Genomic DNA, 72089 nt, shown 5'->3' on the forward strand with positions numbered 1-72089 from the left:
CTACTGTTACAACTCTCAGAATACTATATGATCTGATTCAAAGTTAGCAAACATTTATCTTGCATAAAGAGACTTTTAATGTAAATCAGTTCCCCAATTTCTGACTATTCAATGTAGACAGGCAGTCCCTGGATTACGAATACAACAGATTCTGCTAGTTTGTTCTTAAATTGAATTCGCATGTAAGCTAGAACAGGTACATTTACCTGTTAGGCATCATAGCCTCCATTCATAAGTATGAGTTGGATGAGTCAGGTGGATGTTTGTAATTCAGGGACTTACTGCATATATTTTCCTCTAGTCAGTAAAAGTCAAAATTTCTATATACGTACTGATTTCTCACTGAAAAATTTCTATGCCTCAGACTCCTGTCTTTCAAGAACACCCAAAACATGGAATCAGATGGCCACAGGAGGAAGGACCTGGGCCAAGTATTTGAAGGGCAAATTCAAAGAAGCCAAGAGTCAGCATCTGGAATGTGTGAGTCTCCTCTCCAGGAGGAGGCAAGATGCCTACCAAGGGATGTCGATATGCCAGGAAAATCTACATTGGAAGCAAGAGGACTGGTTTTGGATGCACTGTAACAACTTTATATGACAAGAAGCTAGTAGCAAAAAGACAGAAACAACAATTTTCATCACCTGTGGACTGGTCACTATGATCTAAATAACATTTGGCAAACCTAGCCAACTTATACCAAATTCTCTTTCTTTGGCAATAGTAGGCATAACAGACCATTGAAGCATAACCCTCCCAATTCCAATATAGATGATCTATGGAGGATTCGAAGTGGTAGACCAGTTAAGTCTGTTTAAAGTTATTTATAATAAGCTATACAGTGGGAGAACACTAGTTTTTTGTTTGTTTGTTTATTTTTGTTTTTGTTTCATTTTTGAGAGGGTCTCACTTCATCACCCCCAGTAGAATGCTGTGGTGTTATAACTCACGGAAACCGCAAACTCTTGGGCTCAAGTGATCCTCTTGCCTCAGCCTCCTGAGTAGCTGGAACTATAAGCGCCTACCACAATGCCTGGCTATGTTTAGAGATAGGAGTCTCAGTTTTGCTCAGGATGGGTTCAAACTCATGAACTCAAGTTATCTGTCCTCCTCGACCTCCCAAAATGCTAGAATTATAGGCATGAGCCACCACACCTGGCCAAGGGAACATTAGTTTACAACAGGACTCTAGGAAATCATTACCAATGAGCAAAACAAGTGTGTGAAATGAAACTTATTAACCAGAATCTAGACTCTAAACTGATAAAGCAAAAATATAGGAAATATCCTCAGCTACGGATGGGCTACCACTATAAAAATCAAATAAAAGATAACCTGAGGTCAATTGGAAAGGTGAATTTATAAAAGATAGTTATTGTTTACAAGTCTTCTTTACTTTCAAGATTTTAAAACTATCTCTCATATATTTTCTCATTTGATGTCCTAGTCTAAAAGAAAGTCTTAGGAGGTATTATTTTCCCATTTGCTAATGTATAAACCAAAGATTAGACAGATTTAATTACAGAGCAAACATTTTATTGGGCTTAATAAATGTCTGGGGAAAAGGTCACCATCAAAAGTGATAAGGTTTTATGCTCCTGAAAGGAAGCAATTGTAACTAATATTTACTTATTTTTCCCCAAATTTATTGAGGTCTTACCCAAATGTTATTTTAGTAGAAATAATCCAGCTAAAATGGGACCCAACTGTTATCCCTGTCTATGATCTATCTCTTCTTTTTCTTTATTGCCCTCATTATAACTAAAATGGAAACTCCACGAAAATGATGATGTCTGTATCATTTATTGCTGTGTCCTAGTATTTAGGGTGCATAATATGAAGTGAACAAATATCCATGAAAACTGAAACAATGACTAACGGAAATGGGAGTTTAAGGTCTCTTACATGTTGAAATGAGACCTTTGAAATATGAAGTGATACTTTAGAGAACTCAAATTAATCAACACAAAAGAGCAAGGATCTCATTTATTACTGGGCAATGGACATGAACAGAATCTTCTCTGAAGAAGACAGACAAATGACCAACAAATATGAAAAAATACTCATCATCAGAGAGTATTTGAAAAAATACCCTAATTATCAGAGAAGTATTTGAAAAAATACCCTAATCATCAGAGAAATATAAATCAAAATCACCCAGAAATACCACCTACCACCAGTGAGAATAGCCCACATCAGAAAGTCCCAATGCTGTAGATGCTGGTGTGGATGTGGAGAGAAGGGCACACTTTTACTGTTGGTGAGATTGCAAACTAATACAGACTCCTTAGAAAGAAGTATAGAGAATCCTCAAAGAACTCAAATCAGACCTCTCATTTGATCCTGCAATCCCATACTAGGCATCTACCCAGAAGAAACAAAATCATTTTAGCATAAGGAGATTTGCACTAATCTATTTATCGTAGCTCAATGTACAAGATGTGGAAACAACCCTAGTGCCCACTAACCCCTAAATGGATCAATAAACTGTAGTGTATGTATACCATGGAATAGTACTCATCCATTTTCTATATTAGCCTGGTGAGAGTTGGAGAATGTGCTTTTTAGTAAAGTATGGCAAGAATGGAAAAGCAAGTACCCAAAGTACTCAGTACTAATATGAAGCCAGCAGATGAACTAATACACATCTACATAAGTGAAAAACTCGATTTAATTCAAATTAAATTTGAGGGGAGGGGAGAGGAGGAAGGGAGTAGAGGGGAGTAGGGGGAGAGGGGAGAGGAGGGAGGGAGATTGGTGTGTTCCCATCTAATAGGCACAATGTAAGGGTCTATGCCACACTGCCCTGATGCCTCCTGGGTGCAGGACACATGTACAACAGGGACTTTACCTAACAAATGCAAACATTGTAACCTAATCATTTGTGCCCTCATATTAATCTGAAAATAAAATTTAAAAAATCAATAAATAAGTACATCCTAGTCAACAGTAGAAATCCTGACATCTAATTTTATTATTCAAATAAAATATCTCATTATAAAAAATATGAAGTGATGATGTCAACATAAGAGGTCTGTGTATATTTAAAGAATGTTGGCTGATATGGAAAGGTACAGTTGAGTATATTTTTGAATTATTCATGGTGGGCTACTTTGTGGGAAATTGTTCTGGAAATGATGCCAAAACTATCCCGTTCTTTTGGGAACTAACTGAATGTTCTCAAGAGGAAAGTAATGACTAAATATTATTTGGATCCACCTTGAAACTGTCTTTGGCTACAAAACTACAGACTAATTTACAGGAATTATCAATTGAACTTTTATACCCCTATGCCAATAAACTATCTGTTGAAAAGGCATCAGGGTACAATGGAGCAGGCATGTGTTGGGTCTCTTCGTGAATGCTACTTATCAGGGCCTGGGACTTGTTGGTCTCCCGCCCCGGCCTATCTAGCTGTGTTCTGGATGCAGGCCACTATGCTGGTATCTTGCTCAAGAACAATTGCTCTTACAGTACCTGAGGGCTATTTACTTTAGCTGAAGAGAGAGAGAGATGGTCTTTGAGAGAGTAAAGCAGTCTTCTTAGAAAGATAGATCTTAGTCTTTAGCAGAGCTTAGTAATCTTCAGCAGAGACACCATGCTGGTGTTCTGCAGGCAGGAGAAGCAACAGAGTCAGAGTGAGTCCGTGATAGAATGCATACGTTCCGGACTGCCCTCTCCTCCAACCTAATCTAAATAAGTCTGATCTCTCGCCTCTCAACACCACAGGTGTAGAGACTGCCGATTCACCAATGCTCTCATCTCCGGAGCTCTCTCATGTTTATTACCAGAGCTAAATCCCTCTCCATGCCCTTTTCACCAAGGGGTTCCATTACTGAGCTACCGGTGTTACTTGTAACTCTCACTCCTCCTACCCATAGGCTATACTGGCTGCCACCAGCATGAACATGGAAACAGAGACTGCACAGACCTGAGAATCCAACCTCATGTCCTCCACTTACTCCTAGCTGTGTGATCTTGGGTCAATCACTTTATGTTTCTAAACCACCATTTTTCCTATAGAAAATAGTGATGGGGAGAAAGGTCTACTCAGAGGGATGCTGTAGGGACTCATGAATCTCATTTGAGCAAGTGATATGATTACCAGTAATTGATCACACCCGTGTGCCACTGAAACGTGTTCTTATTCATCAAAGAATATTAAGGCAACTGATTTGACTTACGGTAGACAGTTACTTGAATTTTATCCAAAGGAAGAAGAAAAATAATTTGAAAGACTTTAAACCAAAAAAACTCCTCATTTTGGAAATTTAACATTATTTCCTTGTATTAAAAGAGCCAAACACCCACTCAAAACAAGATCACTCTCAGTCAGATAAAAAGCCTCTCTTGGTAAGTCCTGATTCACCTGTGCCTCTCCTTGAGCCCTCTGAATCCGGGATTCTCCTTAGAAGCCCGTTTCAAAACAGCAGAAAGTGTCTGTTCCTGGGCTTAAAAAAACGCCAGATGTTAAAGAAGTTTCTTTGAAAGCTATCAAGGCAGACATTAAATTAACACGGAAGAAGGAAGGATTAAGGGCGCCTTGTTTTCTACAAAAGTTAACAGCTCTGTTCACACGTTGCAGAGAAGGTCCCCTCTTCCCTTCCCCCTGTCCTGGGTACAGGAACAATCAAGGCCCCCTGAGCCACCAGGGAAGGCTGTAGAACAGAACCAGACAAAAGCACCTGCCCTTGGATGTGGGAACCAGCTGGAAGCTCAGAGGCAGGGCTTCAGGGACTTCATGGGGTGACCTGAGCACCCTTGGGAGAACAGACCTGGTTTAATGTTCTTCTGGAAGAATACTAAAATTCTTAACTTTCTTTTAGTAGGGGGCTTCACGTTTTTCTTTTTTTCTTCGGGTGAGGAAAATTATGCAGCCGAAAGCCCAGGGGAAACTCCATGAACCGCTAACCACCACCGCTAACTAAAACGGACGGCAACTAGGGACTCCCGCGTTTCCATCCCCTTCCCGAGGAGACAACCAGCATCTCTGGAGAGCTCAACCCCCCGCCCCCAAACAGCCACTGTCACGTAACTGCCACCCACACCTGCTCTCCCGGATCACCTTTCCACACCTCGAGTTTCTGCATTTGCCGAGGCTCAACCTCGGGAGAAGAAGATATTTTGTGAAAGGGATGAATCAGGATGAAGCTTTCAGGACCTTGGTTGGATTCTTTCCCCAGGCTTTCCCTCAGCCTGGTGGCCCTTAGCTGTGCCCGCAGGTGTCTAAAGGGGGGCTCAGGCCCCTCCCGTCTGCTACCCCAGCTCAGACCCCAGGCTCTGGGCCCAGAAGGCTACTTAGTCCACAGCCCAGATCAGCAGACGCGTTTCTCCAAGACAATCCAGGGCTTTGGGAATCTTTCCACATTATGTTTTTTTCTTTTTTCTTTAAGCCACAATTAGTCCTCTGGAACAGAATAAAGGAAACAAGAAGAAGAAAGAAACAGAACAGGAACTTATGTCGATTTTGGTGTAAGATGCCTAAAGAAAAACTTCAGCTTAAAATAACTGCACCCTCAGTGAGGACCCCACAGAAAGCCCCACCGAGGGAGAAATTTGTGCGGTCCCACATTGCCATCTAGCGACAACCATGTACAACGACAACCTCCTACTCCTCCGGACCTCTTATCTGCAAGTAAGCGCGCAGGGTCACAAGACACGATGCACACACTCTGTTCAAACCAGCTAGTCTCAGTATCTACGTTCCCGGGAAACGTAGAGGGATGAGAAGTCTTCGGGGGCTTTAGGATAGAAGAATGGTCTACTTGGGCATGCTAAAAACATCCGTCTGTGTACTATGTGGGAAATAGCCTTAGCGGTGGAAGGTGGAAGGCGGCGCACGCAGGAAACTGCAGTCCTGCATCTCTTAACGGCAGCGATAGACTTTTAAGAAATGAGTCCTCCTGGCGTTTTCATCCTGTGCTTGCACTTACCTAGATGGTACACCGAGGCGTAGCCTATCCTCCTAGGCTACAAACCTGTAGAGCATGTTACCATAATGAATACCGTTGGCAACTGTAACACAATGCTATTTGTGTATTTCAACCTAGAAAGGGCACAGTAGTATAATCGTACGATCTTTTATAAAATCCATTGTTGACTGAAACATCTTTATGCTGCACTTGATGGGACCGAAACAATTTAGACGGAAGATGACTTGGACTGAGAGAGGAGTTGGAAAGAAATGGCCAGATGCAGAATTATTTTGGAGGATTTGCTAGATAATTGGATGTTGGGTGTGGAAGAAAGATGTCAAGGGTGATTCCAAAGTATTGTCCCTATCCAGCTAAAGCAACTGGGTTGTTAAAAACGCAGGCAAGATTGGAGGAAACTGTTTAAAGGGATTCCATAGCTCCAAACAAATAAAACCCCATGGAGAGTAACATCAGGAAAGGGGAAAGAAGCTGACTGCTCCTGATTCCCTGGCTAAAGATGCCCCCCTCTCTGTCCAGGAGAAGGAGAAGCCTCAATGTTAAAACATGCTCAAAGTTTATATGAGGATGGACGTGTTAATTACAAATCAGCACTTTATCTTACCAAACATCTAGGAAAAACATGGGGCAGGTAAAGAAATATCCCAACTGAGTGGATTTTAAAGAAATAGGGAAAAATAATAAAGTTGTTTGAAAACAACTCCTGCCTCCCATGAGTCAAAATTTTCAAGCTTAGTTATATAAAAACTCAAGGATTATTAACTAATTTTTGTCATCTATGAATTCTTCTTTGTGTTTTTTATTTTTTAGTATAGTGGAAGTCCCCATGCATTTATTGGCTGATTCCAATATTCAATTGCTATGAGGCAGTTGATGTACCCCAAATTTTGAGGAGATGCAAATGAATAAAACCTCTATTCTCAAGGACATATAAACACAAGGCAGACGTTGCTGGCAGTCAGGAAAACTATAACATACATTTTGAGTACCATCAAAACTCAGGAAGGAATGACTGTCTGGGAAAGCTGGGAAGAACCGCAGTAAAAGGGATATTTGTTATGTGTTATCTTTAAAAGAGTGTGCCTTAAAATACTTAAATTTAGAAGGAGTAGCAATTTCTGTTTCTTCTGGCCAGAGAAATTCCCACAGACAAAGAAAAGTCACTGTCTTCTAATGTTTGGAGAGTATGGATGTCTCCCAGACATGAGTCAAACACTGAATAACTTTGGTTATTCCCATGTCTTGTGTTAAATTGACTTCAGTTTTGCTCAAAGTGGCCTGTACACCTGGGTGATAAAATTTGGTCCAAAGTGGCCTCGGTATATGGTGAACTACAACATAGCTTGATATGCAAGCACATTGTAACCTAGCCTTTTTTTTTTTTTTTTTTTTTTGAGACGGAGCCTCAAGCTATCCCCCTGGGCAGAGTGCCATGGCCGCACAGCTCACAGCAATCTCCAACTTCTGGGCTCAAGCGAGTCTCCTGCCTCAGCCTCCCAAGTAGCTGGGACTACAGGCGCCCGCCACAGCGCCGGCCATTTTTTGGTTGCAGCCATCATTGTTTGGCGGGCCGGGCTGGGGATTCTGGCGCCTTAGCCTATTGAGCCACAGGCACCGAGACATAACCTAGCCTTACGGTATGCCCTCACACCTAAGCAATGAGGCTCAGCTAATCATATTATGTAGCAGGTGAACTCTCAGACAATCCCTGCCCAAAGCTGCCATATTATGCCCAAATAAAACAAAGACAGAACTGTACTAATCAGATACTCTCTATCCATCGTTTCCTGATTTTCTTACTATAAATACAGTTCACAATGCTGAACTAGCTTCAGTCTGCCGCTTCCTAGTTCTAGAGACTTTTTCTGTTCAAATAAACTTGAGGCAAGTTAAATTTTTCAAGTTAGATTTTTCTTTAACATATGTCTTTCCAAGCTTTTCTATAAATGCCCGGCTTATTTCACAGGTGCTTGTAAGTTTATAACAATCCAATGTTTTAATCTTAAAGGTTTAGCCTCAGTTAAAGTACAAATACCTCTGAAAAAATAGTGCATTTTGTTAGGAAATATAATTAAAAACCAAATCCCTGCCCAACCTAGAGAACCTCTTCACAAAGGTAGAAGAGAAGGAAAGAATTGGTGTGCATCACGGGCAGTCTGCTAAGACATTGAGAAGACGGAAGGAAATCTCGCCCTTTTATATAGACAAGCTGATACACTCCCTACACATATGCTCTCAATGTAAAAAATAGCAGATCCTCAAGTAAGAGGACCTGATGACCTCATTGGTCACGTATAATTTATCCTAAAATCCCCTAGTAATTGTGGGAACCACCGGTGATTTGAGCAAAGGGAAAATAAACTTCTTTTTTTTTTTTTTTTTTAATTAAGATGGTTTTATTTTTGTGCTTCTTTTTCATCACTGCACTATTTTTGTTGTTGTTGTTGTTGCAGTTTGGCAGGGGCCAGGTTCAAACCTGCCACCCTCGGTATATGGGGCCAGCGCCCTAGTCACTGAGCCACAGGCGCCACCCCGAAAATAAACTTCTCATGTACTTATGAGAGGAAGTAGTTTTGTAACTTGGACTGAGGAGCCTCCTGAAGCTAGGCTCCCACTCTCCCACAGAAACCAAGAGATGGGGTGCTACCTTCCTTAATTTCTCACATATGAAAGACATGGTTCCCAGGTCCCTAAAAAAGGCATTCCTGCCACCAAGCTTATGTAGCTTCTTAAAAGATTTATATACATTTCATAAAGACAGAGGAAGACTTTAGAGATACAGTACAAGTTTTCTAAAGTAAGGGCTCTCAGAAAAGGAAGGAGAGAGAAGTCTCTTCTCTTATTTTCGGCAGGGAGAACTAAGCCTTTAATTTGTAACTTGTATTTGCCGTTACGATTACTACTCAGGTATACTTTAACATGACGGAACTTTGTAGGCAGTTGTCTAAGGGTGAGTTCTCACAGATGGGACTGTGTGAGGATCCAGGGGCTTCCTTAGTACAAAAAGGCTTCAGGAGAGCTGGATAGGAGTTAGAAGAAACTGGCACCAGCAACTGAAAACGACTTCTCCTTTATTCCACCCTCTCCCCTCGTTTTCTTCATTTATTCCTGACTCATTTCACCTCCTTCCAACTCCAACCAACTGTATTTTTCTTCTAGTTTTGAATACCCCAGTCTTCTCAAAAACAAGTAAGTTGTACTAACAGATCTAAGAAGCTGTTTCCAGTGACATCAGTTTTTAAATGGCCAGTGACAAAAGAACCCAGAGACAGTACAAATCAAAGTAAGCATAACGACCTTTAGCACCTTCCACTCAGAAGCACACGCTGAGGACTGTCCAGGGCCTGTAAGAAGAGGTTTCTGGCTCAAAGAAAATTCCATCGTAACTATGTGCATTACATCACCGGTATGCCTTGGAAGCATCCAGACCTTCAGGTCCCTGTAATTTTCTAAAAGGTTTCATGGGCCAGAATCGTTCGTTTTATATAAGATTCTCTAGCACCAGGGAATTTGCAGTTGCCTTCCTGGACCCATATCCAATAAATTGATAACCAAAGTCCCCTTCATGGGCAAATATCCACTGTGTCCATTTGTTCATTCAGCCAACACTTCCTCAGCTCCAAATGTGTGTGTGTGTGTGTGTGTGTGTGTACACATATGCCAGGAAATTTCCTCAACTCCATGAGAATGAAATGAAGACATAACCCCTAACTTCCAGGAACTCAAAATATAATAGAACCACAATAGTTGACCACCTCCCTACATTGATTACCTCCTTAAGTTGACCTAATTTTCATAGACCAGACATGTACTACATGCACTCAACAGAAGTTCCTTATGTTGACCATGTCTGTACATCGATCAGTTTGTTATAGTTTCTTGGGTGGTTGATTTATAGAGTTCTACTATATTCACATACCAAGGACCCAAGGGACACATCGACAGGACTAAATTCTGTCAGTCAAGGAAAGTACTATGTGCTTGGTAAAAGTAGAATTTTAGATGTTAGCAAGGCAGGATGAACTGGAGTAGAAGATATTTAAGTCCAGATTGCCCAAGTCAAGCCATTGAAAAGGGCTTGAAAAGGGAATAAAAAGGGAAATAAACATCAAGTGAGGAACCACAAATCATTAAAACATAAAAATCCAAGACAGGTAGACTTCTATCTTCTATCAAAAACTTTCTTGAATCTTAACAGCTCAGGGTTCAAAGTCCAGCTCTGCCACCTGTTAGCTCAGTGACTCTCAGAGAGTGACTTAACTTCTCTTGGCTGCAGTTTTTCCACGTGTCTATGATATAATATCCAGCTTGGAGGGTTGTAGCAGATGCTAAATCAGTTAGTTTATAACTGCTACATAGAAAAGGCAGCTATTATTCAAATTATGATTACTATTATTTTCACTCATCATAATACTAATATAATTTAATTTTCCCTCATGGGTTATTACCTTCCACTTGTATTCAAAATATATTTTGAAATTCTAATTGGGGAATTTAAGCCATTATATTTTATATACAGAACATTTCTGGAAAATACCTAAAAAATAGAATAATTAGTTACTTCTGGTGAGGCCTGCTGGAAGCCAAGAGGTAGAAATGGAAAAAAACTTAATCTCTCTCTCTTCCTCTCTCTCTCTGTCTCTCTCTCCTATTCATGGGGGGGGGCAGATTCTCGCTCTCTCTCCAGACTCTCTCGCCAGAGAGAGAGAGAAGGAGAGAGAGTGTTTCTTCTATTCATGGTGGGGGGGGGGCAGATTTTAAAACAGAAAGATTGACTAGTTGGCAACGTAGAGAAAAAAATAGGTGATACCCAGATCTTTACATGATAGTAACAATTATAATGATTAGAGTCAACATAGAGTCATATATAAAATATAATGATTAGCTGTCAACATTTATTTAGTGCTATATGCCCAGCACTTTTTCAAACTATTTTCCATGTATTAACTTGTTCAGCCCTCACAATGAGCGATTATCAGTTTCTACAAATTAAAGGTGAAATATAAGGAAGCTTAATAACATACCAAAGACTACTTACCCCCCCTCCCCACCGCCTCTCTCACAAACACACCCAAATTCTGCATGATAACAGTTGGCTGTGCCCACAGCAATGTCCAGGGCAGACACAAAGTCAGTGCTCTGTTCCTGTGTTTCCCTGGCCCAGCTCTAAGGTGCAAGGATTGGCCACATTTAGCAACATATTGACAGCCATGGCTTTCAAATGGATTTCACAGATTACAGTTGCTTTACAGCAGACAGGAGAATAAAAATTAAGGAATGAGAAGAAAGATCTTTGGTGCGTGAACATACTGGAACTAGTGAGTTACCTTCATTTCCAAATTAAATGTGAGAATCCAAAAGCAACTAAAAAATCTGTGAGTCTTTTTCCTCGCTTTTCCAAGAATCTGCACATTTTCTGAGAACTGTTTGCTCTGCACCTGCCAAGTGAATTATTAAATTTATGAAGGTGAAGCCAAGCCAGAGCTACTGATCAGGGAAATTGGTTGCTACTGGGTAGAAGAGCTGCACCGCTGAGAACCCCAGCAAATGGCAACATCATTCAAAGCCTGCAGGATTCTGCTGTGAAAATATTTCTAAATTGCATGCACTTGAATGCCTGGATGCCAGAGGCTCAGGAAAGAAGTTATTTTACCAGCACTGTGAAACTTCTACATGACGCTGGTCCAATGGCTCCCCTAACTAATAAGATAAGAGTTTCGAAGAAGTACGGCTCAATTCTGTAACTGGACTATGTTTATCAAAAAGTCGTTAAATCAAAACCTACTCCCAAGAAAACACCTTATTAACATACATTTAATTTGCCATTTGAGATCTAATCTTCTAAATTTAAGTTTTACTTATATTTCAATTTGTTACTCTTTCGTTGTTCACAGGTCATATGAATAAATATCATAATTTTCTATTTATTGTCAATGAGTTCCAAGTCTAACGAGATAGTGGAACCAAAATGTAATTATAACAGCTATGGCAATGCTTACTGAGAAATGGGTTGTCCAGAAGTCTGCTGAGCCGGAGGCAAGCACATTATTCACAGACACCTAGGCATTGACTCTTTTTTTCTCTCTCTGAGGAATGAGAATGTGACCGTATTGATGTCCTGTTCAAGCACAACAAATGTATAAATAGTCCTCTAAGCGGAATCACAGAGATTGCCAGAGCAGTTCTTTCGAAACAAAGGTGAAAATGCTAAGAATAAATTAGCAATGATGTGGCTTTAATTGAGTTTGTCAGTTTAGCCAGGCTCCACCTGCAGGGGGTCATCAGCAGTGTCAAATGTGCTAGTGGTGTACCAGTTCATTGGCCTGGTAGACACATGTACCCAATGAGGTTTCATGACAGATGGGAAATCTCCTTCTGCTTCTGCTTCAAGGCTACTCTGGCCTATATGCTCCCCTCTCCCAAGATACACACATGTACTCCCCAAAATTATAAAAACAACAAAAAAGTTTATTAACAAATGAATATGTCTATTGGGTCAATTTGCTACCATGATACTATAATAGGTGTGTAATTCCTAGATTTATAGGGGAGAGAAACATTTCTTAACTTTCAGTTAAGCTCATACCATGCCTTCTCCACTATGAATTTATTTTTAAGCTTTCTTAAAAAGGAAAGGTGGGGGCGGCACCTGTGGCTCAAAGGAGTAGGGCACCTGCCCCATATACCAGAGGTAGCAGGGTCGAACCTGACCCCAGCCAAAAGCTGAAAATAATAATAATAATAACAAAAAAAGGAAAGGTGGCCTACAAGTGGTCATTTTCACTTTCAGGAATTTCAGTGAGGACTATGTTCAATAACATTTTTCTGTTATGACTGAGAGTTTTCAAGTCATTCCTTTCTATATTCAGCTGTTTGATGTGAAACCTTCACACTGCACAAGTAGAGAGCAAGAGACATGTTTAGAAATGGAATATTCCTAGGGCCAATGTAACCGTTAAGATTAGAGGTCCTAACCTCGTCAGTACGTGGGCATGGATGGAATCTTGCAAAACAACAGTAACGGCTGATATAAATCATGCAATCCTACCAGACCAATGTGAGTCTGGCTTTTAGATCATAATATTTGAAAGTGTATTTAAGTCTTTAGAGTCCTACTTTCTTTGTTTGTTTGAGGGTTTGTTTCATTTTGTTGTGTTTGAAATAGTCTCTCTCTGTCACCTTGGTAGAGTGCCAGAGCTAGCCTCTTGCCTCAGCCTCTCCAGTAGCTGGGAGGACATGTGTCTACCACCACTCCTACCTAGTTTCTTTCTGTTTTTAGTAAAAAGGCTCTCACTCTTGTGCAGGCTGGTCTCAAACTCCTGAGTTCAAGCAATCCACTGGCCTGGGCCTTCCAGAGTGCTAGGATTACAGGCATGAGCCACCCCACCCAGCCTGTAGAGCCCAACGTTAATGTAAATATAATTTTTCCATGAAAATTTCACTTATTTCCTCCCAAGTGGACCAAAAATCCATGACATTTATAGAGCTACTCATGTTAGAGTCGCCATGACAGAAGAACACAGTGGAATTGCTAAAGTCTTAGCTAAGAAGCCCAATTCTGGAAAGAGCGCCACTGCCTTTAATTAATTTATATTAATTTGCAACTTTGAGTGATAGAAGAGGAGTTTATGAGTTCTTGCTGATAGAACCAAAGAAACTGGAGTGATTGGCGGCCTCTGTAACTCCTGTGAACTTGACCTTCACTGTATTTTGCTACATCAGCAGTCTGGCGCTCTTAAAAGCTGAAAATGTGTAGTTTAAGGGAATATGTTAACATTTTATGCCACAGTTAAGAAAATACTTTTTAATTATCATAAGTTGGAAGTAAATAGAACCAGCTTAATTCCTTACTACTCTGAGTTGGCTTCCAGATATCTTATTAGTTAAAAACTGCAAAGATTGATCGGGCTAAATCCACTTAAAGAATGAGAATTCTAGATATAAATTATAAAAATACAGTAATCTTCCTAAAGAATTGCTCTGTGACCTAACCCAGTTATTACATGTGCTTGCCATCAAAATAGTAATAATAATAATGTATTCTATGCAGCTGAAGGCAAGCCCAAGGTAATTGAATCCAGGCCTGGTCACTGGTGGTAAATAGAGCACAGGTGGCCTCTGGCTTAAGGTACCTTAAAATGTTTACAGGCCTGACCTGAGATGGCCCAACAATGAAAGGGAGAGAATTAGCAGTTAACATGACTATGTCAGGAATTTGAGAAGTATAGAGGAAACGGAAGTGCAGGGGAACTTGATAACTATAGCCCAACTCAATTAAAGCTCTGCAAAAAGATAAAGAGACTTTAAAGTGATTAATTAGAAATTAAAAGCTAAGTGAGGAAACCAGAGAGCTTCCTTGGTAGCATATAGAAAACTTATTTTTTCAGTGGGAAGGCAGAGAGAGTTGAGGATGGGGCTTGGGGAGTAGTTTTAAGTATAGTCAAACTCTAAGAAAACCTAACTAAACCAGGTCTACTATTCCAAGAAGAGAGACCTTGGCCAGCTGCCATGTCTCACGCCTGTAATCCTAGCACTTGGGAGGCCGAGGCGGGTGCATTACCTGAGATTATAGGTTCAAGACCAGCCTGAGCCAGAGTGAGAGCCCATCTCTAAAAATAGCCAGGTGTTGTGGCAGAAGCCTGTAGCTACTAGGGAGGCTGAGGCAAGAGAATCACTTGAGCTCAAGAGTTTGTAGTTGCCGTGAGCTGTGATGTCACAGCACTCAATCAAGGGTGACCAACCAAGTGAGACTCTGTTTTAAAAAAAAAGAACAGAGACCTAGCTGGGGAGGGAGGTGGTGGTGACAGTTCAGCCAAAGTATTTGTCAGGACTGCATTGTGAGTCAGCTTCTTTCTGCTCTATATCAGCCTCCTACAGGTGCCTATCCCAAGAATTTTTCCTAAAAAATTTCCTACATATTTATCTGTATCTCAGAAGAACCCAAGAACAACAGACACCATCTATAAACACTGTGCAAAGATACCAGGAAGTGCTAGATATTATTCTGGAATATACAGAAAGAAGGATACAAAATAGACCTGGGGCAGGAAAGACCTTTGAGATAACTACAAGAAAAATGAGTTGAGGACAGAGGTTACTTCTGGGGAGGAAAAGAGGGGATGGGATAGGAAAGAGGTACACAGAGACCTCCATTCTTATTTATAACGTGGGACTTATGTTTAAATGGGAGAAAGAGGAAGGAAGGAAGGGAGGGAAGGAGGGAGAGAGGGAGGAAGGAAGGAAGGGAGGAAGGAAGGAAGGAGGATGGGAGGGAGGAAGAGAATGAGGGAGGGGGGACAGAAGTATGAGGAAAAGGAAGCAAGAGTGAAGGAGGAATAGAGGATGAAGAGAAGGCAGGCAGAGGGAAGAAAGAAAAAAAGGAAAAAAGAGAAGTATAAAGCAGTAAGATGTTAAGATCTGGCCAATTTAACCTAACATGCTGTTTTCTTTATATGAATATTTGTGATAATGTTAAAAGGCTTTCATTTTGAAAAATTAAGAGTAGCCTAATATTTGGGATATATGAAAAGGAGTGCAGCTTGGTTGGGAGGGACTCAGGGAGTCCAGAAACCTCCTCAGTAACACCAGGCTCCCCCCTGGCCTGCAGTTCTCAGGAGATACCGTACAGAACACGTTATAAGGGGCTCAGCTAGAGGGTGAGTGGTCCCAGCATCATATTCCCAAGGCAATGCTGTAGAAGAAGCACAGAATGTACATCCAGGGGCTGAAGTTCTAATTCTGGCTCAGACCCAGACTACCTGTGGGCCCTAAAGCAATAAAGAAACTTCTTCAGGTTTAAATGTTCTCCAAGGTCCCTCTCACTTCTAATTAAAAGTCTGTGAATAGAGTGATCCTTCTGCCAGGAGGCTTTCTACTGCTGCTTGCGCCGGATAATAAAATTCTGATCTAGATTCAAGTAATTATTCAATAGCACAAACAATGTCTTTGGGAGCTGTGTACACTCACTCACTTCCCCGGGGCACTGTGCAGACGCTGAATAGAAAATCTGCTAAATGAAGAAGGGGAGAGAGCTGGTGACTACAGAAGCCACTTAAGGAGACGGGTTGTGACCTGGCCAAGCGATTAATCTCACCTCCCTCCTTAGTGTAGTGTAGGACGTGGGAGCTCTATGGATAACCCTCTTCCTACTTAATTCAGTCCTTTCTTGTTTCTTTTAGTATTCATCCCCCTTAGTGAGGTTATAAGGTCTCTAAGGCAAGGGGGGAAATGGCATCCCACAGCCTATTCTGGTTTGTATCCTCTGCTTTCTTACTTGTCGCTGTTTAATTAAAAGCTTGAGTTTGAACATCTTTAGGTAGAAATAAACTTATCACATTCCTCTCCATTTCCTACTGCTTATAATTATTCTAACAATCTACATTGCTTTTACCCACCTAGCCCTAAAATTTTGTGACTTTTTGTAAATGCATTAGGCCTTCATGCATTTAATACTTAATGAAATCACTAGCTTCCAGTCACTGGGCTGTTTGCTGGAGTGAAAAGATTTTTTGGCAAGTGTCTGTGCCCTCATTGGAGCTCACAGTCAATTACAAAGACAAAGACTATAATGAGAGCCATACTTATTAGAGTTACAATTAGAAGTATGTATAAGGGAGCTAAGAAGGAGAGGAAAAGCTAAAGACATCAGAGGGTGAAACAGAGATGGTCAGGGAAGTGTCCAGAAGATGAATTCCCAAGCTTCATGTAGAATATGAACGCCCAGGGCAGTGCCTGTGGCTCAAAGGAGTAGGGCACTAGCCCCATATACCAGAGGTGGTGGGTTTAAACCCAGCCCCGACCAAAAACTGCAAAAAAAAAAAAAAAAAAAGAAAAAAGAAAAAAAGAAAGAAAAGAAAAAAGAAAAGAAAGAAAACGAATGCCCAGACAATCAACGGAGGAGCGGGTGGTCCTGGGGAAACACCATTTCCCAAACCTTAGTGACCCAAAATGTAAAGAGAGTCAGCATGAGTGAGTAGGTCAAGTGTGAGAAAATGACAAGGGCTGAATCCCACAGGCTCTTCCTTTAACTAGAATGTGTAACCTTGAACACTTTGCTCAACCTCCTCGGTGAATTGCAGATGACACTTTCTTCACAGAATTAGAATCAATATGATCATGTTTGTTCAAGTTTCCAACATAGCACCTGACTCACGGGATGCTTTCAAAAGTTCATTGACCTTATTCACTTCAGTACCCTGGAAATTCTGGTCGCTTTCAGTGAGGTTTCCATGGGTCTGCGCTATAGCGTTCTGATGGTGACCAGGAGGCCATGCAGTGATTTCAGGGAACATACCACAGTTTTTCACTTGGGCAAAGTAATGTCTTCAAGCTTCTTTCTAGACTGTGCAGGCATGTCACTTTGGTTGATGTTTTTGGTCATTGGAGCACATAGTAGCTTCAGTGAGTTCCGTGTCCTGCTATTCACGCCTTTGTGAAGGCTCCTCTCACAACGAATGTGACCCTGCGACCCTTTAACCAATGATATGCAGCACCTGCCACTTCTGGGACCCATGTCTTAAGAAGACCAGGTAGCTTCTCCTTTGGGGAACCTTGAGCTAGCATGTAATAAGCCTGGCTGCCCTGTGGGAGAGACTACATGATAAAATACACAAAGGAGGGCTATGTGGAGAGAGAGAGGCCCTGAAATTTCATGGAGAGAGAAAGAAAAAGAGGCTTAGCCTCTCAACATTCCAGATGAGCCTAGACTTCCAGTCATCCCCACCAAGACACTCGAACTGTAAATGAAGCCATGGTGGACTGTCCAGTCACAGCCGCCTGGGCAAAGGCCACAGTGCCAGCCCCGCTGGCGGTTAGGTCAAGGCAGGAGAAAAGAATCTCAAGGGCAAAGATGTTGAGAATAACAAGAATAAAAAACAGAAAGAATTTCATGGGAAACTAAAGCCTAAGAAGCCAAAAGATGGGTTCCAAGTGTTTCCAAACTTAAAAGAATCTAAAGGCAGCCTAGTCCAGGTAACAGTGAGGATGGGGTGTCAGCAGCTCTCATCATGTACTGATATTTGAAGATGGCTTTTAGGTGCTTGAGTAGATAGTATATGGAATGGACAACCTTACAAATCTACGAATGGAATCATTATGTACAATCCTGGGCCATGCCTTGTTCTGTATGAATGAGGCTAAACTCTCAAGACACAAAACATCGATTTGCAAACACGTGTGTTAACCCTGTTGGCTTGAGGCATTAAGACATAGGAGAAAGTCAAGCCGTTGGGGAAATGATTACTATATCCCATTTGCTTACCCACTTTTATTTTTCAACAAAACTTTTCATTTTATTTAAAAACTGATTTTTCAGTATTGAATCCAATACTTGGCAATGGGGACAGAATTACCATGGTGTTTCTTTACTCTGATCTAGGCCACTGCTTGAAAAATCTGAGGCAGTAGGTCCGAGGCAGAACTCAGCCGTATGCTTCTGTTCGTGTCCTTATTTTCACGAGTACTTCAGAAATCACAGATGCTGCATCAAAGCTGAAAATTGAAACCTCAAAATATGATTCCTGACATGCTGCAAGATCTTCCTGACCCTCCCCAGCCTCCCAGCTCTCAATTCTCTGTCTCTCCCAAACACAGGATGAAGTTGTTTTCTGAGGTTCTGTTATCTTCCTAAAAGTCTGCACCTGCCAAAGAAGAAAACAGTTACCTCTGACCCCTTCCATGAGTTTTCATTCACTGAACTCTGCAGGAAGAGAGACTGAAATCCTACACGCCTGGACAGATTTTTGCCATGAACCACTGTCTATCTATGGACTGTGCAGACTTCACCCTTGGCCATTACATGTTCTTTAAGCCTATTGAATTTCCTAACTTATTTCACCTAAAGTCATCCATACTTCCTCGTCTTCTTTTCCCCTGAAAAAAAAAAAAAAAAGGCTAATACAACCATCTATACTCCACTGGCACATGGGGCAATGCCTCTGTGATTTCCCCTATGCATGCTAATAAGTTTGTATGCCATTTCTCCTATTAGTTTGCCTTTCATGAGTTGGTATTTTCAGCAGATCTTCAGAGGTAAAAAGGGAAGTTTTCCTTGTCCCCTAGAAAAGCAATGACCTTATCTACTATGAAAGGTTCTGGGCTGAGCCCTGTGGAAGAGTCAGAAGGAAGCAGTATGTGGCTTCTGCCACTGAAGGACGTACAAATCATACTTTGTTTTTTTTCAGGACACAAGGTTATGGTAGTGTTTATTTATCTTTTGCTTTTCTGTATTTTCAACACAAGAGGTGTATTATTTTGTGATAAAATGAAACAAAGACTGTCATTTTTAAAATATAGAAGCCTGTAATTGATCTGCCTTCCCCTATTTATTTCATATATAACTCAGAAAATGTATCTGCAATATAAGTGACTAGATACATGTAGGCTGGTCTCTAGGAACTCATGGAAAACTGGAAAAACAAAAGTTTAGTTTACAAAACCCTTGAAAAGTTTAATGGACTAGACAGGAGGCACTCCTCTTTGCAAGTACTAAAAAAACAAGCTTGTAATGAAAATTCCCCTTCTACTGGTCTGTCCACAATTATCGAGCAGCTTTTTAATGTAAAAATCAAAGTCCCAAGCCCCTTCTGCAACCCACTCCACTCCCACCTTGCTGGGCTGAGGAAGCCTCTCACCACGGTCTGTTTATAATCATGATTCCCTTTCTCTTTGCCAGGGGAGATGTCCACAAAGTGTTGTATCGCCTGGTAACTTCTCTAACCCCAGTTTTCAAGCCTCCAAAGCGAAACTTATTTCAGAACTAAAACCAGGAAAGCATTTGCAAGTGACCTTTGCTGCTGTAATCCACGGGGCTGCCTTCAGCAAAAGCAGAACATGACCATTTGCAGAATCTCTGTTGCTCAGTCAACATGTCACTCAGCCCTACCACCTCACGACTACCAGAGGACACATGGAAAACGAGACCTTCCAAGATCAGTGAAGCAGAGGTCTGGGCATTTTTCACGCGAGCACATTAGTACACATATCTGGAGATCTTGTGTTGTGGGCTGCAGGGCTGTTCACTGGCTGCCTGTGTGGACTTGGGGACTTGGTGCTTGCAGCTGCTTCCTCTGCCTGCTCACGGGGTTTTCCTCCAGCTGGTGCAGGCTTCCCGGGAGGGGGTTTCCTATACCCTTCCCTTGCAAACCCATTCCATTCATTGTGATGGTTTATTGGGCTGGCTCAAAGTTTTGGCTCGATTTGAAGGCAGCTGCCCCTGGGTGGAGATAAGGGACAGATTTCTCCCCAATATACTCACCACATACAGTACAACCACAGTAACTGCTCCTAATGAGGCCTCAGAATTTTCGGCTCTTACTACATTAAAGCCATGAGGGGTGGGCCGAAGAAAAAGTGAAGACTGAACAAAAGGAAAAGTTGCAGATCATTTTAATGTGCCCATGTGCAACTTGCCTTATTCTAAAAAAAACTTTGGGGAGCTATGTTTGTGAAGTGGAAAGGCAATGCCCTTACTTTCGGACTTAAGCCATAAAAGTGATGACGAATTCACTCCTGTGAATGGAATTGAACAGAGGGAGAGAGGCTTGATTGGGCTACGTCAGCAGGAAACCTGACACTCAGTTATTCCAGTTAACCTGGCAGTTGGCAGATGTAATCGAATATTCATGAGGGGTAGACTTTGGGACTGTCATGTAGCAGCGGTTGATCATTTTTTACTTTTCACTCATGGCCTGAGTCTTTAGATACATCTGCAATGATCTTCAAACTATCCACTCAGATTTGCTCACCTCATTTCACTTCTTGCCTTAAAAGCTTTGAATAATAATTATAAAGGCAATAACTAGCCCTGATTACAGGCTGACTATGTAGATCAAGAGCAATTCTTTTTATGGGATAATTCATTTCCTGCTACAACTCAGTGAGGCAGGTGAAATTGTTAGATTCTTATCACATGTCACAGAACCCAGACTCAGAAGTGACTCACTGACGATCACATTGAATTTGAACCCAAATGACTTTCACCATGTTTTTCCCTCATGTTATTATTGACTAAAAGTCTCCATTATTATGGAACAAAAAGGTCCGTAGCCTGTACCTAGGACCTTCTGTAAACTGACCTCATTTTTCCGCCAACCCCTGTTTACTCCCCACTTGCCTGCTTTCTGTTTCTTCCTTCATCATTCTCCCAAGTCCTCATCTCTACCGCTGGTTATTCCTATTTGTCTTTTACGAGTCAACCAGGATCACCTCTTAGGCAGATTTTTATTACTTGCATAAACAAAGTTTTCCCCGTGCTCGGATATTCATGTTCTGCATTCTTCTGTTAGCGCCCATGATAGTATCCTGTAAGTATCCCTATGCACACCCACCTGCTTTCTAGAGCGGGGTTTTTCCAACGAGGGCTCCTAGTCTACTAGGGGACAGTAAAATCAATTCAGTGAGTCAAAACCAAAATTTTGTGTGATTAGAGACAGTAGAAAAATAATAGTACAGTTAAAAAAATGTATTCATGAAACTATCATTTTGTTATGGAAGCATTTTGGGTGTTGTTATGTGTTGAATTGAGTTCCCCCCAAATATATAAAGAAGTTCTACCCACTTTGTATCTCCAAATGTGGCTTTGTCTGGAAACAGAGCCAGTGGAGAGGTGATGTGTTAAGTCAAACTGCAGACACACTGGAGTATAGTGGGCTCTTATACCAGAATGATCGGGGCCCTTGTAAAAAGAGAAGAGGCACAGGAGGAGAAGTCATAGGAAGGGATAATGCCATGTGGTGAAAGCAGTGTGGCTGCAAGTCCAGGAGGGCCAAGGTCTTCCAGCAACCACAGGAAGCTGGGGCCTAGCGAGGAGGGATTCTTCCCTTCAGGCTCAGGGAAGCATGGCCCTGTCTGCTGACACTTGTTTTCACACTTCTTGCCACCAAAACTGTGAAACCATTTTTTTTTGTTTTTGTTTTTTTATTAAATCATAGCTGTGTACATTAATGCAATCATGGGGTACAATATGCTGGTTTTATATACAATTTGAAATGCTTTGATCAAACTGGTCAACATGGCCTTCACAGCATTTTCTTAGTTATTGTGTTAAGACATTTATATTCTACACCTAGAAAATTTCACCTGTACCCTTGTAAGATGAACCGTAGGTGTGGTCCCACCAATTACTCTCCCTCCACCCATCCTCCTCCTTCCCCTCCCCTTCCACTCCCCTTTCTCCTTCTTCTTGGGCTATAATTGAGTTATAGCTTTCTTATGAATTGGTTTCTTAGTAAGACTGAGTACACTGGATACTTTTAAATTGGTTTTATAGTAAGACTGAGTACATTGGATACTTTTTAACATGTGTGTAGGTGTACACTGGGTTGCAGGGGGAAATGTGTTTCTTACTATAGGCCCAGCCAAAAATGTTTGAAACCATTTTTGTTACATTGTATACTATTCAAAGTCACTGAGAACATTTCTTTTATTTTTGTGTCTCTGTAACCTGTTGGGTGTTTGCTACCCAAGAGGTTCATAGATATTTGACATCAAAAAGTGGGTAGAGAGGTGGGAAAAAGGAAATGATTGGAGGGAAAAGAGACACGAAAAGAGAGAGGCAGGGAGGACCAAGAGTGGAGCTGGCTTGAGAGAGGGAAACCACCCAAGTTCCAGAGCACTTCAGGATGGAAATAAGAAGAATGAAAGCCTTATATAGAACAGATTCTAATAAGAAAAACATTTGAGTTACTTCCAACTTCATTTTTGTAGCGTTAATGACATTATAGTTGAGAGAAAGCATAGGTCTTTATGAAAATAATAGAAATAGTTACAGATTCTGCCCCAGGCAAAAATGGCTCACTTCCACGTTCCAACCAATTCCAGAAAGTGTTTATAGAATAGTAATATTACATGCAATATTGACTAAAAAGTAATATTTGAAGGTACTCTGATATAGTTTCCTCATACTGGGACAGGCCTTAAAGAGTATACAGACAAGATTGATATGCAGTGAATCAGGAACTGTGTTAGGTGTTTCAGCTACCTGAAGATGAAATTTCACATATTTTATGGGAAATATGCTATTTCTTCTGTCATGTTTGCCTTTACTTATAATTCCATTTAAAAACTTCTCCATAGATTCTGCCTTGTAGGCAGAAATAGTAAATATTCTAAGATATTAACAAGCTACCTGCAGACTTCTCAGGTTAAAATGGACCTGAGTACATTGGAGAGCTGCTTCCACACGCAGACACCGCTACAGAGTCATTTCCATTCTAACATCTTGATAGCTGCAGAATCACCGCATCTAAGCCATTTAATTCACTTACAGATAGTCCCAGAGTAGCAGTGCATAAAAATGGAGGAAGAAGAAAATGAATACTAATAAAATATTCCATCAGATTGTAGCAAGTAAAAGTAAGCCCAACTCCAAGCTTCACAGCATCTTAATCATCTTTTCCCTGGACTACTGAAATGAGAACTTTGCGTGGGCTTACACACTATCCACCATACACTCTGGCGTATATTTATAAATGAACATTAACTCCAATGCCAGTGTTTTTTAAATTAAAGTCAGTATGGGCAGACTGGTAAAGAATTATTCTTTCCCAATTTCTGAGGAAAGGTATGACGTAGGTAGAAAGAAATAATATAAATAATAATAATACTTTTTGCAGAGGAAAACTATTTATGTAGGTAGAAAGAATAATGTAAATCACATTTAATGATGTATGCTTCATGAATTTGTTATGGAAACAGTGGCGTCCAGGATAGGTGGTGTCTGCAGCCCCAGAGTGGCCTGTGCGGACTCCTCAATCTGTATCTACACAGTTAAGAATAATTATATCGCCACAGAAGCTCAGGAAATGTCAGAGCGATAGGCATGTGTTTCTCTATGCCTAGAATTCTAGGTCAAAATCAACTCAAAGAGGTTGACTTTCAAAGATTTTATAAACCCTACAATTATAATACTGAAAGTTTTGCAATACTTTAACCATGCACAATAAGGGGGATAGGTCATGTTTAAAGGTGGAAAAATAACCAGCTTACTGCTGGTTTACTGAAGGTTTCCTGCTTCATGTTAAAAAGTGGCCTCTTATGTTTCAATAGTCTAAATAAGCCAGTCTTCTGGGTGACCAAACCTCAAAAATCCTAACATCCCAGTAAACTAGGAAGACGATGTGATCCAGCATCTGGTGTTGGGAGCTTTCATCTGGGGCTGGACTAGGAGAGCAGTCAGTGTTTGGATATTGCTGCTAAGAGGTTCAGTGATGTTAATAAATCCCCCTGGGATGGAAAGACCAATGATGAACCTATCAAAAAGTCACCAAGAAATCTTTGAAGTGACTGCTTTTTTCTAGAGTTTTATATCAGCTTCAAAGGATGTTAAAATTGAATTTCAAACATCAGAATGTGAGGAATTCATAAGAATTGAACTGATATAATTAGCCAAAAAAGGATATCTTTCCAGTTTAAATGCCTTCTCAAGTAGGTTTTCCTTTCATGGAATTTTTGCCATAATAGTTTCATCTTCTTACTAATAAATGCTGATTTTATTTTTATTTATATGTGTCAGAACATAGATATGAAAAACATTCTTCTACTTTTTAGTCATAGCCAACAAAGTAATGGGAAACTACTGCTTCTATCATTAAGAACTTTTATTAGCCCTCCTTAGAAAAAAGCTGGAGAGTCACAGAAGTTACTTAAACGTATAAAGTCATGTGAATAATCTGACAAGGTTTGGAACCTTGAAAAAAGCCAGGTACTCACCACGTGATCTAGTGCTAATGTTTGGGTCTTAGAAACTGCAAAAACTAAAACAAAGCATTCTGCCAGAGACAGCAAGAAAGAGGAGAAGCCAGAGGAGCAGGAACTGAAGGTAAAGCCACAAAGACGGGGAACCATTACTGGGCCTAAGGGGTGTCTGTCGGAGACAAATATTACAGCCAAGTGTCAGGCAGGTGGGAGAAATAGCACAAGACTCAGAGAAAAACAAGGATCTTAAGCAACTGCTTTTAATGAAACTGAAAGGTCTTCAATAAAAATGAGTCAAAATGCCTTACAGGTATGATGAAGACAAGTAATAAAGATGAATGTATATATTGAAAAATATATTCATATATACAGATGAAATGAAAAATAAATTTAAGAGCTATCTCCAAGGTAGCCTTCTCAAAAACAAGTACTCTCTCTCCTTGGCCAGTCACAGTTCTTAATAAGCATCATGGTAGCATGTCTGCCCTACCCATGGGTCCTAAAAGTGTCAATTCAAAGTAACTTATGAGCTTATAGTCCTGGTTATGACTAGCTGGACCAATAGTGAACAGTTCTTGAAATACCAAAAAGTCCATTTTCTAGTCACCAGCTAATAAGACGCATTTGAACTGTACTTGTGGGTAGAAGGTTCTTAAGCTGAAAGGCCCTGTGAACGCCTAAGATCCATCATTTTAACACATAGAGATGAATAAACAGGGAAATTGTTCTCAGAGGAGGAAAATGGAGCAAAAATGAAGAAAGAGGCAGACACTTGAAAACTGGGGCTCCAGACACACGGAATACCTTCGATGGGACTAATTGTATACGTTGAAAATCATTGCTCAGAGCTATTTCCCATTCCATTGATGTTCACGTTCCTCTTCTTCTATCTTTCTTCTTGTCCAAAATAATTAAGAATATTCTGTGTAGCACTCAAGGGAAAAACAAAGATATCTATTTCTTTATGTCACAAATGAATTTTAGCTGAGTTATGACAAAAAGTTAAGCTGCAGAAAACAACAAAAGAATCCTATTATTTCCACAACAAAAGAAATAATTTTGCCCCTTAATTTTCAGGGGAATACAAAGTTGAAAGGAAAAACATCCTCTGCATAAAAAAAAAGATATTTTTAATGATCTTTGGCCTCAACGTTCAAAAAAACTTCCAGAGGAGAAGCTCTAGGTCAGCAGAGGGCCATCCCCAGGCATGGCGTAAAGTCCCAGGGATGGCTATTCAAATAAAGCCATATTTAAATGACATACTTGGCATCTGACAATCATTGGGGACTTTTCTTACTTTCCAACAAAACAAACAGCAAGAACTCATTCTTCTTACTCAGTGGGAGAAAAATCTTTAGAGAAAATGGCAAAGGAAGCCCAGTGGCCGCCTTCTATATAGTAGAACAGCAGGCTGTGTCGCAGCTGACGCGGCACTAACTGTGCCATCACAATGATTTGAATGAAACCAATTTTTAAGACAGGACAGAGTACAATGGACAATACATATCAGCTTGAAAGCACCAGTTTAAAAAAAAAAAAAAAAGGAACTGAAGATGTTCCATGTACTTTCACATCAGAATTCTTTTGCATAGTTTCAATAGGACAGATATCTTGGTGGTTGAGTTTATAAGCCTGCACTAGGAGGATTTTCTTCTGTGAGGGAGGAAGGACTTTATAATAATAAATACAATGCAACCAGATACCCAGAAAGAATTAACTCTTCTTCATAAGTTTCTGTAAAGAGATGGTTTATGCTAAATCTAGATACCAACATTTTAACCAAAGAAGGCAGCTGGAGTCCATTCAACATGGGTGTCTATTCATAACTACAAGGTTGGATACTTAATGTAAACTCATCCTAGAAGAAGGGCTATGTACCTCGCTGCTGAATGTCACAACAGTCACCTTTAAGTACTCCCCTTGGAAAACCATGCACTGAGGCCAGCACCTCATCCACCCTTCAAAACAATTTTGGAAATGGTTGGCACCTGTAGCTCAAAGGAGTAGGGTACCAGCTACAGCATATACCAGAGGTGGTGGGTTCAAGCACAGCCCAGGCCAAAAACTGCAAAAAAAAAAAAAAGAAAGAAAGAAAACAATTTTGGAACTCTTTTCCTACAATAGTCATCATAGCTGTTGTCATAAGAGGTCAGACAATTAAGTTCAGGAACTCATCCTAAGAAAGTGCTGTGCACCTCATTGCTGGCTATCACTATGGTCATCTTCAAAGTACTCCCATTGGGAAGACACCTACACTAGTGTCTAGTCCATACTTCAAAGTTCTTTTTCTAGATGAGTTTGTGAACTTAAGAGTCAGGCCTCCTAGGATGGTAGCTCTGATGGTATTCCAGAAAAATATAGCCTGAGGGCATAGTTTCCCAAATGGAACACTTCAAAGTTGACGGTAGTCATGTTCATCAATGAGGTATGTAGCACTTTTTCTGGAATAAATTTTCAAACTTAATTGTCCGAGCTGGTATAACTGGGTGAGTGGTTCTTAATTTTGAATTTTATGAATTTTATTTTCTCTGAAAAGACTTGGGTAGGTCTGAGCCTAATTTTGATATGAGAATTGTATGCAACTGAGCAGAACATAAATGTATATAGGGCTGGGCATGGTGGCTCATGCCTGTAATCCTAGCATTCTGTGAAGCAGAGGCAGGCGGATTGCTAGAGCTCAGTAGTTAGAGACCAGTTTGAGTAAAAGCAAGACTCCATCTCTACTAAAAATGGAAAACTAGCTGGGAGTTGTAGCGGGCACCTGTACTCCCAGCTGCTTGGGAAGCTGAGACAAGAGAATCCCTTGAGCCCAAAAGTTTGAAGTTACTGTAAGCTATAACACCATGGCACTGTATCCAGGGCAAGAGTGTGACTCTATTTCAAAAATAAATAAATAGATATAAAAAAATAAATGTATATAATTGAATGGAAATTTTATTGATTAGATGGTTCTTAGGCAGGGAAGGCAGTGTAGTGTAGAGGTCAAGATAGCTACATTTAGACGAGTAAAGCAATCTAATTAAAAGTAGATCTACCCTTCAGTCTAGCAATCCCACTACTGGCTATCAACCGAAAGACAAAGGAGTCATTTTATCAAAAACAAAACAAACAAACAAAAAAACCCCACCTGCACGCAGATGCTTATGACAGCACATGTCACAATTGGAAAGACATGAAATCTACCCATATGACCACCAGTTCATGAGTGGACAAATAAAATGTGGTATTTGTATACCATGGAATACTACTCAGCCATAAAAATATGAATTAATGCTTTTTGCAGCAGTTTGGATGGGACTGCAGACCATTATCCTAAGTAAAGTATCTGCAGAATGGAAAAACAAACACCACACGTACTTGCTACTAAACTGGAACTAACCAATGAGCACACATGTGCACAGAGGGATGTGAAACTCAGTGAAAATCATGAAGGGTAGAGGCAAAAACCTACCTAATGGATACAATGAACACTATTTGATGTGATGAGCACACTTATAGCTGGAACTGAAGTATTGCAGAAGCAATCCCTGTAACCAAAAATATTTGTATCCCCTTTAATATCTTGACACGAGAAAATAAAAAACAATAAATCTCCAGCAAGGAGGGAGCCATAAACCAATTAATAAAATATTTCACAAATGCTTTAAAAGCTACCGCGTCTATACCGAGAAATGGAACCTGGAGAAGGATAACTTTGTTCAGAATATTCTGTTGACAAGTTGCAGTGTATGAGAGAGGATCTACTGCCTGAATCTACTAACTGATAATGTATTGAAAGGCAAGTACAATCTCTTTAAACAGAATAAGAAATTTTTTGCAGTTTTTGGACAAAGCTGATTTTGAACCTGCCACCTCCAGCATATGGGGCTGGTACCCTACTCCTTTGAGCCACAGGCACTGCCCCAGAATAAGAATTTATTGTCCAGAGTTGTTAATCTAAAAGACGGTGGTACATAGATGATTTTTTAATTTACGTAAACTACAATCTCAAAAACAAGCAAAATGGAGATGCCTAGACCTGCAGGACAGGTGTGTGTGTCAGGAGCACACGGTCCCCTCTCTTAGGACTCAGCATCACGTGCCTTACCCTCAAAACAACATGGATTGTTTCATTACTTGAAGTAAGTATAATATTCTCAGGAAACGCTATCCCTATATGTCCCTAAAATATTTTATTTTATCATTAAACCTGACCCAACAGTTCCACTTCCTTCAATTTATTTTTTAATAATGTTTTTAATCCATCTCTCATTTTTTTCAACATACACTTAACTAAATTCATATTCTTTTGTTACATTTTTGTGACCACAATAATAATTTTTTACGATTCTAAGTATGCCAATTTATTCTATATTTTATATGGCCAAAGCTCAGTTTTTCTTGAAATTAATAACTGCCTTTGTTTTTCCTGTGCCTAGTCACTTCTGTATGTGTACCTCTTTCTCAATTAAATCTCAAAATAAATAGTAGGTGAACAGAGATCATCAGTTAGCCACCTTAGCACCAATCATTTTGTATAGGGTAATCATTACAGACAATAAACTTGGAATATTCTGAATATCATATTTGAAACTTGTGTTACACATAAAATATATTTTGTATCTATCACTTTTGGTCCAAATTTACCAACATTTGCCAGAGTATTTAGTTTTCTATTGCTATCATGTTAAATGACCGGGAACTTAGTGGTTTGAAATTACACAAATTTATCATATTACAGTTCTGTGGTTTGGGCGTTTGACATAGTTCTCATCATATTGAAACGAAGGTTTTGCCAGGGTTCCATTCCCTTCTGAAAGCTAAAGTGAAGAAAGCATTTCAATCCCTTTCCAGCTTCTAGGCCAGGAATGAGGAACGAGCCGCCTTAAGGTCACACACGTCCTTCTAGGTCCTTAATTGCAGCCTTGGGTGAATCCAAATTTTACAGAACAAATTCTTTTATTAAAATTGGTGCAGCTGCTGGTTCCCAGCCCTAGAACTTGCTACAGCTCTGTATCAGGAGCTTCACCTCGCCCTTCTGTGCTATGGGGATAGCTTCTTTTGTAAACTCATATTCCCAGTTTATGTAAATTATCTTCCAGCTTGAAACTTTCCCTCTGTAACTCCCTTTCCTCTTTCAGCCTCAAAGAGTTGGAGAGAGTTAGAGCCTTGCTCAGGATTAGTCTTTTGCTTAAGAAAATGTTGTGACTGCTCTGGTCTTCTTCTTCTTTTTTTTTTTTAATTAAATCATAGCTGTGTACATTAATACTATCATGGAGTACAGAGTGCTGTTTCTATATACAATTTGAAATACTTTCATCCAACTGGTTAATATAGCCTTCATGTCATTTTCTTAGTTATTGTGTTAAGACATTTATATTCTACATTTAGAGAGATTCACATGTACCCTTATAGGATGAATCATAGGCGTGATCCCACCAATCACCCTCTGTCCCTCCATCCATCCTTCCCTTTTCCCCTCCCCTCGCTCTCCCCTTTCCCCACATTCTTGGGCTAAAATTGGGTTATAGTTTTCCTATGAAAGCTATAAATTAGTTTCATAGTAGAGCTGAGTACATTGAATACTTTTTCTTCCATTCTTGAGATACTTTGCTAAGAAGAATATTTTCCAGCTCCATCCATGTAAACATGAAGGAGGTAAAGTCTCCATGTTTCTTTATGGCTGCATAGTATTCCATGGTGTACATATACCACAATTTATTGATCCATTTGTGGGTCGATGACCACTAAAATGGTTTCCATCTCAACAACAAGGCTGCTTGACTTTCTTTTCATTTGTGTGCTCACTGGAGTAGCACTTTAAATTTCCTTGAAGAACTTGTCCTTTGTATTCTCAACATGGCTTAATGTTTGGTGTAAGAGGCCTAGTTTTTGATGTGCCTGAGCTTTCAACATACCTTCCTCACTAAGATTAATTATTTGTAGATTTTTATTTCAAGTGAGGGGCATGTGATACTTCCTTTCACTTAAACACTCTGAGGTCATTTTAGGATTTTATTATTATTGTGTCTTAGGGATTAGGGAGGCCTGAGAGCAGGGGAAGAGATGAGGAAACGGCTGATCAATGGAGCTGTCAGAACACAAACAATATTTATTGATTTTACTGTGTTATACATGTATGGACGTGGTGTATGGTGCCATGAAATAATTGTAATAGTAACAGAAGAGATCAGCGATCACAGATCTCCTTGTCAGATATAATAATGAATAAATTTGAAATATTGCAAGAATAATCAAAATGTTACCCAGAGATATGAAGTAAAAAAATGCTCTTGGAAAAATGATACCAACTAGACTTGCTTCAGTCAGGTTGCTACAAACATTCAATTTGTAAAAAACATATCTGAAAGCACAGTAGAGCAAAGTATAATAAATAAGATGTGTCTGGATAGTACAATAATATTTAATGGCATAAAAGACTCCAGTTGTAAGGAGTAGAAAAAAGAAGTTAAAAATTTTATCTATTCAAGTATAATAAACTCCTTTTGTGAATAATTTATTCAATAGGCACTATGTATATTTGGTTGGTATAATAATAAATACTTTTTTATTTTCTTATTCTTGATCATTTCTATTTCTAAATGTTCACAATAGACAAACTATTATATTTTTGCTTTTGTTTTTACTAATGATATACATAAGCCAAATTAGGATCGAACAGAAATACCTCTGTTATAATCACTAAATAACATGATAATTTTCTAAGCAGGAAGCAAAAGTTGCCTTTCATTAATGCTATCTTCAAGAATTAAATAAGTTTACTTTCTAAGGTAAAGCCATCCACTTTAAGGGGAATAACTGGAAAACAAGTTTTTGTTTTATTTTGTTGTTGCTTAGTTTAGTTTAATTTTGTTTTTCTTGGACAAGAAAAGCTTTTTTGAGAAGTTGTTAGTCATAAAAAAATAACATTTAAGAGCACAGATGGGCTATTATTTTTGCTTATTCATTTTCCTCGAAAGCAGTCCTTGTGATAAAGCTTTGTTGCAAAAGAGCTTGAAAAGAAATAAATATATTTTCTTTCTTCCTATATAGCTATTCATTAATTTTTCTTCCTACTCCAAAGGAATTTATATATCCTTAAATGATTTTATCATCTCTAGGTAATATTGTTCATTTACCGCTTTGTAATTGTTGTGGAGACTAAAAAATGAGTATATGAAAATGATATTATCAAATTTGAAAATATAGAACTACAGAATAATTGGGTTAAAGGGTCCTTAATGCTATCTCAGTTGACCATCTTATTTCATGAATAAGGTGAATAGATTGCAAATAATTTCAGGACCCTAAAAGGATCATACTACCTTTCTTGCAATGGATCTCAACCAACATGAAAATTCTGAAATGACAGATAAACAATTTAAATTATATATTGTAAGGAAGCTCAAGAAGATCTAAGGGAAAGTTAAAACAACACAAGGAAACCAGAAAAAAATTAAAGCTATGACTAGAGAGTTTTTTTCTAAAAAGATAGTAATTAAAAAAAAAACCCTAAAACTTCTGGCAATAAAAGCTTTATTGAAGTAATTTCAAATGCAGGAAGCTCAAACAACACAACATACCAAGAAGAAGAAAGAATTTCAGAGTTAAAGACAGGTCTTTTGAATTAACCCTTTCAGATAAAAATAAAGTAAAAAGAACTTTACATGGTACACATCTCTTACCACTCATAAAAATTAATTCAAGATGGAAAAACCTAAATATAAGGCATGAGACCATAAGAATTGAAAATGTAGGAAAAAACTCTGTTAGACATTGGCCTAAACAAATAATTTATTTAAAAAATAAACAAATGAAATTTTATTACATTAAAAAGCTTCTGCACAGCTAAGAAAATAGTCAGTAGAGCACATAGACAACCTACAGAATGGGAAAAAATGTTGGCAAGCTGTAGATCAGGTCCGTGTAAAGGTCTAATAACCAGAATCTACAAAGAACTCAAGCAAAACAGCAAACGAAAAGCAAACATTCCCATTAAAAAGCGGGCAAAAGACATGACTAGAAACTTTTCAAAGGAAGATAGAGACATGGCCAGTAAACATATGAGAAAATTCTCAACATCGCCAGTAATCAGGAAAACGCAAATTAAAACTACAAGGAGATATCAGCTCACCCCCATTAGAATGCCTTGTTATTAAAAAGTCCAAAGGCGATATACGTCAAGATGGATGCAGAGAGAAAGGAAAACTCATACGCTGTAATGGGGCTGAAAATTGGTACAGCCTCAATGGAAAAAAGCATGGAGATTACTCAAAGAACTAAAAGTAGACCTACCATGTGCTCCAGCAATCCCACAACTGGGTATCTACCCAAAGGAGAAGTCATTTTATCAGAAAGTTCCCTGTGCACAGAGGAAAGTGAAACTCAGCAGAAATCAGACAGGGGAAAGGGGAGGAGGGACAGGCGGAAACCCCCTTAATGGGTACAATAAGCGCTACCTGGATGAGGCTCACACTTACACGCATAATCCTGACTCCAGCAGTACACAAGCAATCCATGTAACCAAAAACTTGTGTACCACCATAATATGTTGAAATTTTAAAAAAAAAAGGAAAAAAATAAAAAAATGAACAAAGCCTTTGAGAAATATGGGATTATGCAAATTGTCCAAACCGAAGAATCATATCCCTAAGGGAGAAGAATAAAAAGTAAAAAGTATAGAAAAGCTACTTGGAGGAATAATTGAGGGAAACTTTCCTGCCCTTACAAGAGATGTAGACATCAGATATGAGAGGCTCAGTGAGCACCGGGAAGATTCGCTGCAGGACGGATACCCTGAGCCATGTAGTCATTAGACTGATGTTAACATGAAGGGAAAAAAATGTCAGAACAGCAAGAGATGAACAGTTAATAACCTATAAATGAATGCCCATTGAACGAACAGCAGACTTCTCAGCAGAAACCCTACAGGTCAGGAGAGATTGGTGTTCTATTTTCACTATTCTCAAAGTAAAGAACTGTTAGCCACAAATTTTGTATCCTGATAAACTAAGCTTCCTACGAATGTAAATGGAGGACAGTTCACAACTGCAAAGGCGTGCAATCAATGTAAGTGTGCATCAGCCACTGACGGGCTAAAAAAATACACACCATGAAATATCACTCAGTCATAAAGGCTAAAATGATGTCCTTTGCAGAAGCTTGGAAGGAAGTGGGGCCGTTATTCTAAATAAAGTAGTTCAGGGACAAAAAATCAAATGGGACAAGCTCTCACTTATAAGTGGGAGCTAAACAATGGGTATGCATGGCCATGTACAGTGGGCTAATAGATAATGGGGAGTCCAAGAAGTGGGGAGTGGGAGGGGGTGAAGGATGACAACTGACCTATTGGATACATTGTACACTATTAGGGTTATGGGTTCACTTAAAAACCCAGACATCACCTACCGCACAAGATATCCATGTAACAAAACTGAGCTGTCCCCCTTAAATCTATAAGGATTTTAAAAACTAAATTTAAAACAGCAAAAAGGAATTGAAAATAAATTGCTAGTTTGTGCCTACCTTGCAGTCAGTGCCTGCATTGCTATGAGTGCCTTTTTTCACTGTGTTTATGACTCTCTGCTTCAGTAAAAGGAAGTTAAGTTAGTCATTATGAAATTCACACGATAAATGCCAAGATCTCAAAGTCTTGATAATATCAAAACTGAATTTTGTAGTCAAGTTCATTTTTTATTCCACAAAGTAATTTTTTTTAATATTACCAAATAATTTTCAGTAGTTCCTACCATTAAGTAGTTTTCCTACCTCGATTTGATGCAAAATCAAATGACTGTTATAGCAAAGGGATTGATTTGTGAAGGCTAAACTTGCCTTCCCTTAAAATGCACATAGAAAGGTGGGTGACACACCTTTTGGGGATGGGGCACAATTATAAGAGGGACTTTACCTAACAAATACAATCACTGTAACCTGGTTTTTTGTACCCTCAATGAATTCCCAACAACAACAACAACAAAAAAATACACACAGAAAGCTTTTCCTAAAGAGTTCCACCAGAAAAAAATATTTTTTAATATGGTCCTTAATATTAACATTCTGAATATAATCAAGCTCTGCAATGCACTCATCTTTGTTTCCTAGGGGGAAAGATCGCCAAACTTCACATAACACAAACATACACAGAAGGAAAGCAATTTATTATGAAATTTGAAAAAGTGGCTTTTTAAGTTCCTTTAGGCTCTGTCTTCTCTCCTGGAAAACAGGGAAATGAATGGGGATATTTAAAAACTCACTAGTGAAAAAAAAAAAAAGGAAAAAAAAACTCACTGGTATTCTTCTTGGATACTCAAATGTTGATCACCTTGAAAGACCCTGATCTTTTTTCCACTAGAAGGGTAGATTTAAGAGGCATTAAGTGAAGAAGAACATTTACAAAAAGGATTAATAATTCCACCAAACATTTTTTTAAACAAACAAAGCTCCACTATAAAGGAGAATCTTATGAAGAAATGACATTTGAATTTAACAATAACAAAACTTACAGTAAAAACAAATACAGCAGCTAAATTTTACTTTGAGAGTCATACAGTTATAAAGCTGTTTATAGACACTGGCTCCCTAATTAGTGGATCTTTATCTCTGCATTTGTTTGATACCTGAAATGTTTACTTTAAAGCTCTAAACTCTACCAACAGCCACATCTCTGTTTGGCTACACTCTCTGCTACTATGACTTATTAAATATGCTGCAACTGATTTTTAGAGGACTGTCTAGAAAGTCGTGGTACTCATCACTTAAAGTATGTTGTAGTACCAAAGCCCTCGGGACAGAAGCAAAAGGAGTAATTACTTACTTCTAAATGTTTGTGAATGAAATGGAATACAGTGAAAAGAGAGTCTTCCTTTAGCTCCATTGTTGAGACGCTAGGATTGGCAAAGAAAAATCTTTTTTAATGACAAATCATAATTTTCACATCAATGTAAAATGAACTCATAACAGTGATTTTATTTAATTCATTATTAAATGAGAAAATCCAAACATAGGCACATTTCATAAGCCAGGAATATTTACATGTATTTACCGATGGATGCAAAATTGTCTTTTCCACAGAGGGGGTGAAGTTGTTCCTTCCCATGGAATGAAATTATTTGTTTCACTATAGACAAAAACTACTTTCATTGCTACCTAAAATTTGATGAGTTGTAAAATAGCTCAAAAGCAATGAAAGCTATGTAGCCTACGTATAATCAGAATCCACTATCTGGGAAGGTTGCACTATAAAAAATGCACAGAATTCATACAAGCATATGTTTTCTTCTTTCCCTAGAATCCAATGGAAAATGAGAACTTCTAAAAAGAAAATTAAGTACATAATCTGTTCAGCCAAGAGGATAGATAACACAGCAGAAATTCTGAAATGCCAAGTCATGTATCTATCTCATTGAGGGTAGATTTTATATCATTGCTTCTAACTATGTGGGAAAATACCAGCCACAGTCAAGTGACAGGAAGGGAACTAAATAATATCCTGCTGTATGATTTAAATGGAGATTTACTTCTAAGTGAAAGAAATTTTTAGGTTTTAATAGGAGGGGGTTAAAATACATCTCGTCCTAACATATAAGGGTAATCAGGAAATGTACATGCTGGAGAAGGTATGGCATTACTTTCATGGGATATGAACATTACTGTCACTACGATTTTGTTATAATACCTTTTTCTGTCTCAGTACTTTTGACAATAATAGCTTGTCAACACCTGCGTGGATTTTACATAGAAAGATCACATAAGCACAAATAATATAAGAGAACATGGAAAGAGTCTGGTTTCTTAGCTCAACATTTATATTACAACACATCTGAAAATTTCTTATCAAAGAGGAAATAAGTAACTCTATCGTGGAGTGAACAAATGGTACCTGGAAAATAATAACCCTAGATAAAAAAAGAGAAAATGAAACGGACAGCTCATTTCTGATAAAATGAAAAGGAAACAAAAATATAAATTCTTGGGTTTTTTTGATAATAAGTCAGTAAATACATACACACAATATTATAAATACATGAATAAAGAAGGGAATAAAATCACTTTATGCTCTGGGAGCTCACAATCAATTTGGGGAGAGCTGTATTTTTAAAAAGTAGCAATAAGAATAGAAAGAAGGCCATCATTCTGTGGGAGACACGCCAATCATGAGACACACCAGAGAAGTGCGTTAATTATGGCGGATTCATCTGATGTCCATCTGCAAGAGTCATTCTAGGAGCCCACAGGGTCACTTACCACTGCTCGCACTTTTTGCACATACAAGAGCAAAAAGAATAAAACGAGTAGGGAGCAATTTCAGATAATTAGAAATTTGAAATCTCCTGCCTGCGGCTAAGGTGTCATAAACAGTCTGTATTTGTAGCAACACAAAAATTCAAACTTATTCAAGACCAGGAAATGATCAAATTTACAGCAAAGCATAGTGATTTTTACAACCTGAAATGACAACAAATATTTCCTTCACAAACATGGGTTCCTTACCTGGCCAATTACTTCACCCTTCTCTTGAATTTTGAATTAATTTCCATAAGGAGAATCGAAAAGCCAGAAGCTAGTATGAATTTTCCCACCACATTTTTTTTCCTGAGTAGCACTTGTATACAATTTGAAGATGTCTTTCATCATCTCCCAACCCCAGTCCCCAACCCGTTGATACGTCTCATTTATTTATACAACCCACCTCCCACCTCCTACCATAAGGCCTATACATATTTTCCTGAATTTTGATAATTTTACCTAGGATCTTGCTTTTGGATCAAAGATTGTGTGTCTCTACTCATGTTTAAATGTGTTACACGATAACGCACAAGATTTAGCCATGCTTTTCTCCTCTTTCTTTTTTTACAATAGTTCTAGATAGCATGGGGTGCATGTGATACTTTAATACAAGCATACAATATGTAATATTAAAAACTGGATAGTGAGATATTCATTACCTCAAATATATACCATTTCTTTGTTTGGGTAACATTCCAAATCTTCTCTTCTAGCTATTTTGAAGTATGCAAAATGAGTTACTATTAGCTATAGTCATTCTATTGTACTATATGTAACACTAGAAGTTATTCCTTCTGTCTAACTGTATATTTGTACCTATGAAGCAGCCTCTCTTCATCCTCTCCCCCCCACCACCATTTCCAACCACTATTAACCACCCTTCTGTTCACTACCTATGGTGTATCAATTTGTAAAGCTCCCCCTCTGAGTGAGAACATTGAATAGTTGTCTGCTTGGCTTATTTCACTTAAGATAATGGCCTCCAGATCTGTCTATGTTGCTGCAGGGACATGATGTCATTCTTTCTTATGGGTGAATACTATTACACCACAATTTCTTTCTTTCTTTATATGTCTGTTGATGGACACTTAGGTTGATTCCATAGCTTGGGTATTGTGAATAGTTCTGCAGTGAACATGGGAGTGCTGATATTTCTTTGATGTATTAATTTCCTTTCTTTTATATACACACCTAGAAGTGGGGTTGCTGAATCATATAGTAGTTCTACCTTTAGTCTTTTGAGGAAACTCCATACTGCTTTCCACAGTGGCTATACTACTTTACATTCCCACCAGCAGTGGGAAAGCTTTCTCCTTTCCCCTCATTCTTGCCAGAATTTATTATCATCTGTCTAATAATAGCCATTTTAAATGGAAAGATGAAAATTTATGATTTTGATTTTTGTTGTGACTAGTTTCCCAGCCCATTTCCCTCCTCCCCCCCACACCGAGTCAACTCCAGGAACAGGGCAAGTCCTTCCTCCCCTCAGGGTTCCCAGCCATGTTCCATTTCCAGGCTCCTTCCCCCTAGAATTGCCAAGAACAAGCTTCAGAACAAAGAAGAAAAGTCCCAAGTTTCACAAAACCCCCAAGTTCTCAGTAGATAAACAATGGTGGAAAACTCACTGAAACTTGATTAATTACTATTGTATAACCATAATTATTGTGATATGAGACATATCCATTGTTAACCAAAGCTGTATTAATCATCATTACATTACTGTAACCATTGTCATATCCATGACTACCCAAGTGGTAACCCCCCTTAGCCAGCCATGTTTTGCTTCTGTAATATGCTTGCACAAAACCTATAAAAGGCAACCCACTCCCCTACTTGGCTGCTGACTACCTATCAGTGTATCAGCCCCTGCAGTAAGTAAAATAAATTACCAATTAATTACATCTAAGTGGGGGTCTGACTCTATCTTTTCAGGTCACAGGGAATACCAAAATTTGACGTTCCCTGATGATTACTAATCATTTTTTTCCTATATTTGTTGTCAATTTGCATGCCTTCTTTTGAAAAATATCTGTTCAGATCTCTAGGCCCCTTTTTTATTTGGATGATTTGGAGACATTTTTGCTGTCGAGTTGTTTGAATTCATCATATACTCTGGTTATTAGTTCTTATTGGTTGCACAGCTTGCAAATGGGTTCTTTACTTCTGTGTGTTGTCTTTTCACTCTGTTGATTGTTTCCTGGTCTGTGATGAAACTGCTTACCTTGTAGTAATCCCATTCATCAATTTTTGCTTTGGTTGTTTGTATTTTTGAAGTCTCACTTAAGAAATCTTTGCCCAGACCAACATCCTGAAGCATTTCAATACTGTTTTTGTAGTATTCTTATAGTTTTAGTTCTTATATATAAGTCTTCGATTTATTTTGATTTGATTTTTGGATATGGGGAGAAATAGGGTTTAGTTTTTACACTAATTCCCAGGAGAATTTAGTGAGGAGACAGTCCTGCAAGAACAGTGTATCTTCTTGGCACCTTTGTTGGAAGTGAGTTGGCTCTAAATACATGGATTTATTTCTGGGTTCTCTATTCCGTTGGTCTATATGTCTCTTTCTATGCCCGCACCATGCTGTTACGGTTCCTTTGCTTTTATAGAGTATATTTTGAAGTGAGGCAATTGGATGCCCCCACCTTTGTTTTTTTTCTTCAGATACTTTGGCTATTTGGAATCTTTTGGTCATTAAAGCACATAGTAGCTAATCTGCTAAGACAGCCCTAATGCAGTGGTTCTCAACCTTCATAATGCCGTGACCCTTTAATACAGAACCACCACCCTAATGAGTTCTGCCTCCTACTAATCACATAGTCACACTTTTGTGAACCCCCCTCTCACAGGGAATCTGGCTTTGGAACACTTTAACCAAGAGTATGAAGCAGAAGTTAACAGCTGCCAGTTCTGGAGTTGAGTCTGAAGAAGGCCAGGTAGCTTCTGCTTTTATGTTCTTATGAGCCTCTCCCTGCCTCACATGTTCACTTGCTCCTCCATCTTTTGTCATGGATAACATAGCACCAAGGCCCTCGCCATGCTCTTGAAATTCTCAGCCTCCAAACCTATGAGAAATACATTTCTTTCCTTTATAAATTACCCTGTCTTTGATATTCATTATAGCAGCAGCAAACAGCCTAAGATAATGGCATACTGGCTTTGCTATCTTGTGATGCATATTTTATGATGCTGTTTGGTGAGCTGGGTTTGAGGACCTGGGGAGAGAAGAGACAGAATATCTACCATTGACCACGTGCTTACTACCTGTTTGGCTTTGTGCGGAATACTGTTAACCAGACTGTCACTATTGCTCACTGGAACACTACCGTGGGAACCGTAATTATACAGAGGAGGAAGGTAGGGATCAGGGTAACCAAATAACTCACCAGAAAACACAGCAAGTAATTTGTAAATTCAAATCCAGGGCCTATGTTTGTAATAAGAATGCTATTTGACTTCACACCCAGAACAGACGGAAAAATTTCAAGATACAATAGAGGATGAGTGACTTTTGGTTAATGTACAATGTAGGTTTGGGGTTAGTTTTTAATAACCTTCCACAGTAAGATCAGAGATACTCATGAAAGCTTTCAGAAAGTTTATGGACCATTTCACCTGTAAGAAGTGGAGAAACAGGAGTCGAATCAGTGGTCCATGTAAGTGGTGTCAGGTTAACTCTGATGCCGTGATGGGCATCTCTGACCCAGTGGTGAGTGGGCTGGTAATGACCTACTGTTTGATCCTGCAATTCCATCACTAGGCACATACCCAGATGGACAAAAATCATTTTACACAGAAGACATTTGCACCAGAATGTTTATTGCAGGTCAATTCATAATTGCCAAGTCGTGGGAGCAGCCCAAATGCCCATCAAGCCACAAATGGATTAACAAAATGCGGTATCTGTATACCTTGGAATACTATGCAGTCAAAAAGATGGAGCCTTTACATCTTTTATATTTACCTGGATGGAATTAAAACATATTCTTCTTAGTAAAGTATCTCAAAAGAATAGAAAACAAAGTATCCAGTATACTAAATACTATGATGAAGCCAATATATAATCACTTACACATTCATACAAATAATAAAACACAAATATAGTCCAGAAAGAAGGAGGAGAGAGGAGGGAGGGGGTAGGGGAGGGGGAGATTGAGTGGAAGGAGGGTATTCGGTGGGATCTCACCTAATGTGCACAAGACAAGGGTACATTTCAAAACAACTAAGAGTATATTATAAACATCCTACCACAAAAAATAAGTAAGTGAGGTGATGGTTATGCTAGTAAGTTTGGTTTAAGCATTCCACATTGTATACTAAACCATCACCTTATATCCCATAAATGTATGCAGTTATGATTTAAGAAAAATTAAATTTAAAAAATAAACACAAAGTAGTTCGGAGAACATAGTATACTATGGTTTGAAGATGCTTGAAATGAGGGAGAAAGGTCTTCACTCTAGAGAATCACCTGGCCCCTTCCAAACCTAATGACATTAGTGATTGGATTTTCTTGTGTTCAAAGTGTCCATTGATCCAATCACTACAGCTCAAACTGGGCAAAATAGTGATTCTAGTACCTGATGATCCACGGTGAACTGAACATTCACCTATGTGTATCTATTCCATGGACATTTTAATTACAAGTTTGACAAATGTATTTATTGACACACCTGATAAAAGCGCTCACACCTAACTGACAAACCCATAATCGTAAATTCATAAAGCGGGCACTTCAAGCAGCCGACTTTGAATGTCTCTTTCATTAAGGAATGGATTGGGTTTGTAGAGGCCCAAAGCAAAAACCTCTCTTATGCAATGGATTATTATAGGTGTATATGAAATGATAACATGATCTCACTTATTTATTACTGATTACTTAATAGAAATGAGAAAAAGAGAGATTGTTTTCCTTCTGAACAAAGTAAATCTTTGCTTTTTGTACAAATAAGCAAATCATTAAGTAAATAATAACTCGAGCATTAGATAAAAGTCTATTATCTGCTTGATTTCCCCAATGTCTGCCTACTTGCTGATGATTTTAAACTTTTAATGACTGTACCTGTAAAAACGGCTCATCCTGATTAACTTACAACCCAGTTTACGTAAGTAACACCTCGTCACTTCCATGTTATCCACTGAGCCTTCTGTGATGTTCTCATTCAATAAGATGAAGCAGCACAAATTCAGAACCATGTTTCCTCTGATGTGAGGGGGAGCATTATTCAACACTAATGGAAAATATATTTACATGTTGCCAGCAACTCCATTTACAAGCTAAAGCTGTAAATGTTTGACAAACTTCCAACGGAATATTTATAGCAGTTTCCCCCCTGAGAAATAATTGCACTCTCCATACAAGCCTGTGATAAAAAAAAAAAAAAAAAAGTAGTTTGGGAAATGCATGTTTCTTTATGGTTCAACAAAAGTTTAGAATCGGAATATTATTGAATGAGGAGGATTGGTCACTCCAACTCTGTGCCCTGCACAGTAGTAACCTGAAAAACTTAAAAGATCAAGATGCTGTGAAAATATGAATATATTTATAGATGAAGAAGCTTATGCTCCCTCTTCTTGCGTCTGAAATCTAACCATTATATACAAACTGGATCGGGGCTGCTGTAAATACTAGAAGGCTGATCAAAACTGTTTACAAAGCATGTATTTATGACATTGATTAACCTGAAATACACAAATATCGTGGGCACAGATGTGTATTGTATTTCTTGAATTCAGTGTTCACTTTCCAAGAGATTATAATAATGAATTTGTTACTAAAGCTGTTAAGAGAGAAAGATTCTGGTAAAATTTAATGAAAACACTAGAGGAGCAGTTGGCTAATCCATAGTTAATAAATAAGATTTTCCTTCCAAATTAAAAATGGTGTTTCTTTGAGTATTTTTAATAACTCAAGCTAGCTAGGGCTGCTTGCCAACATACATACTTAAAAAGAAAAAGCTTAGTAAATTAGAGGAGTTTGGGGTACTTCATGTCATTAAATTATAACTGCAAGTGATATTTTTCCACTGATGTGACTAGCTGTTAGACATAATCACTTAAACTGAGTGATAATTTAAACTGTCCCTACATAACAATAAAATAGCAGATCAGCTCAGCAAGAAATGTATAATCAAGCAGATTGGGCTTATACACATTTGGTTGATTGATAGAACTTTTCACTTTTTAACCGTTCATCTCAGTGTGTTAGAGCCTCAGCCACAACTATATAAAACCCCAAGACCTGTACACGAAGTGAATGTTCAGGATGAAAGGTTCTGACTTTGCTCTGTGATCACCCAGGGATTAAACGCACCATTGAAACTGCTAGATTCAGCTTCCCCACTCCTGCCTCCAAAATTATATCCTTGTAACTGACTCCTCTGTACTTGGCAGAGAACCTGGCTGGCCCAAGGTAGTGCTGAGATACGACCAAGATGCTTTGTGGCTCCCCCAAATCCCTGATTAAAACTTTCTCCTTCCTGATAACATCACTACCCGGTTGTCCTGTTCCCCCCAAGTGGGTCAGTGCAGTGCTATACTGTGCTCAGGTCAGCATGTCTCAGGATTGAAATCAAAAACCTTTCTCAACCCTGAGAAAGTCAGTGGTTTCCTTATTGCTTTTGAAAATCTATTCAGGTCTATGAAGCCAAACTCTGTGAACCGCTTACATTCCACAGCACTGTTAATGCGTTAGCCCATGAGTCTGACGCAGGAGTGTCCAGTGACAAGATTTCATATCCACTGTTAGTGCGAGAGAAAGCACAGATGTGGGCCTCGGTCCTGTGTCGCTCCTGTGGCAGTTACCATATGAACACTGACTCCCATTCCAGAGTTACAAACATGACGCCAGGGTAAAAGTCTGTATTTCATAATCATCTGCTTTTCAAATGCAGATATTCCAGATTCTGACTCATTGTGGTGTCCAAAAACTTGCATTTACTTAAAAAAACAACATAGATGACATTGAGGCATGGTTACAGTTGAGTACCACTTGGACTAGATTCTACCTATTAGATTATTACTGAAGTCCATTCGGTAATTAAGTTTCTCTGCTATGCAGTAAACCGTCTGTCTCCTTAACTACGAGAGAAAAAAGTGCAGTAAACTGTCTTTTTCTGTGAGTCTTTTCCTGGACATTTAGATTCCCAAACAGAGATTTTTAAGTAGCAAACACGATATGGGGTTTAAATCCAAATTTCCTTTTCTCTTAATACTCGCTATTGATGAATGAGCAGCAGAGTTCTGGCTGCCTCCGTTCCATTACTGAAATGAATAGGCAAGTGTCATTAAAAGCATCCCTGGCCAAGCTATCTATACTGCAAAAACAAGCTCCCTGGGGACTGGAGAGTATATGTCTCTTTCGATCAGAACATCCTGGTGGCTTTCATGTGTATGGGTGACTGATTAAGAGAGCTCATCATTGCTGCCTCCTGGACAGCTCAGCAAATCTGAACTAGAGCACTTCTGCCACCTAGTGTTCAAAGAGCACAAAAGCACTCCCAGCATTTAAGTAAGTGGCTCTTCTCTGTCAGGCCTAAATGAGTTTTTACTTTCTTTCTTTTTTTTTTTCTTATTTCTTATAGCATAACTGTGTACATTAATGCAATCATGCGTGGAGTACAGTGTGCTGTTTTCATATACATTTTGAAATATTCTAATCAAACTGGTTAACATAACCTTCATTTCATTTTCTTAGTTATTGAGTTAAAACGTTCATACTCTGCTTTTAGAAAGATTCACTTGTACCCTTGTAAGATAAACCATAGAGGTGACCCCACCAATCTCCCTCCCTCCCCCATCCACCCCTCTTACTTTCCTCCCACCCCCTTCCCATATTCTAAGACTATAATTAGGTTATGACGTTCCTATAATAGCTATGAATTAGTTTCAAAGTAGGGCTGTGTACATTGGATACTTTTTCTTCCATTCTTGAGATACTTTGCTAAGAAGAACATGTTTCAATATGGCTAATTTCAAGTCATAGCTGGCTGGTGGGTGGGATATAGGGAACAAAAATAGTTCTGGGACAAAAACAAAAAGATCCAAAAACTATACCGCATTACTCTCACCCGCTTAATGAACAACTTGGAGTCTAACAAATAGGTCCTTAACCTTATAATTTATTTGTGTGACCCACATTCTGATTAACATTGGCTCCATAAACTAAGCTGCCCAATCACCAAACATCTTTAGAGCTTCATCCATGGTATGGATGGAAGCATGTAATTTGCACATGAAACCTATGAACTCAAGAGTTTTTGCTCTGCTTTGGAAGGTAACAGATTTTTTCTGGTAGTAGTGATTTGATTTAACTTTCAATGAGAGGTTAACAGTGAGGACTACAGTAATTGGGTGCTGAAATTCATATCTCACAAACTGCAATTCATATCAGAATGCTCTTTCTGTACAAAAAGCCTCTAGCTCATGGTTCAGTGAGCTGAACATCCCTATCTTAGATGGATAATGAGAAAGGTACTTAATCTCTCACCTTGGGCTCCCCAGCTATGAAATGAAACGTCTGAACTTCCTCTCCACATCAAGGAGGTAGTGAGAAATAGCTATTTGTATTAAAAAGATATGTGTGTATTGTGGTCTGTACCAATGCCCTTTCCTCTGGATAGGGTACGAGCCATGAACCATAAATGGGAACAGAGATAAGTCACTTGAAAAATGTATTAAAGCCAAAGGAGTCTAACTGTGATAACTAGAGTTTCCTCTTGATCCATACAATTTTAATTTTCCTTAGAAAACATGTAAAAAATAATAACTATATTTAGTTATTAATTGTTCTCATGAGAATTTACCCAACCATCTTTATGGAAGTAAACTTCACCTGACCTTTCTACTTGGTACTATCATTTACCAACCAAAAAACTAAATCCCATTATTTGAGCACCCACTATGTGCCAGGCACACCTGCATATTTCATTTACTATAATGACCCTGAGAAGTAGACTTATTTTATTTCACCTACCCCAGGAAAAAGCTAACATTTATGGAAGTTAAGGTAGCACAACCAGTAAATGATAGCATTGAATTGAAGTCAATCTCTAAAAGACTTTCCAAAATCTCACAGTTTTCTGATGTTCATAGGGAATGACAAGAACATCCAAAGCCCTAGTTCCTCCCTCTCCAAAATCCATTCACTTTTCATACCATAAGCCAGCTATCTCCTTAGCTCTGTTGGGGAAAAAGAATAATGGTCTTGAAGAATTCAAAGTCAATCAAACTTTTATTTATATCAACAAAATACTATAGTCATGTCAACATACCTTAACAAGAAACTTGCAAGAAGTTGCAAGAAATGCCAAGATTTAATGAAGGGTCCTCTGACATGTATACATTAGTAAATTAGGATGTAGATTGAATCAATTCCACTCAAGACTATTTTCGTCTTATTTTTCTAAAATACTTATTTTACCCATCATGTAAAATTCTCCAAGGCCTTCAATAAACATTTGAAGCCATCCCCAAATTAATTTATACCTAGGGGAAAGCCATTACTATTGCCTATTTCAAGAAGCTTCCTGTCAAATCCATCTCATTTATTGTCTTGTCAGAGAGTGCCTTGCTTACTCATCTGTGCTACTTTGCATACAGCATCAGCCAGGCCTGGAGGGATCTTCTCTACCCTGTATGGATGTTGAGATACTTCCATTACTTGTGTGGCCTGAGCTTTGGCCTCACCTCTATGGTGAGGGCATCGTCATTATGCTGGCTCTCAAGTCAGTCTAATATCCCACGGCTCTTACTATATTTCTACTCATTTTCAGAGCATATATTTATTTGCATACACATCTATTCCACTTTACAGCAAAGATTCTGTATTTTGGGGCAGTAATCCAATCATGATTAATAGAGCATTAGAGTCATTAGGCGTATACTCAGAGGTAGGCACAACTTAGGAGACTTAATGTTTTAATTTAAGAAGGATTATGTGACAGAGGGTCTGAAAGAAGTGAGTGGAAAACATTTGCTGAGGAAAGAAAGGAAACTAATATTTCTGAAGGCATACTATGCTCCAGGCACTACAGTGGACATTTTCATAGGCTTTATCTCATTTAATCCTATCCACAGCTCTAGAAGTAACGTTTTCCCATCTTTGTCGATAAAGAATATTAACATTATAAAACCATAAAAAAAATTGAGAAAGACCAAATATTTAATGAGTTTATATCAAGCCCACAGTTCCAAGTTCCAGAATCTATGCTTTTCTTTTTTTTTTTCTTCCATGTGGGGGAATTTTCTTGTCTTTAGCCTTGGGAAAACAATCCTGTGAGATTGTTGTGTGCCTAAGGCCAGAACAAAAGTCCTGCGGAATAGTAGGAATTATCAAGAAAATTTCTGTTGATGGAAACCCAGGCCATTTGAATGAATGACTACTTTTAAAAGACAGTTTTTCTCTTTGCCACTGAATTCTCCTGTAAATTATTTGAGACTTTGGACCTTAACTTATCAAAGAGATATAGTACTTAATTTTAATACAGTAGGTTTAATTTAGTTGCAACACTAAAATTTTAAGGATACATTAAGATGAATACCCACCATCTTCTGTGAATTTAATTCATTTATAATGTATTTTTTGTGGCATAAATCTGGATTAAACTATTTCTTCCCAATGTGCATACTCCTGAAGTAAAGTTGGATTAAATTCTAAACTAATTTAGTTAAGTATCTAAAGTGGGATAGAGGCCTTGCCATTTCATAGTGTAGCTTCCCTTGAATCCAGAGTCTCTGTCTGGACCACAAACATGGATCAACAATGCTGCTAGCAGAATCTCCCAGTATCAGCAGCTTATTTCTCACTTACCTACTCAACTCTGTGCCCAGTTTGAGCTACTCCTTGTGGCTTCCTGGCTTCTTGTTATGTTTAACCAATGGGAAGTGCCGGCTGGCAGGGGTTCAGAAAGCAGAAGAAAAAAGAAGCAGGATGGGTATAGTCACCATTCCCCTCTCCCTCCCTTCCACACCAGCGCTGGCTTCCTGCCTACCTGTAGTTTGGCAGGGACTTCAGGTGGCTCTGGCTCTGAGCCTAAAGTGTCTTCCTGTGTCCCTTCTCTTGGGTCCCTGAGGCTGAGTGCTTCACTATGCCTCGCTCATTCCTTAACCTGTTAGTAGCTTTGGAAATAGCTCTCTTTTAAGAAAACAGTCAGTCTTCTGGGTGAGCCCTCTGCTTTCCATCAAGCCCCTCATTTTATAGACATAATTTTTTTTTTCTGGTCAGCGAGGGCACTGGGTCAGGATCTTTGAACTTGCAACAGAGTTTAGATAAGTCCTGAGCGTCTGGAGCCAAGGTGGAGGGAAGAGTTGGGCAGAGAGAAGGGCAGCGTCAGTGCAGCTGGAAGGCAGAACCCGAATTCGATAGGCCCAGGAAAGTGGGCTCCCTTTTCTCTGGGGGACTGGGAGGGCCTGTGTCTGGCCAGGCTGAGATTCTAGGTCTGTTGCCATCATGGCCTCCTCAGGTTCCTGGGCAATTTGATAGACATCATTGGAAAAATATATGAACAGCTACTATGATCATTTCATTCCTGGCTGTACCTATAACTTCACATGTATAGCCAGAATCTGAAATGTAAACATAGAGAACTCATGTTTTTATAACCCAAATTTATTTTTTCTTTAGGTTTAGTTAATAATTATTTATTTATTTCAGAAGAGATTTGCATCCTATGAGTATGACAAAGGACTGATAACTATAATGTACAGAGAACCCAAATTAATCAACAAGAAAAGACCAAATTTGTAGAGACAGTCTCACTTTGTTGCCCTGGGTAGAGTGCTGTGGTGTCATAGCTCACCACAACCTCAGACTCTTGGGTTCAAGTGATCCTCTTGACTCAGCCTCCCAAATAGCTGGAAATACAGGAGCCCACCACAACGCCCAGCTACTTTTAGAGACAGGGTCTCCCTCTAGCTCAGGCTGGTCTCCAACCCATGAGCTTAGGCGATCTGCCCACCTTGGTCTCCTAGAGTGCTGGGATTACAGGCATGAGCCACTGTGCCCAGTCCCCCAAATTTATTTATTGAATGCTACAGACTAGATCCTCAGTTCTGCCTTAGAATTATTTCTCACAGAATAATATTTTAATTTCTTATCACAGATAGTCTCTTTCCTTTCTGCCCCTACAAAAGTACCAAAAACAAACAAATAAAAATTCTGTCTGGAAAACATAGAAGCCTATATCTGACTCTATCACGGAATATATTTTTTGCACTTCGATTTCCTCAAAGAGAGACAAAAGCATTATGTGTTCTTAAGGAGGGAATATTTTTCTTTCACAAGGTTTGTTAATTTTTCATCTTTATCTCCATAGCTTCTTAAGAATTAATTTCATGTACACCGTGTATGACACAGGAGGGCACTTTGGTTCCAAATCAATTATTTTGACCCTCTGGACCCTTTGAAGGGAGGGAAATGAGGGAGGGAGGTTATAATTGAGGGTAGGAAGACTGCACCAATAATTATTTATTAGCTAACACTTAGCTAAACTGCACTTAGTGTGTAATTACTAAATAGTTACCACTCCCTTCAAAAATCTTAACATTTTTAGCTCATATAGTCCTCCTAACATTAGATGTTGATATTAGCATCGTGCGTATGAGGTGAGATAGAAAGATGAAGCCCTTTGTCGAGGGTCCTAAAGTGGCCAGGACTTGAACCAGGCAGTCTGCAGACAGGTCTAAAATTAGGGCTTTCAGTCACAGCAATGCACCGTGTCACTCAGACCCTCATCTTCTACTTCTCCTTTTTCTGTTTGCTCTTCTCACTAAAATAGGAAATAAAAATAAATACAGCAGGTTTTCCATATGGGTGAATTCCGTATCTGTGGATTCAGCCAACTACAGAACAAAAATATTTTTAAGAAGTTGTGCCTCTACAGAACATATGGGGACTTTTTTCTGTCTTTATTCCTAAACAATATAGTAGAACAACTATTTATAGAGCCTTTACATTTTGTTGGATACTATGAGTCATCTATGGATGACAAAGCACTAGGGAGGATGATTGTAGCTTTTTACAAATATTTTATAATATGGAATTGAGCATTCCCGAACTTTGGTATTCATGGGGGAACCTGGAACCAGTTCCCCCAAGGCCCAAGACTGTAAATAAAATTATTTCATCATGATACCATTTAAGTGAAACAAAATGAAATGAATCACTGAGAAAGAGAGTCATTTTAGAAATGACCAGTGGTGGCATAAATGCTCCCAACAGCATGTTTCTGATAGCACAGATCAGTGCCATGATGAGAAAAAAATTCCAATCCCATTTCTGGGCCACAGTTGACATAATAACCTAGGAAGGCTGCTCTGGCTCTAACTGTGTATAGGTCATTGTACATCCGTTATGATACTTTTCCTGGTTATAAGATATGACTGATAAGATCACTGTATGATAATTACATTTCCTTTCTATTACTCTTGACAATATTTGTAATAATATATCCGGAGTCTGATTGCAACATTTGTAAGCATTTATAGCTTACCAAGCAATTTGACATCAAAGTTGAAAGAATAATACCGAGTGCTTAACCCAGCATTTTCTTTGGCTTCAATTCATTTGCATTGCACGTTTTTACTCATGTGGGTTGGACTGTTTCTCCCAGCATATAAAACATATTCCTGCTATGGAGCTTGAGATAATGGAGGATGTGTGTGTGGTCCGGGGTGTGTGTCAGTGGTTCATAAACCTGATTAACCATCACAACCACCTGGCCAGCGTTCTGCAGGTACAAGTTGCCAGCCTCCTCTTTGGAGCTTCTGATTCTGGTTCTAACAACTGAATTGGCATTTAATATTTTCTGCCTGACTATGATGGTTTGCCAGTGGAAAGATTTCCCCAGTTTGAATACCTTGAGAGGCTATGAACAGACTGTGAACCTCCAGTTGGTTGCCCTGGAACATACCTGTTATTACAAATATTTTACTGAATCACATTTTTGAAAAGACTAATAAGACTCCAGAGTCTACAAGCAGAAAGGCACAATGCAGGGAAGTAAGAGAGTCAAGCAACGTCAGGGCCCTCAGGGCCTCCGAGGTGGCGCTCTCCAGGGTCCTGTCTATGCTCACAAAGAAACATTTTTCCTCCAGATTGGATGAGATTTGTATAAGAACTTTGGTTTGGGGGGAATTCCCTTATAGTTTGATTATATGGACAAGAGAGGTTGTCTAGCTAATTATCTTGATGAAAACCTTCAATATTTAAGCTTGGACTGAGTGCCACCAACAGAGTTTCAAACTTTAAACAGCATTATTATAAATGATTATTTATTCCATTGCTGTTATGTTGGGCAAGATTGGCCAGACTAGACTTCATATTCCCCAGAGATAAGCACATGGCTGTTCCAGTTCAATTGTACACTAACTGCACCCTCATAATTTCACAGACTCACCCCTCCCCACACATGCAGCCCAAAGGTGTCACATGCATGGAGTTAAAGGATATCTATAATACACATGAGCAATGGTCAGTCCAGGGCTACAGCAAGAAGAGGACCCTAATTTTTAATGCTCCTTTGGTTGTCATGGCTATTTCTCAATCTCAGATTTCTGCTTATGTTATCCCACTGTCTGCTTTTACCATTAGAACTCTTAACATCTGGGTCATGGTTATTTTAAATTTTCTCTCTGGGAAGTTCAATAGTTATGTCATAACTGAGTCTTATTCTCATGCTTGCTTTGTCTTTTCAGACTGTTTTTCTTGCTCTTCAGTATACCTTGTAATTTTATGTTCAAAACTGGACACAATATATTGGGTAAAAAAAACGGAGGTAGACACACCTTTAGTATGAGGTTGCATATTAATCTGGCTAAGAGTCTCATTATGTTTAAATACTTGCTGTATGTCTAGGTGCCAGAGTCTTCTATTTCCTTTAATGTTTTTGTTTTGTCATTGCTGTTGTCTTTAGGTTTTTCTTTTTTTTTTTCTTTCTCTTGAGACAGAGTCTCATTATGTGGCCCTTGGTAGAGTGCTATGGCATCACAGCTCATAGCAACCTCAAACTCTTGGGCTTAAGCAATTCTCTTGCCTCAGCCTCCCAAATAGCTGGGAATACAGGCACCCGCCACAACACCCAGCTACTGGTATTTTTCCATTGCAGTTGTTGTTGTTTAGCAGGCCCAGGCTGGGTTCAAACCTACCAGCTTCCATGTATGTGGCCGGCACCCTACCCACTGAGCTACAGGCACTTCCTGTCTTTGGGTTTTTCTAAGAACTCATTCTTAAATAATCCAAATCATGTAGCTCTTTCAGGTACAAATCCACTCTTATTCTACTGAAGCCCCATGAGTGCAGTGGTCAAGAGTGGGAGAGTGGGGGAAGAAGAGCATTCTCTAATCTTAGGACTAAATCTCAGTCTTTCACTGGGTCTGCCACTGGGCTGTGATTTTCACAGGTATTTCTTACCTGTTTTGGTCTTCCCACTTAGGTGAGACAGGAAAGCTATGGTTGGAAGCAGTTAGGTAATTGTCCTGCAGAGGACCTAAGATAAAGTCTTTTTCACTAGAGGGTGGGACTTTGTTAAAATGAACAAACTAGTGATATTTCAACATGGTTAATCTTTTCCTCCTCATGCTAAGGTAACTTTTTTCCTGGGTGGGTGTGGGGAAACTGATGTGGTTCCTGGAGTAAAACTCTAGAATGCACAGGGGTCCTCCTAAGACAGGCTCCCAGGATTTCCTCATTCTCCAGCTCTTCGCAGCCTCCAGCAATTCACCAAAATTACCATTCCAGTGATCCTTGCCATTCCTAGCTCCATGGCTTCTGTTCCAGGTAAGCTGAAGTCAGCCCCACTCTGTATTCATCTTTCTCTCCACATTTCAAGGTAGCACTTGGCCCTGTGACTTCAATTCTCTGCCAGATCCCAGAAATAATCGATTTTTAATGTGTTCAGCTTTTTTCCTGTTGTAAGGCTGGACTTTCAAACTCTTTATATGTCATAATTGAAATCTAAAGTACAAAGATGTTGCTATAAAGAACTTCCAAGTCTATTAGGAATAGAAACTAGATGAAATAGCACCAAAAGATTATACGAGGAGTGATCTATACTTCCCTTCGTATTGTAGACAAACCATTCAGAACTTAGCTCACTGTGTTCCTCTCTATATAGAAAGATTACAGAAAAAATTAATAGCATTGACAAGCTTACATGGGAATATTTTCTGAATTTAAGAAGTAAAAGAAATACAAGCCCATTTTAGAAACTTTTTGTAAAAGATAACCAAAAAGCAACCATGGTAACTTATTACATAGATATATTTATGTCCTGTTATTTACAAAAGATAAGGATAAACCAATACATCATCAAAAGAATTTTTCCAGCCAGAGTGAATATTTTCCCCTTCATCCTCCTTTTCTTTATAGAAACCTCCAATGAGCCCCAATGCCCATCTACGAGGGAAAAGTGAGTGGATCAAAGGAAAAAGTAACATAATTTGAATAGAGTACTATTCACAGCAAAGCAAATTCCAAAATCTTTCATCTCTTAAGACTTTTCAAAATATTTCATTTGAAGAATACAAATTAGGCTGATGTTTTTACGAACTTGCCTATTTCTTAAATGTAGGCCACCCAGATTCTTTGAATGTAAGTAAACATGAGAAAACATATTATTTTATTCACTTTTGGTATAAATTTAGAGCGACTCTTCCATTCAGTCCACCCACACCACCTGAATTAATGCCACGAGGCTGTAGTTGTTGAAATCTCAAACATGTGTGCAATATGTTTTCTCTAAAAGATTTTTTAAACTAGTGGTATGAATTCTTTTAGTTCTCTTATATTTGCCTTTAATTAAGAGAGATGACAAAGTCTCTACCTTGCTCTTAATACTAGGTATGACAATTAAGCTCATGAACTTACTCTTAAAAAATGCTAAATTTATATTCATAGCACTTTTAATAGAATTAGTTTGTGAACTTAATTTTCAGGGTCTCATATAATGACAGATTTGATGGCCATTCTAGAAAAGGCGTTCCAAAATTTCTTTGAAGGGTGGACTAGGCACTGGCAATTCTCAGGGGAAGTACTTTGAAGGTGACCATAGTGATATTCAGCAATGAGGGAGGTAGCACTTTTTCTAGTATAAGTTCATGAACTTAATTGTCCAACCTTGTGTTTGAAAGTAAATTACTATAATACACTTGGCAATACACACAGATGCAAATAATATTTACTTATGATCAGGAAGGATTTGATGCTGCCATTTTTCATAAACCTCACAAACAAATTTATTGATATATCTCAGTTTTCTGGCAGGATGATACGTCAAACAAAAAATGATTCAATCAGACATTCAGAAATCATTCAGTTTTACATATGTGCGACAGGAGAATACAGATGAATTGAAAAAAAAATGCCATATCACTAAAAATAATATTAACTTTATCAAATGTTTTTTTTTTTTTTTTTTTTGGCCAGGGCTAGGTTTGAACCTACCACCTCTGGCATATGGGACCAGTGCCGTACTCCTTTGCACCACAGGCACCACCCAACTTTATCAAATGGATGGGAATATACTGCTGTAGTTACCTATCAAGAATATCATATTTAAGCCTTGGTTTTTATTTTGTACTAAAATTTCAATTGAAGTCATATTCTTTCTTCAAGTTACAAAATTATTCTTTTGCATATCAAAAATTGATTCTTTTATGTGAGTTTCCCACTTCCGCACAAATTGTTTATGGCTAACTGGTTTTGTAAGACTGCAGGAAGTATGCCACCATCCCTTTAATATCCTTTTAAACGAAAGTGGAATGGAATCCACAGGGAATGTTTAGTTACACCAGGAAGGTGGAGATTTGACTGATTTGCTGTTTTCTTATGAAAGGAATGATAAAAGAATTTTTCTAAGATAGTTTTAATCTTTATTAAATCTGTTTTCCTACAAAGAAATACAATACCTCTCTGATACTGACAATACTAATGGATTTGCTGTTCATACTTCCTCTGTACAAAGACAGGAAAAAGATAAAAAGGAAAGGTTGGTCTTATTTCTCTCAAATATAAAACTGATCGTCCAGCAGTGTTAGGTACAAAGATCTCTCTAGAAATTTGCTGACAAATCAATAAATTATCATCCTTATCTGTTACTAGATAATATTCCATTATAATTGTGCAAAAATAATTGTGACACATGTGCTATTTAAATTTGCTACTGTACGTTTGGAATGGGCCTAGGAAATCCTCCTTCTGAATCACCCTAAATTCTCCAGGTTCACAGGTCAGGAAGCTGTGTCTCTAGAAGGAGGCAAAAATAATAAAGTAGAGACAATTCCATGTTTTCTGATATTTAAGCCCAAATGCCCTTTCCAAGTCAAATATCTGTTTGGTTATCTAGTGAGCCTGAGCACAGGATGGTATCCAGATAAGAGTTAAAAGTTTGATGTGTGCAAGAAAGACAGAAACCAATGTAGAAATGGAGACTAGCCAGACAAGCAAAGAAGCGTGGCACCAAGGAAAAAAGAATAACCTCCTGTGCAGATGCAGAGGGATCAGCTAAGGCCCCACACAGTGTAGGCTTTTGGAACAATAGATGGGCACAACTCAAAGGGTTTCAATTTTACTGATGGAATACTCACACGGCAAGTGACAAAGGAATTGGTTCGGCCCATAGAGAGGATTAGATTATCTCTGAGAGAAAAAAAGTACAAAGAAAATGAAAAGTAATTGGCTGAAAGGGAAGAAAGATCAATTTGATGATGTATAAGCTTAACTGTAACTTACGAATATTTGCCCACAAGTCTTCACACAGTTATTTACTTCGTATTAATCTAGGAATGGGTTGAACTTATTTGGAAGTATACACTGAATCCTGCTTCCAGATGGGCCATAGGCTGGAACAAGCACGCCCACAGAAGCCTTGCCACTCCTGCCACACGTAAATCAGAGGTTTCCAATCCACGGGCAGGGATAGGCTGATTTATGCATGCAATGAACTATTGGTCCCTGTACCCTTCCGGGAAGCTGGATCGAAACGGAAGCAATCCAAGCCTGATCAGCAAACCAGAAATAAGCTATGAGGGGTAGAGTGTAAAATAAGCAGATGATGGAACGAGGGGACAGTAAGGCCGCAGACACGCGGATTCTGTAGTCACTGTAGGAACTACACCTGTTGTGGAGAGACAGAGACTGTAAACTGATGGTCCTGGTGGCAGCACTGCCCTTCCACTCTTATAGTTGAACTTGACTGAGGTTGCGCAGGTGAGAGGCAGAAAGTTGACTAGCAGGACCTGCTGTTGATATGCAAACGATCTAAATAAATGACATTGGAGCCCTAGTCACCAGCTTTTTCAAAGTCATTTCTCATAATCAGAAATCTTGCTGTGTCACATGCCAAGCTGGGTATTCCTGGTCCCCCCTCACTTCTCTAACTGTATGAAATCAGACAAGTGGCTCCCCCTCCTGGGGTACTCCCCAAGGTGCATCCAGTTGCATTAAGCACACTGATCTGTGATGATGGAGCCTGAGGGACCACATGTGTTCTGCCAACTCTTTGCTTCCCCAGTAAACCTGGCATTGTACTTAAACTTGTGGCTGGATGATTTTTGAAAAGCCTGAAAGAATTTCTAAGTCTCTACTTTCTGGTTACACTCTGGCTTTAAATGAAAACTATACTTATTTGCAGAAAGGCAGAAGAGTGTGAAGGCAAACTTCAGTCTTTGCAGTTACAGTTAGTCTTTAGTTTGAACAGTGCCTGTGGGACTTAAGGAAATATATAATTTATGATGTGGATATTGATAATACTAAATTAGTTTTATCAGAGGACTAATAAAGAACTGTATGCACAGCATTTAGTACTGTGTATCTTTGTGGTCAACTTGGAGGAAACAACTAGGACAGAGCTATTTACTTGAGTATACTAATTTTATTGCCTGGCACCCAATAAAAATTAGCAGGTGTGTGTATATAATGTATATTGTAGGACCTAGCACATAGTAGATACTTCATAAAAATTACTCCCTTCCTCTTCTTTTCTCCATACTCAAACTATCAGCTTTTTTTTCTTTAATAACAAAACTCAGCCGTATATATGTATAACTTTTGGCTATTCATATAAATTAACTGATCCATCATAAAATAAATAGTCATCATGACTGAATACAAAACCACAGCCACAACAATATCAAAGCTTCAGATTGTGAAGACCAATTTCAAGAAGCTTCCTTTGAGTGAAGTGGACAATGGAATCACCATTCATTGAAATGCTCTGAAGGAGACATGCCCACTTGGAAGTTCTGTCCTGCATGGATGAAATTAAGTCAGTTATGAACAGTGGTCAATCACCTGTTTTGTTCTACCTTAGTTAAATTTAGCAGACAATAGTTTTCTTCAAGGTATGTGCTGAGCATGGTGGGAAGGAAAAACTGATAATATGCAGTTATTGTCCTCCCTAAATTATTGGATTATTTAGAGAATTTATATCAGAAATAATGTATGTGATACTTCTTATAAGAACCCACTTTTCAGAAATCTTTCTATTTCAAATCACCAAACCAACTTGATCAAACAAACACACGTGAAGAGTGGGGAGCAGGACTCTGTCTCTGGTAATCAAAGTCCATGACTTCCTGGGTTCAGGCATGGCTAGACCCTGAGGGTCAAGTAAATAATAAATAATTTGTTCTAGCAAGAATTCAGCCCTGTGATACCAAAACCTTAAGGGGTAGAGGAAATATAAATTGACACTCCTAATATGACTACATGTGAAATAACTTAAAATATTAGCAAGTAGAATACAATAATAGCTTTCTTAAACTTATCAATATCCATTTAAGAGAAGAAACCCACCAAAAAGAAAATATTGACATTGGGCATCTTGGGCACATCACTGCTTCAGGATCTCAGTGACCTAAAGAAGGGTTCATTTGCACTTCTTCATTTAACTGTAAATGAACTTCTGCTACTGCACAAATCACTGGGAGTAAGAAATTTAGCCCATGATTTGAAAGAGTTTAAAATTCCATTGTGAAAAATGTACATTCCTGGAGATTCCAGCTCCTCTTCTGCTCCTTGGCAAGACTTTTTCCCCAGGCAAAGAGTCACTCCAGGATCCCAGAACAGCCCTTCCTCTCCTTCTGTCCCATCTTCACCGTAGCAGCCACACTGGCACCAGGTTGTGGTCTGTGGTTTTCTCTTATTGCAGCCTGGACTGACTAAGACAGCCATTCTCTAACTAAACTAGAATGTACTGAGATAAACACCCTTCATCTCTAAATGGTAAATTGCAGGTGCAGGACAGCACGGAAGCTGAACACAGAAGTGTGGGTCTGTCCTGTCCCAGAAGCATCAGTGGCCATGCTTAGGCTCCTGGGAACAATCACCCTCTGCCAGGTGTTCCACTGTGCCCATCAAACGCTAGAGGATCCACTTCCAGAGGCTGGAGTTAAATATTTTTTTTTCTTGATCTCAGATCTGCAACCTCCTGTCTGGCAATAATGAGATTTTATTCAGCCTCTCAAATTCTCAACCAGTTAGCATGAGCTTTTAGTTCTAGGGATAAAATCTGCCCAAAGGAGAAGAAGTGGTATTTCCAGCTTCTCTTTGATATCCTAGAGTCACTTTTTTAGATCTCTAGCTTGTTTTCACGGCTCATCAGGTGACTGTCTTCAGAACATCCCCCTCTTGCTGTTAGTCCTGATGTGCCTTGACAGGTAATTACCTGACAGACAGCACTTAACTTCTTCCTGTTTACAAAGTTCACTTATTTATTTCCTCCTTCTTTACGATGTGGTTTGACCTTCTGATTGAGGATTCCTCAGCTGCACCCTTTCCAGATGACTTGTCAGTTCAGGTTTTCTCCACTCATCTTCCACAATTTTGGTACAGAATTGATACTTACCTCTATCTTCAACGTTAAAATGCCTGATTTCACCTCTTTATTCTTTGCTTTGGCTTTCTTCAGCCTTCCTAGGTTTATAAAGCCACTCTTCTGTCCAGCTTATCCAAACACTTCATTTATAGAAGGAAATGTTGCCCAGTTTGAGAATTCCAGTAAAGCCAATTGAGATCTGTGAACTAAATTTCTTATTATTTTGTCTTTCAACAGATCAAAGGATTTGAAAAAGACTGTTGAGGACCCTGATACCCCTTGAGAAACACAGGTGTTAATGTCTCCTTTGGTTATAGGGCCAAAGAAAGAGAAGCATGAAGAGCAGTAAGGGAGAAAAGAAAGAAAAAGAGAAAAGAAAATGAAAGAGGGGAGGGAGTAAAAGGAAAGATTGACAAAAAGAAGAGAAGAAGAACAGAAAGAGAGATGGGAGATGGGGCGTTTTGACCCACACCTGTAATTTCCAGCCTCTGGGGGCCTGGGGTGGGTGGGTCCCTCCAAATCAGGAGCTGCTTACCAGCCTGAGCAAAAACAAAACCCCACCTCCACCAAATAGAGAAAAAAATGGCAGTATGTCACAGTGGGGACCTACCAATAGTGTCATCTGAAGGCCAAAGCCAGATCCCACCCTCAACTGGGGGAATCAAGGTTTCCCCAGCCAGGTCCAGTGCAGGCCTCAAGGCCTCAGGGTGAGGCTCTGTCCCGTGAATGGAATACAGATTGGCAAAGAATAAAATGATCAGAAAAAAAGAGAGGAGGGTGATAATAAAAATATATTAAAAAGATTGAAAGTAAAATTTTGTAAGATGTAAAAAAAGAGGGTATATCTTAGTTGTTACTTGGGAAATTTATATGGGAAAGATAAGAAAAGTGGAGGAATCTGTACAAAAAGAGAGAGAAAAAGAAAGCAACGGAGAGGAAAGAAGGAATACAAGGGGTAAAGAAACCATAGCAGAAACGAAGCCCTTATTATTGGAGAAAGTAAAAATGAAAAAATAAAAATACAATAAAACTAAACAAAACTAACAAATATGAAAGTAAACCCTAAGGAAAAGAACTGGGGGAAAAAAAGAATAACAGGAGCAGAAAAACTATAGCAAAAATAAAGCCATTACTATTGAAAAAAGAAACAATGAAAAATTAAAACTACAAAACAAAACAAACAAAACACTTGGGGTGAAAAGAATTGAAAAAAAAAATATATATATATAACAATATATTGCCGGGACAATAGGTGATGTTCTGGTGTTGATTGAGATGCTGATACGGCTGGGGAAGATGAGGGCTGGAAGCCACTACATAGTTTCCAAGGCTTCCCAGTTCCAGCTTCCTGATTTATTTTCCCTCAGTCCTCACAGGGTTCAGAGCCTGATGCTCTAGTCAGTCTACTTAGGAGCGAGCTGTTCCTCCCAGGCAGCTCTCTCAGAATGGTGGCACACTGCCAGCAGTCAAGCAACAGGAGCTTCGCTCTGCCTGGTAGCTCAGTGCCAGCCACAGGGTACTATTTAAGACCACTTGCTCCCCCAAAGAGTCTCCAGGTAGCTCCGGCAAGTACACAGGTCAAAAAATGTCTGCCCTACTGGTCCACTCTATCTGAAACCCACTGCTGCCCCAGCTGGGCTCTGCGGGCATGCAGGCATTTGCCTTCTGTTGGCTCCCGGAGTCTTTGGCTGTCTCTGTGCTCTCCCCTGAGGCAATCCTCCAGGCAGGGCTCCCCAGTCAGAGGTGGCTGGAGTCTTTTCTCCCCATCTCACCAGCTGCTGCAGGGGAGATGTCTTTAGACCACTGCCTGACTCTGCCTCCTGTCAGTGTATCTTTTATGATGCAATTTAAAAAAGTTTTAGGTATAAGAAAATAATACCCAAAATGCTTTAACGTGAGTGTTATTAACTTGAGGTTAATATCAATATTTATCTATGTTCTATTACTTACAGCTCTATTGAGGTATATTTTATATATGATATCCCGACTATATTTAGGCACACAATTTGATAAGTTTTGACATAAATATATGTGCAGAAATCCAACACTGTAATCAAGATAATGAAAGTGCCCTTCACCTACAAAAGTTTCCTTGTTCTTCTTTGAAATCCATCACTTGCTCTGACCCCTGGATAACCACTGATCTGGTTTTTGGCCTTTTATATGAAGGGAATCATACAGTAGGTATACTTTTCTCTATATACTTTCATTTCTAATGCTTTTGTGATTAATCTATGTTGTTAGATTATTAAAGTTTACTATTCTTTGTTTTAAAAAATGCCCAATTGCTTCTGGAAAAAAAAAATAGTTTCTACTTGGATTCACCTTGACTAGTTATCAACAGGATCTTCATTCCCTGATTGGACGTTGTCACTGATCTTTGCCCCTCCCAGAGGAGCCACCAGTTCTTTTATTTTTGCACTAACTACCCTGCACATACCTGCACTTATCATCATACCAGTGCTAGCTGCCCATATGGAGACCCTCAGACTTTCTTCCATTTTCTATGTTAGTTTTAAGTATGTGTGTGCGTCTTAGCTTCTTCCGTTTGTGTTCAGTTAAATTTGATTTCCTCTTCCAGAGACTGTATCTTTCAGGATCATACGTTGGTTGTTCTTTTTTTTTTTTTTTTTTTTTAACTAAATGATAGCTGTGTACATTAACACAATCAAGGGGGTACAGTGTGGTGTTTTCATATACAATTTGAAGTATTTTCATCAAACTGGTTAACATAGCCTTTATGTCATTTTATTAGTTATTGTGTTAAGACATTTATATTCTACTTTTAGAAAGATTCACTTGTACCCTTGTAAGATAAACCACAGAGGTGATCCCACCAATCACCCTCTCTCTACCCATCCACCCTCCTTCCCTCCCCTCCTGCTACCCCCTCCCCCTATTCTTAGGCTATAATTAGGTTATAGCTTTCACATGAAAGCTATAAATTAGTTTCATAGTAGGGCTGTACATTGTGTACTCTACATAGTAGAGTGTACATTGGATACTTTTTCTTCCATTCCTGTGATACTTTGCTAAGAAGAACATTTTCCAGCTCCATCCATGTAAACATGAAGGAGGTAAAGTCTCCATCTTTCTTTATGGATGCATAGTATTCCATGGTGTACATATACCACAGTTTGTTGATCCATTCGTGGATCGATGGGCACTAGGGCTTCTTCCATGACCTGGCTATTATGAATTGGGCTGCAATAAACATTCTGATACAAATATCTTTGTTGTAATATGGTTTTTGGTCTTCTGGATATATACCTAATAAAGGAATTGCAGGATCAAATGGCAGGTCTACTTTTAGTTCTCTAAATGTTCTCCAGACATCTTTCCAAAAGAAACATATTAGTTTGCATTCCCACCAGCAGTGTAGGAGTGTTCCCTTTTCTCCACATCCATGCCAACATCTCTGGTTTTGGGATTTTGTGATATGGGCTAATCTTACTGGAGTTAGGTGATATCTCAAAGTAGTTTTGATTTGCATTTCTCTGATGATTAAGAATGGTGAACATTTTTTCATATATCTGTAGGCCATGCACCTATCTTCTTTACAGAAATTTCTTTTCAAGTCCCTTGCCCAGCCTGAGATGGGATCACTTGATCTTTTCTTGCTAATATGTTTGAGTTCTCTATGGATTTTGGTTATTAAACCTTTGTCAGAGACATAACCTGCAAATATCTTCTCCCATTCTGAGGGCTTTCTGCTTGCTTTACTTACTGTGTTCTTGGCTGTGCAGAAGCTCTTTAGTTTGATCAGGTCCCAATAGTGTATTTTTGATGTTGCTTCAATTGCCCGGGATGTCCTCCTCATAAAATATTTGCCCAGGCCAATTTCTTCAAGTGTTTTCCCTACACTTTCTTCTAGTATTTTTATGGTTTCATGTTTTACATTTAAATCTTTAATCCAATGAGAGTCTATCTTAGTTAATGGTGAAAGGTGTGGGTCCAGTTTCAGTCTTCTATAGGTTGCCAACCAGTTCTCCCAGCACCATTTGTTAAATAGGGAATCTTCTCACCACTCAATGTTTTTAATTGGCTTGTCAAAGATCAGGTAACGGTAAGTAGCTGGATTCATCCCTTGGCTCTCTATTCTGTTCCATATATTTACCTCTCTTTTTTGTGCCAGTACCATGCTGTTTTAATCACTAATGATTTACAGTATAATCTGAGGTCTGGTAGCATGATTCCTCCTGCTTTGTTTTTATTCCTGAGTAATATCGTGGCTATTTGAGGTTTTTTCTGATTCAATATAAAATGAAGTATTATTTTTTCAAGATCTTTAAATTTGACAGTGGAGCTTTAATGGGGATTGCATTAAAATTATGTATTGCTTTGGATAATATGGACATTTTAACAATGTTGATTCTTCCCAGCCATGAGCATGGTATATTTTTCCATTTGTTAACATTGTCAGCTATTTCTTTTCTTAGAGTTTCACAGTTCTCTTTACAGACATCTTTCACATCCTTTGTTAGGTAAACTCCCAATATTTCATCTTCTTTGGCACCTCTGTGAACAGAATAGAGTCCTTTGCTGTTTTTTCAGCTTGGCTCCTGTTGGTATATATAAAGGCTACAAATTTATGAGTGTTGATTTTGTAACCTGAGATGCTGCTGTATTCTTTGATCACTTCTAAGAGTTTTGAAGTCGAATCCCTGGTGTTTTCCAGATCTACGATCATATCATCTCTGAAGAGTGAAAGTTTAATCTCTTCTGACCCTATATGGATGCCCTTGATTGCCTTTTCTTCCCTGATTGCGATGGCTAAAACTTCCATTACAATGTTAAAGAGCAATGGAGACAAGGTGCAACCTTGCCTGGTTCCTGATCTGAGTGGAAATAATTTCAATTTAACTCTATTCAATACAATATTGGCTGTGGGTTTGCTATAGATGGCCTCTATCAGTTTAAGAAATGTCCCTTCTATACCAATTTTCTTAACATTGGTTGTTCTTAGAGTAAACACTGAAGCTTTTCTTATCCTGTGGTTGATTCTGATACAAAAGAAATTACTTACCGATCGCAGGGTTCGATTTATCCAGAACATGGAGCACATCAGGATTTCCATCTTCTCTCAACATGGATGGAAATTTGATGGGATTTTGAGTGGATGCCAGGCTTACCTCTGGTGGGGAACACAAAATGTTCACAAATCATCGACTGCTCTGTAGCATGTGGTTCCTAGAGGGGGAGAAAGAAGTCATGAAGAAGAGGAAGAAGCGCCCCTGGTGGGGGTCAGGGGAACGACTTGTGTGGAGGCAGAAGAATCTGTCATTTTGAAGAATTGAAGGAACAAAGGTAGGAACAGGGTACTGGGCAGGAGGCAGGGGAGGTTTTCTGGAAGAAAAGGAGTTTGAACAAGGCAGTTAACAAACCCACAGTCACACTGGTGAAAACATAAAGAGGCAGGTGTCCAGGGCTGGAGCTGCAGTCACACTGATGCTGGCCTGGGCCAAGGGGCACATAATGGTTTCGGAGTCTAGTGGATTTATAGTTCTTTCCTCATCTTGGCAATGAGTAGGTTAACTCTGACCCCCACAGAGTTCCTAGAAATATTAAATTCCATTCAGTGTGTAAGGTACTCAGGTCTGATCCATCAAAGGGGACATCCAATACCAAGATTTACACAGATGAATGGGATCTTAAGCTCTCTTGCCTAACTTTAGTGGGTTTTTCAAACCTATAAATAATCTCCCCCACATTGAACTTCCTGCCAGGCCCCCATAGACCTAAACATAAAGCCCAGCCCTGTTTCTGTGATTTGCCCAGCATCACCCTCTGGAGACTGTTGGAGGGTTATCAATACCATTAAGGATGCCCAGGTGAAGGGACACTGGAATTTGCAGGCCAGAGCCTGAGTGTTAGTCATATCTAATATGCAGAAAGGAATTAACACAGCGGGCCTGAGACTGCTGACCTCAGAGAGGCTTACTTGCAAGATTGGCCTTTTGCTGGAAACTTGGATTTCTCAAGCATTCTCGACATTCCCAGAACTTACAAGAGTGGCTCACTGTGCTTAAACTGTCATACAAACATAATATAATTATAATTATAATACACAAATATAATTAGTGCTAGGCAACTCTTTTCCTTCAGAATGCCTGGAATTTTGGTACAGCTAGGCAGAAAGTGCCTACATGACCAACATCCAGTAAAAATTTTGGGTGCTGCGTTTTTCTAATGAGCTTCCCTGGCTCATACTATTCTGCATGTGTTGTTACAGTTTATTGCAGCCTTTGTGACTCTTGCAGGCTTGCATCTTGTTTCCTCCAGACTTCACCACACGCTAATTTTGCTTTGTGTCTTTTCGCTATAGTACATTATATCCATGAGTTTGGGCATATTCTGAGTGCTATGAGTTTTCCTAATGAACCTGACACAGAAGATATACTGTCCACCACCTCAGTAACCAACTCATGGAGGCCAACATCAGAGGTTCAGTAAGTGCCTATTCCTTCTTTTTCTCCCTTTATTCTTCTATGTCTTTTTTTCTCTCATGGGTCATTACTCATTTATTCATTGACAAACGTTTATTATGATCCCATCATTTTCCAGGCAATGTGCAGGGTAGGGGATGACCCCAGTGAGCCAGATTCTCTCCCTGATATCATAGTCCAGTGTCTAAAGTCATCTGTGTCTAATTCTGTCTATACATGAGGTCACTACAAAAGATTTGAAAGAGACTGCATTATGGGACATTGTTTCACTTCCAAGAAACACAGTTGATAATGTTCTGATTTACCTGTTTCTTGACATTTGTGGTTATCTTAAAACTTTCATACTAATCCACTTATCTGGGCTGGGTAGAGACATTGGAAACAAGGAAATTCTTGCCTCTCCTTAAGATGTATATCTGAGCCCCTGAATCTCCCAGAACAAATCTATGACCATATCCATAATTCCTAGGGTACTTCTGGAGGAAGAACTACCCATTGGCAGATACCAGCTCTCTATATTTATAAAGCCTCTTTATTTATAAAGATACAAGACTTGCTGCCTTAGTTTCTGGCCTAGAATGAAAAATCAAGCTAAAATCCCAACCCCACAACTCAGAGCAGTAACTTCAGGGAAGAGTGGCCTCAGTGAAGCACTAGCCATGAGACCCCAGAGCCACTTGACCTGGAGCAGAACCAGCGACTTGTGCTTCAGAGTTCACAACACAAGGTCAAGGCCTTGCTGCCCTGATTCCTGAGGTCTACATTCAGAGGACAGAGAACAGGGACTGGGAATGCTAATCTCTTAACCCTCAGCCAGGGTATCATAGAAACAAGCATAGAAACACACTGCCTGAGTCCGACTTTCAGGACATGGACCAGACTCTGAACTTAGAACTCAGGATCCAAAGTAAAAGCTTAGGTAAAGGTCCCAAGGTCAGCCCAGAAAAAGATTCCAAACCCAGAATTGACATCATGGAAGGAAAGGTAGAGAAGGGGAAAGACAGGCTGCTATGTGCATAATGCCTGGCACCCCGAGAAGTTCAAGAGACCTGTCTGGATTCAGGCTTTCAAATGTCATGATCTTAACCACACCTAGCATTTGCAATGCTTTTCTCTCTGCCTGAAATGCACCTCCTTGCATTTCTGTACTCCAGGACTCTTTCTCCTCCCTAGAGAGGCCTTCCCTGACCACACTGTCTTTGGATGAGCTCTCCGTTACTTTCTGTTTCAGCTTTACATTTATTTTCTTCGCAGCAGAACTTGTGTTAACGTGAATTTGTGTACTCTTTCCCCATTATGTTGTGAAGTCAAAAGGCAGTCATGTTTTCCTTTGTTTCCCAGGCTCTGTCTCAGAGCCTGACACAGTAATTTCCAGGAGGCAATTTGTAGAATGAGCGGACGGGGTGGGAACGTGTCATCATCTCTCAGCACATGCCTCAGCCCACTGCAATTCTAAACGTGGCCAGAAGATGGCAGAGCTGACTCACACTTCTCAGTGGGACAGAGCAAAGTTCGTGCTTCCCTCAAGTTTTCTGAAGCCCTCATCCCTTGCTGTTCTCTCAGTAACAAGGTTTGCTGGGTCTCCCTCGTGGAGGAGGCTTTCCCAGTTAGCACTCCTGACGAATGTGTCATTGCTAAATGCTCTGCCATTTTTAAAGCTGAATGACTGAGCCCTTGACTGAGTCACATCACTCAGGTCAGGATGGAGTGGGATCAGACGTGTGTACATCTCCTGTCCTTGACACCCCCTCCTCTCACTTGGGGTCTAGCAGCTCAGAATTCAGCTGGAGATGGGAGGGAGGGCACAGCTGGTGTCTGCCTCTACCAGCCAAGTGAAACCAGTCTCTCCTTGGCCCTTTCTCCAGGGAACATCTTCTTCAACCTGTCCCCAGCTGCAGGCCACTGGGCAGTTCACTTTCCTCCTGGGCCTCTACCTTCCTATCCAGGACCGCCCCAGCTGTACCCCCGACATCCTACACTATGGAGATGGTTGTGGGATTGATTGAGGTCACCCTGACCTAAGAGGACTGAACTGGGGCCAGAAAAACGAGGTCCAGCAGCCTCAGGTCCAGGAGGTCCTGGCCTGTGAGTCCAGGCCAGCGGACTCCCGGATGGTGTATCTGCAGACACAGGACACACGCGGGCCATTTGTAGATTCATTTTGTATGCGGAAACGTGCACGTGCCTACGTGCCAGATATCAAAGGTCTCAGCTCCAAAGTCATTCTTCAATATATCCTCAGTGAAAAGGACAGAATTCCTTCCAGTGGTTCTCAACCTTCCTTTGCAGCGAACTTTTCATACAGTCCAAAGGGGTCGTGACCCACAGGCTGAGAACCGCTGCTCGGACCTGTTTTCCGATTGAACATGGTGCTAAGCTTTTTCATAGAGGGCGCTAGAGAGATGTAGTAAGAAAAGGGGGCTCCAGCAGTTTCTGGACGACCTTGCTTTGTGGGCACGAGCACCTCCTGTGGAGCCCTGGCCCGGACACGCCGTGTTGCATCATCTTAGAGCTTGCCCCTGAGGCTGGGCCTCCCCACGACCTTCCTGCAGCCTTCACAGAAGAGAAGACAGTGATTGCTTACGATTGATCGATGGGTAGTCGCCTTTCCGCAGGTGTGTCTCCTTCCTCCATCCTCCAGAGGCAAAGGCCCCCCAGACCAAGACTCTGCCCCCCAGGCCTCCTACTGCCCCCTCCCACCCCCTCCCGCGCAGCCTGCCTGTTCAGGCTGTGCTCTTGGGTGGTGATTCCTGCTCCACCTACGATCACAGAAGAGCTCCAGCAAACCAGAGCAGTTCTCTGCCATTCAGTGAGTTCAACGACACCTTCTCTAATGAGGTTTGAACCACCATAGAGAATTCCATAGAGTATTTTCCTATAAGCCATAGTTACTTTTTAAGCATAGTTTACTAATTTCTTTATATTAAGCTTCTCCTACATAGATCACTGTGTGACGTCTGTCTCCTAATTGGCTCCAAAGCACTGAACTGATTCATAGCTGCAAAGTCACAGGTGCATTCATTTAATCACAGGTGTAGACACAGAATTTAAAGAAAGGCACAGACTCATAGTCAGGTCCCCCTCCCCCCAGGATGTGCTCACAAGTGCATACACGTGCACACGCTTGGATACATAAAGGGTGAATTTGGTTCCAAGTGTATAGTGTGGGATTTTAAGTAATTAAATTAATGCTGCAATTGATCCATTAGTGCAACAGCTGAGCGCTTTTTATGTCTCCAAGAAGACACGAAGGGGCAGGGATGGCATCAGGAAGCCTGTCTTATGACATCAGATGCTCCCTGGGGACATTCATGACTTTGTCCTCTGAAGGAGTCATCCTTGTTCCCTGCTGAACACAAAACTGATCACAAGAATCAAAAATGAACCAATGTTGGGAAAAAGAGTCTTTCTGCTTAATTCCCTACATTTCTGCACCTCCCTAATGCCTTAATTTTTAACTGTCACAGGGAGCGGTATTGGTGATCTAATTGGTTAGAGCCCAGGCATTATCCAGCCATGGCTTGGGATGAGCCTAGAAAGGTGAGTAGTGCCAGATCCAGGAGCTATTGTCTCTGTCCCTCTGCTCCTGCTGGCTGGGATCTGTGTCACTGAGTTGCTTTGTGGGCATAGGAAGCAGGCGCATAATCTACTCACCTCAGTTTTCTGTGCCAGAAAGCCTCGCGTTTTTGTTGCTAATACTCTGAAACTCGTGCTTCTAGCCCTCACTTTCCAGCTTCCCAAACCCAGGAGAGTCCCCGATTCTGCTCTTCCACTTCCCCAGAGTGTTTTCCAGCTGTAGCCACCTGGGACTCACACTTCTATGTGATTTATTATTTCAGTGGTTTTACTGTTCAATTTAATATTTCTACTTCAGCGCTCTCTACCACCTCTTGCCTTGGTATACGGGCAATGTCTTGTTTCATTATGGACACAACTTAGGCTCACTTTGAACCACCAGTAGCCTTTTCTGCTGATTTTGCACGACTTAGTATGTGTTTCTGGTTCTGATCTGTCAGCTGTGGTGTGTGTACCCATCCCAACCCTTTCCTTAACACCGAGGCACCCTCCTTCCTTCACATGGTGTTACCTTTCTGACTGGTACCTCGGCCAGGTCCTGCTCTGGGTCCCCCCTGGAGACCCAAAGTACTGGCAGAGAATGAGCTTGGACAAGGAGCATCTGTGGCCCTAGAGAACCATGAATGAGGGACACCCAACAGGAAACTTGGTTTTTCTTTAAAGAGAAACAGCCCCAGAGGAAAGTGTTCTCTGGTGGGAGGAAAACACCAGGCCTGTGGAATGAAGGGGTCAGGGGAAAGATATGGGAAGCAAATGTGTAAAGGGCCCATGTGTTATGATTTCTGTAGCAAATGAGCTGGTCATTGTCCTAAACTCCAAAACTCCAAACTTCCTTTTACTGCAGCCACCCTGTGCTCAGGACTGTGCCACAAGCAAGTGTGGTCCCCATCATGTGGATGGAGATGACACCTTCTGGATATGACTGGCTGTACCCCCACCACGTCATAGGCCCTTAGGGGCCTATGAGTCCCCTGGTCATAACTTGCAAGATGCTTTGAGAATGGGTATGTATCTTTGTTAAAAAGAAGACACATGGCATTTTTATATCCTTAAAGACTTTATGAGCGAAAATGAGCAAAGAATAAATAGAATGAGTGATGGTACAGGATGGAAAGTGTGGGAAGGTATGGCAGTGGAGTTACAAAGGACACTGCTGACAAAGCAGTCCGACAGCTGTGAGCTCCCTGGAGCACGTGGTGCCCCCTGCAGACCATAAGCAGTTCTACAGAAAAGTAATTTCAAACAAACTCACTCTGTGGAGAGGCACAAAATCATTTCAAAATATTATCCACACACAGACAAAAGGGTTGGTCCACGAACCAAAAAAAAAAAAAAAGAAAGAAAAACATGCCCTTTTCCTGTTTAGTCTGAAATGCTCCCCCTCCTTTACAAAGCACAGCTTTGCCTCGCTCTGTCCTACTCATCACCTAAAAAGAAATTATGGAGACAATCATAGACTTGCCCATCACCTTGATGACACCCCGTCCAGAACACACTCCTCTTCCTTAAGCCTTCTCCCCAACTCACACAAAAATCAACCCCCTAAAACTCCCCTCCTGACAACCTGTTGCTGAGAAGTTTTATCTTGCACTGTTTATTGTGCTTTATACCTCTGCACTGACAAATAGGAAAAAGAAAACTAAAAATTAAAAAAAAATCCTTCTTTGATTATAAGCATGTTCCTGATGGTCTTTGGTTGGGGGAAGGTGATACTCCCCTTCATTGCCTTTATTCTACACAAATCATCCCAGTGGGAAAAGGAATGGGGTTCAGAAATCTTATTTTATAGATGCACAAACTGGGAGTCAGCCAGAAGACGGGATTTATGTAAACTCACATTCATGAATCAAAACAAAGCCTCTGCTAACAGAGCTCGAGCTCCCAGATAGATCCACTCAGGGACACTGCTTCCACAGGTAAAAAGATTATCGTTCTGCAGGAATGCCCCATCTTAAACAAGCTGTCGTGGTGAGCTAGTGTCATGCACTCTGAGTGTGGACAGCAGAGGGCACACCAGTCCACAGCCAAGGCACTGGTGCCTCTTCCACAGAAGGGGAAACTGAGAATATGAACTTGGCCAAGGTCACACAGCTGGGAAGAGGCAGAGCTGAGATTCCAGTCCGGGCTGTAAGAGAAGAGGTGGTAGGGGTACAGCCAGTCCTCCTTCTGGTCTCAGAGTCACTGGTCTCTGCAGCCTCTTGGGGTGAGGTACATTTCTGGAGGGGCTGCCAGAGTGAAGGCAGTGAAGCCCCAAGTCCAGACACATGTACACAGAGGCTTTCACTACGGAGTAGAGTACAGAGTCAGGCTAACGTGTTTGGAGAGGAGCATCTTATGGTGGGAAAGGCCTGCCAGACACTGCGGAGCAGGAAGGTGCCTATACTGGGCAGCACTAAGATTGGCAGCTCAACTGTTGGATTGACTTTCCACACCCAGTTCCAAGACAAGTCAGGGTCTGGAGGGCAGTTCCCTGATTTCCAGTACTTTAAGTATACAATAAAAGCAAGGCCTGAGATCAAAGCCAGCACATCCAGTGATATGGCGTCAGCTACCACACCCCACCTCTTGCCACTAGAGCCAGTTGCTGCTGGCTGCTAAAGAGTAGGGAATAAAGGTGAACAAGTTGCCTGCTGCCTTTTTTGGGCCCTGGCTCTCCCAATATTCATCACCTGCTTTAGGCACGTGGTTCTGTATTACCCTGAACATTTTTCCAGGCACAAGGAATAGGGCAGCTGGAGATGGGGATGCCAGCCCCTCTGTAAGCCAAGGAGAGTCCAGCTGGAAGGGGCCTGGAAGGACATCTCACCACATGCCTTCTGGTGTTTGAAGGCCTCACATCAGTGCCACCACATGGCCTTGCAGCCTCTGTGTGACACTCTCGTGACAGCCTCCCTCAACACCCCACGCTAACACAGCATTTCCCAGATAGCTCTACTAGAAATATAGCTGAAGACTGAATGACTTGTGCCCCATAAAAACGTTATTCCATTCCTTCTAGATCCCCACTGAGCACTAGAACATGGATCAAGCCATTTACCCACACAATACCCATTATCTTCACTGCCAACTGCCATTCCTTTGCCTTTGTTTTCTACCTCAATCAAGTGGCCCCAAGATATTCACATCACAAACTCATGTACCCATCAAAACTCCTCATGACTCTAACCAATTCCCAAGCTCAGTTAATTGTAACTCCTAGATGTGTCTCAGGTGAATCTACTTTCTTGACCGAGTCCATTACCCTAATGTAAGCCATCGTCATCTGCCACTTAGATAATGGCAAATGCTTCCCTGCAGATTTTTCAGTCTCCCTCTACAGTGCAGTCAGAACAAGCCTTGAAAATTCAGATGTGATCATCTCTCCT

Source organism: Otolemur garnettii, unplaced genomic scaffold (genome assembly GCF_000181295.1).
Source record: "Otolemur garnettii isolate 467f Iridium unplaced genomic scaffold, OtoGar3 scaffold00008, whole genome shotgun sequence".
NCBI classification, from domain to species: Eukaryota; Metazoa; Chordata; class Mammalia; order Primates; family Galagidae; genus Otolemur; species Otolemur garnettii.